This window comes from Ruditapes philippinarum, unplaced genomic scaffold (genome assembly GCF_026571515.1).
Source record: "Ruditapes philippinarum isolate M1 unplaced genomic scaffold, ASM2657151v2 ctg819_1_1_1_1, whole genome shotgun sequence".
NCBI classification, from domain to species: Eukaryota; Metazoa; Mollusca; class Bivalvia; order Venerida; family Veneridae; genus Ruditapes; species Ruditapes philippinarum.
Window position 1 is genome coordinate 154,165 of NW_026851906.1, and position 72,089 is coordinate 226,253.

Consider the following 72,089-nt stretch of genomic DNA (forward strand, 5'->3'; position numbering starts at 1 on the left):
TCAGTTTTTATCGTTATCTTTAAATTCGAAAGGTTGCGATGTGTCCAATTCGGTACTTTGGACGAAAGTTTTCAAAACCATCACTTAGCAGGTACTCGCGTTACCGTAAAGCTCGCTTTGCGAGCAGGCCCTTCGGGCCAGCTCGTCGAGCTCGCTATTAACATTAAAGGCCCATTATGCAAAAAAAGTTTATCAATTTTATTCTAAAAGTTATCATTTTTGATATCTTATAAGATCTAGTTATTACACATTGTTTGCAATATGTATGAACTTTTTTGTTGCTTCTTTTGTTCTGTTGGCAATCGGTATACTAGTAATTAGTGTGAATTAGTATTTTGTATGGAAGTCAAAATACTACTTTGTATACATTTTGCTACTTTTGCTACACGTTTATCCCTACTCTCTTCTGTTGATTAACATCTAAAATGCTCTAAATCCATTATCAAAGCATTATTAAGCAAATGTTTGATTTAAAAATATGGATTTCTGTGGCATTATGTGCCTTTAAAAACACAACAACAGCAACAACAACAAAAACTTTTGAGAGCTTTAACAGTACTTAGCAACGTGATCTTCGTAGACATAAAACGATAGACATAAATAAATAAATAAATAAATAAATAACTTTAAAATTTGATTTTATCAAATTGTAAGAAGCAGCATTAACTGTAATAACAACGAAACATTTCAGAAATGAGACCAATACATCTTGCTGCCTTTTTTTACGATCGATAATTGTTTTAATGATAAAAACCGAACGCCAACTTATTTAGCCAACTTTCTGATACGTATTGATCAGTAAAGAGATCTTTTTTTTTCCAAACGGACAAGAATTTTTGAAATAGCCTTAAATATATCTAGTTCCTTGACAACAAAGTCGTGGGATATAGCATTCCCTATGAGACAATGCGTATCATTTTAAATAACGGCTCGCATTTGCTTCCGTAGCGAAACAAATAAAGGGAGACAATACCTACCAGCGTTTAAATTTATGTCAACATGATTTACTTCCCATTATAAAGTAGATGTTTACATAAGGCAGAGATGCGTCAAGGTCTTCCATACCTATCTTCCAAAGTAAACAAACAAATCCACGCTATTTCGAAGATAATATATAAGATATACAAATCTATTAATTTGAACAACATCATCTTATTCTTTCGCATTAGATTTTTTCGCGCTGTTTTTTTTTACATGCCTAATGTAAACACTTACTTCTTGTTACACTTATATTTGTCAGAAGTTATCCTTTGCCAATAGTTAGTGCCTAGCTAACACAGTTTGCCAATTGTAGATCTTTTAAAGCTGTTATTCTACAACCCTTAACCTGATAAATATTTTAAATGGATTCGCCATTCTTCTTTGATCTGGAAAATCTATTATCACTTTTAGTGGTAATTTTGAAAAGTCTACTGACTGGTTAGCGAAAATGCAGACCACAAGCAGACGGCGCGAATGTGCCAACTGATCTTGGTCTGTACTGGTCGCATGGGTAGAATCAGTAAACCAGCAGGCATAGGATAAACGGGATCAAGTGACTTGTTATTCGTTTTAATTTATTTAAATAAGTTAGTAAATAAATGAATGAATAAATAAATGATTAACTTTGTAACTTTAAATTTTAATTTCCGATGTAAAGGTCGTTCGCAACAGCTGACTCCGGGAAAATCGATTTTTGTTTTACATTGAATACGAAGGGAATAGTTATTTTAAAATCCGAAAAATAGTTCTCCGCTCAGTTTTGGATACAGAAAAAAATATTTCCGATCTTCAGGAATTGTTAAGTCTAAAAAATGTTGAAAACATTAAAAAAAATTTTGTCTTTACTCCTTTAAATTCCGCCAGCTAATATTTGTCGGAAATTAAATGTTTACAATATCCTTTCGGTTTTCGGTTGCAGATATCGGCTAAAGATATTTTTAGAGCAAACAGCTGATTGCGTTCGCTTAAGCAGGACTATAATTGTAAAATATTCTTAACAAAGGGAATCGGAAATTTTTGTGTTAGTGACAAGATTGTTTGGTAAGTTCTTTTTATTATTATTTAATTTATTTATTTACGTTTAATATTTTCTGCTAAAATTTAAATCAGTGGATCTATTAAGTTAGATCTCGCTTATACCAGTTTTGCAGATGTACATGTATAGTAAAGCCTTAAAGCATATAACAAATTAATATAAGGAATAATCAATATTTCAAGCTTTTAACTATAAACTTCCTACATTTATTGAGTGAAAGGATACAATCTTTCTTATTGTTTTTCAAAGGGGAAGTCGGATCACGTGTATAATGCATACTCATTATTTGTACATGTATGTACAGATTGTAGATATGTATAAAGCAGACGGCATGGTAGCACGTGACTTAACATCAATTATTCAGATATCATTTATTTACTCTTTATTGTTTAATTTCGTCGAAAGACTCGACCATATGCATCGTCTGTGATGCAAAAACAAAATGTATATATCCAATTCCTATAAAATCGATTAATGATATCACACGTAAATGAGACTGCAGCGCGGGTGGCATTATCGATTTAGTGGCCGCTAACCAAATTCCATTGAGTGATAACGGTGCTATATCACATTGTATACAAATATCATTTATATCAGTAATATTTTCAATAATTTGTTTATTAATCGAACAAATAAATGAGATGATAATATACGTAAGAAAATCTCAAATACAACAGAATCGATCAATATATGGCTTCGAACTGCTCGTGAAAGATGAGCACAACCAAATCAGTGGTATTTTTATGGTAGCAAGGTCATAATATTAATGCTTTTGAAATGATTAGTCATCGAAGAGCTGATTTTGAAAAGGCTTTAAAACTGACATTATGGTTTATTTCTAACATTTCGGGTGAGATGTGTGGTAAGGGTGTGCGTCTTCCCTTTAAACCATTGTCAAAAGTGTCTTGACCCGAACAGCAATTATAATTTATATAAATCTCAGATTTATGACCGATTTCCAGCATGTGTTAGTAGTAAAGATTAATTTCTTCCTGTATAAATGACAATTTTGTTTTTCAACCGCATTTCAATTCTGTATTTATATAAGGGTAATCCTGTGTATTATTTTTAGATATATATTTGTCCCGTTAAAAAGATATCTGTATACATGTACATGTATCTATAAGTACTAGTAAGTAAAATAGGATAACGGATTAGTACTTAAATGTAATACACACCCCTTGAGTTAAATAACAAGATGTAACATTGTGTTCCTCGTAAGTAAGTTATCAACAATTTGTTTGTAATAAGGTAGTCTGTACATGTTTCTTTATTTGTCAATGCAGAAATTATCGTGGCATGTTTGATTTACACTATCCCGACACGATTACAATGTTGTACGACGATTGTGAACATATTCGGACTTAATTCGGACCTCGACCTTTCAACAAAGTAAGCCGGTCGACTTGATTCATGTTTTTTTATAGATATTTGCATTGCTAGCGTCGGTAAAATGCAATTGGAATGCAACGCAAGCATGCAGTCAACATATTTTAAGTTAAAAGTTTTGTTAAAAAGAATCTAGTTTAAATGCTTGGTAGTTGAATTAATTTTTAGCCTTTTTATTAATTTTAAGACTTAATTATTATAGAAAATGGATACATTAAGGTACATTAAGCCTCAGACACATATATGTTTTCTGTCTGTTAAAAAGGCACTTTATAAAAGTGTTATATATAAAGTGTAATAATAGAAATTGCCAAAAATCGTCTTAAGAAGGCAGCAAAAGATGACTCATAATAAGTAACGTTTTAGAAAAGAAACAAGACATCAACAAATAATTATTTTTTTCCAAATAGAAATAATTGCATAATTTTAGCTTACTGGGCTTAAACAAATGCAGTTAGATCATAAGTAGTCTGTAAATCTGAAAATGAAATTTATTAATGATCATTTTCTATGATAAAGCTTTTTCTGACGATAAAATCAACAACATCATCATCATCATCATCATCATCATCATTATCATCAACACCATCCTCTCCGTATCAGTCCTTCCATCTATTTAGTCTTACAGCAATAGTCGTGTTATTGTCACTGTCCACATCACCATCCAATCATCATCCAGCCATTATCATCATCATCCAATCATCAAATCCAATTATCACCATCCAATTATCATTATCATCATCATCATCATCATCATCCAATCATCATCATCATCCAATCATCATCCAATCTTTATCATCCGGTCATCATCGTCATCATTATCCAATCATCATCATCCAATCAGCATTATTATCATCATCCAATCACCATCATCATCATCATCCAATCATCAAATCCAATGATCACCATCAAATTATCACCATCCAATTATCATTATCATTATTATCATCATCATCATCATCCAATCATCATCACCATCCAATCATTATCCAATCATCATCATCCGGTCATCATCGTCATCATCATCATTATTATCCAATTATCATCATCCAATCACCATCATCATCATTATCCAATCATCATCATCCAGTCAGCATTATTATCATCATCCAATCATCATCATCATCTGACATGGTTAACAACAGTTTTGGATATCATATTAACAACAAGGTGAATCATCATCATACTTGTTTATAAGTAGCTGTTTATCCTTTTGAACTCGAGGTCAGCAGTTAGACAAGTAGAAAAACATATTGAGAATTCTGTTCATTGCTCGATTTTTCATGACCGAATTATTAACAACTAACGTTCAAGATAAAACACACTTGTAGATTATTATTTATGAACGCATTATCTCTGAAAACCTAATTTTGTTTACTGCACACCAAACTTTCGGCGTTCGTTTTGGATTTTTTTCGGTACATGTTTGTTATAATTGTGTATATAGGCAAATATAGTGGGTATTATACATGTAGGTGGGCTGTTGTGAATGTGTATAACAAAATAATAAAATAAAGCGTATATGTGACAATGAACAGGGATTTTTTTGGCTTATTTTGTAGCCGATATTTGGTCATATTCCCAATTGAAAATGGTATATTATTTTCCCAGTCCACAGGAAAAAATTACCAATTGAAAGTTACAAAATAAAAATATTGAATAACAAATTCTAAAAACTTTGAAAATAAGGGCTTCTTCACTGTTAACTTAAATGTTTGAAGATGCCATCCTAGACAGTGATTGTTTGTATTCATTTAATAACTGCAAAATTTTACTCATAATTTTTTCCCAATCATCGCTGAAATTCCCAATTCCATGGGTATGGGCCATGTTCCCAAAATCTTTGAAAAAAATCCTGATGAAATATTTCAACAAGGTGACTCGCTAAAATTTACATAATAGGGAATATGTACGAATGCTAATATCCCTCTTTTCTTATACTATGGTCATCTAAGAACACAAAACTTTACATTTTTCCTGCACACTGAACATATTTTGTGTTTTATGGTTTTAATTTTCACTTACACTTACACGTAAACCTACACGTATTATAATTATATTTACCAACCCATATAAACCCACACGTATATTGAACTGAAAAGTAAAAGTAGCATTTACAGTTAAAAGTTTGTATTTGTTAAGGACGTGTGAATAAATATAATTAATTTGAAATGGAATTCGTCTTCAAGATCAAGAGCATAGCAATTGATACAAAAGATTTTCTTGTTTGTCGACCAATACATTTTGTACATAAAAATTATCATCTAAAACATGCTTCTTTTGTATCATAACGGAGGTACGTGTTTCAAATTGCCTTTAAAGTAAAATGATTATGATAAAGTATACTTCATTGTGGTAAAGTGCTGTTTTATAGTCTATATTTTGCTTTTAACGATGCTGTATCATCTAGTCAGCAAAGTGAAAATGCTGACACGAAATTACTACATGCAAGCGAAAATGGATAAGTTATGTTAGTTAGTTGATATTACAAGACGTGAACATAAGCCTATAAATATAGTATTTCTTTTCATATACAAGTGTATAATCTTATCCGTAAAAGTATATATATCCGACTGCATAAAGATACGCAACAAATTACCATTATAATTTATCTTGATATACTAAGTGTAACTGAAATATTCTGTATGGCGGGTCAAATAACTATATATATCACGGTGCCTATACCACGTGACATGAAATAATCTTCATGAAAAGGTATTACTTTAAAAGAATTTCATTATTTTTGAATTATATAAGTGCAGAACCCTCTCATTCTGGTGGGCAACCCATACATAGAATGTTTATGGAAAAAATCAGTATACTTCACAGGAAGTGAAACTGGTTTTGTAACATTAAGATAATGTATTGTAAAGAAAAAAACCAACGCCCTCCCCCAGGGAAACATCGTTGAATAGGTGTATAGGTTTCTCGCTAGAATAAGAGGGCCCTATAAATTACCCCCACTCCCATAATGAAATATTAAAACAGTTATGGAAGAAAATAAAACTTGGGACGTCTTTTGTTTTGCAAAAAAATGTCACTTGTTAAAGGTCGTGTAGCCTGGGTTCCAGTCTGTCGATTTTTTATGTGCTTCTGTTCGGCAAATTATCAAATCACGATCGAGTATGAAATAGCGCGTATATTATGAATAAGCATAAAAATATCAACGCCTGAATCCCAAGCTATAGGCACCTTGTATAAATGCATGTATATAGTGAACTTTGAAGGTGTTCCTTATTTCTCACCATACATTCCTTGTGTTTTTGTTTCGTTTTTCCTCAGTTATAAGATTTGATGCTACACTTAATAATTCTAAATTGAAGCCTATATCTTTCCATACAGCCGAAAATAGACGGATCAGATCTTAAACTAGTGTACTTGGGGCAAATATTGAAAAAGGGCCAGTACAAAAGGGGAACATTCTGACTGATTTAGAAACAAGGACCGGTTTCACATACAAATAAATCTGTCTACAATCTGATAAAGAAAAATCAGTCTCCTAACTTGATAACGTAATGCAAAACATAAGAATGTCTGAAAATGTTGTCAGAATTAACTGTCTTCAAAGGTCATCATTTATAACATGGCTGTTGTTAACAAGTGGTCTATCAGCGCAGGTAGTTCTGTACACTAAGCATCCAAATTGCAAAATAGATAATTATGTTGATAATTGGTGACAGGTTATCTGTATGTTGCCTTTATTTGGAGATGGTCTTTAACCGCAGCTTAAACACAAGGTTGGCTTTATGTTCTTTTAATTAAATATCTAATTATAATCTAATTATACCCAGGTTATTTATAATAGTTTCTGGTATAAACAGACACTGTATTAAGACAAAGAAAGCTGCAACTTGTTCAAAATTATCAAAATTAATGGGAAAAGTAATTTTATCATTATTGTAGTCAAAACCACAACCATACGTGGGCTTTATCTTTTAACGAGTACAAGTATTGTTTAGTTAGATAATTATGACATTTTAAGTATACAAAATATACCCCAAAAAGTTTTACTTTTTAAAAGTTTACTTTTTAGGAAATATACTTTTGATATCTATAAAACAAAAACTCGCAAGTTGAAAAGAAGTACCTAAATAAACCACATTGAATAATTAAAAGTACGGCTGGTGGCCTGTAGAGGTCAAAGGGCCTGTCTCAACGCAGCCCCCCTGAGTCTTGAATTTTTATGACGTCAGAAGTGCTACGTTCAAGGAATCAGGCCCGAGAGCGGTTCATGTTTAAGCATTGTTTGACGGTATATTTGAACAAAAACAAAAACTGCGGTTTGAAAAGAACCAAACAATGTAATCTATACAAGCCTGCGTGCGAGTTGTCAGGGTCAAGGTCTGTCGCTTACAAGCCCTCTTAATTTTAGAGAAACTGAATGCGAACAGCAATGAAACATGCTGTCGAACGTCCATGTTTTTAAGCCTTATTTATAATTGGACTTAGTACAAAAAAATAAAAAAACCCAGTGTACAATCCGATCAGACTATTTCAGTTTTTTGCGTGATAACGATTTTTAATAGAATACCATTATACAATGAGCGACTTACATTCATATATTTAATAATAGTTCTACATCTAACGTCACTGTATTATCCTACATTTCTTTGTCGTCTGCCTGTACTTCCCCCTCCCCGATTATATTTGAAAAATATTAGATAGACTTTGTATTTAAAAAAAATTCCGGAAGTACATTTTAGGTTCAAACGACATCTTTTAATATCTATGTTTGGAAAATGAACAAAGGACTAAATTGATTACGTCAGTCTTCGTTTTAAAAAAAGGAATTAGGTACACATATACGTTATTGGTGAGTCATAACATATACGATATATACGCATTAATTAGTGGATCAAACAAAGAATATGTTCTCGTCTGCTATTAAAATAGAATATCTGTCAATCAGGGATAACACTGGGACAAGTGGACTAAAGAACGCCTGGTATTTCGAGACATGCTTGTAGGAGATATTGATCTAGGAAATGAAAATCATTAGAGCTGTAAATTTTGAAATGATATTTACTATACATGTGGTTAATTTGGCATACATTAGTATACAAAACGCGTGATATTTTGATCGAACAGAGGTACGCATTTTTTATTTAAATACATGTTCACCTCGAGGTTATTGCACAAACCACACGTGATCCATACCAGTCCTCTCTTTCGCACGAGTAATCTCAGACTTAGACATTTTGTAAAGCGTAGGTGTGCTTGCTTGTTTTGCTAAATATCACTGCGGATAAACTTGTATACTTCCCATTTGTGAGTTCATATTTCTTGAGAAGTTGAGATAAATATAAGCCGTTGGATCCCTCTGCTTGACTCCCACAAACCCTTTCGGATCTTCTCCTCCTGGCCTCCTCATTCGGATCTCCTTCACCTAATCCTTTAAATCAGATACCCGCCACCCGACCTTCTCTACCGGATCCGCTCAACTCGGATCTTCCTTCGTTCAATCTCCCACGTTTAATCTTCCTCGATCCCCCACCTGATCTCCTCCGTTCGAATCCCATCCCCTTTTTCTCCTCGGTCTCAGGGGTGATCCATGTGAAGAAGTTGGCAGTTTCTTGTTGTTATGAACTACGGCCAGGTAATATATTGAAAAGCAGAAATTCTATATCAAGTACTTTCCGTTTATGCCATACGTACAGTACCTTTCTCACAGCAGCACCGTGCATTGAACTGGATGTCACAACACGGCATGTTTAAGCACCTGCTTAGTCGATTAGGTTTATTCTTAACCTGTGAACCTCTAAATCAAAAGTTAATTCGGTTAATTGTGACAGCTATGATTTAGTTGCATCAATAAATGTCGGGTCACACACCGACTTGAATTTCATTGATTAAGTTGTGGTAACATCTAACCGTTATCAGTACAATTCAGATTTCGGGCGCATACCAGATTGAGAAAATCCTCAAACGTCCTTGACACGAAATATGTTCTGTTCGTAGACTCATTAATATTTCAGTAGTCTTTAATTGCGCAGATGTTTGACACGGAGAAAATTTAAGTCTTCTTGCAAATCGAACGTGACATTTTTCCCATCGTCGCAGATTTTAGCTGAATCAGCAAATTTTTACGCTGAGGCTATTTTAAGAGTTGTTTGCTAGACAAGATTGCATTGACAGTTCTATTATCTATTGGCGCGTCTTGGCTTCCGTAATTAAAGTATAAACTTCTAAGATTAGCGAACTGTCTGGTGAAGAAGAGTGCCTCAAGGTAAACAAGAGACCAAGTCATTTCTAGCACACGATTGGTTTTGATCTGTGTTAAGTATATTTTGAGGATATTGAACCTTGTTGAAGCAAATTATGTATTATTGGTTCTGCGATAAATCAATTCTCCTTGCTATAAAAAGTACATTAGTTATACCACAGTCGGGTACAGAACAATCCGAAAGGAACCTATTTTCCATACACATATACAAACATTCTGAACTTGCTTTTCTTTAATTTTAAATACTTAAAATTCCGCTTGCACAACAACCTTAGAAGGTCTATATGAGTTTGAATCCCGGACGTGAAGTTCTACATTATAAATGAAATATCCAGTAATACCGATATTATTTTCAGTTTTAACGCTCTCCAAATAAAGAATAAATACAAACGAAAGGTGACAATTTACGGAAAGTCACGACTTTGGCCGAGTTTTGACGAACAATTAATGGATGTCACACCAAATCAATATTCCTCGACACTTCACTTGATATTCTTTTACTTTCTTTTATGGCATATCTTACAGTATGTGTTCTTTATTTTTCTATTAAGTAATGTTTTTATACTTTATATTGCATTTTTACCCGTAAAAGCCGAAAGATCACTGTTTTTATAGATAAAACTAGAAGGAAAAGAAATTAACAGCATGAGACGAAAGTTTTATTATTTTAAACACGAATGAGCATGTGTCTGTGTGGTTATGTTACATTGCATAACATTTACATAATAGTGATTATTCACGCGGTCCATGCCGTGATTCGGATAGCTTTCAATGATTGTCCTCAATACAGGACAATATGATAATAGCCATAGCTTTGTTATATATATATATATTTACCTATTATTGATAGTACTTTTGTATATAACAGAAACCTTGGCAGTTATCTATATAAATAAATATACACTGAAACATGTATTTCATTTATAAATTTTTAAGTACCTTTGTATGAAAATCTTGAACTTAAACACCTTGTAGTCATATTTAATGGCACCTGACCCGGTGACTAACCAGGGAACTTTTTTGCAATATGATATAGAAATTGGCGAATAGAAATGTGCTGTGTTAATTGCAAATTTCCGGCCCTATCCGCCTATTTCCGGATGTATACTCGTCAAGGTGGTCTATTTTTTAAGGTTTTTCTAAATCGTCACTTTTTAAGTAGGATAACATATTAGAATTAATAAGAAATCTTGTTTCACAACCAGTGCTTCATTATAATATTGCTACAACTGTTATTATTTTTATCTTGACGCCTTGATAAGTGCACTTTTAAGTTTTCTTTTATTTTAGCATCTTAATTTTGCTTTCGGTTTCGGATACATTTAAAAAGGTTCTTGTAAATAGTAAATCGCTAATAACAACTTGACTTTATAATCGGCTTGTTGGTTTGTTGGGGACGTAATAGCAGTCATATTGTCAATTTGTAATTCTAAATTAAACAAGTGGATTTAATTGTTACAATTTTCTTCTTCAGGCCAATCGACGAGATAGTACGTTCCCGGTTTTTACCATGGTGAAGTAGGCATTTAAGAAGGTAATTGACCTTACTAGGGGTCATTTGCCAAGGACCGGTGACCGGAAGTTTGGCATCTCAAGGACGTTCTTCTAGTCAACAACTTGATCTCTTGAACTTTTTAGAAAGAAAAGTACAAAAACACGAAAAGCGACAAAATGTCGGAAACAGAAGCCAGAAATGGACATCATGAAAACGGAAAAATGAAAAATGGCGGCCATAATCGGAGACAATCGGAAATTTCCGACATTTCCGAAGACGATATTAGTAATCTGATCCCAACCCCGCCGGACGGGGGATGGGGATGGGTGATAGTGGCCTCTTCATTGTTTTGTAACATTATTGTTGATGGGATAGGGTACTCGTTTGGTATCTTTCTTCCTGAATTTGTCAATTTCTTTGGCGAAACTCGGAGCAAAGTATCCCTAATTGGTTCACTTCTCTGCGGAACATATTTATGTGCGGGTAAGTTTGTGTATACTTTTACCTCATATCTTTCTGGAAAAATAATCGTCAGAGTCAATTTGAAAGACATGATTCTATGTGTAAGGATACAAATAATGACTCGAACTCGTGTTGTCTAGGGTGAGAAACAGACTCCTTAACCACCATGCTTTTGCCTATACAAGCTACTCAGTTAGTGCCCATAGCTCTTGATATAGATAAAGCTTTATGTTTTAAACCCATCCTCATCACCACATAACCAACGTTCATTCCGTATATGTGAAATTATACATATATCTTATTAACAAGTATGCTATATATATATACTAGCTATAGAAAAATATGTGTGTATATATTTTTGTAAAGTAGGACGCCTATATACATGTATGTAGATGATAACATTATGATTATGTTGCTGTAAAAAGGCAATTAAATCATAGTAACAGTGTACTTTAGGTCACCTTGACCTTTTTAGCTCGAAAGCGAACGCTTAATTTGTAACGCAAATAGAAAGATAGTAGTTGGAGATCAGTCAAGTAACGTACCAACTATTTGATCTTTGTTTAAATGTTTTTGCACCAATACAGAATTCCGGATTTATAAAACTGGCATTGGGTCAATAAAAGAAGCAAATTGTAGTCTATTACCAGCCTTGAAGTATAAAATATTACTAAGTATACTCTATATATAGAGATGACGAGTTTGCATAATCATTATGTTATTTAGTATTTTAAAGGCCCATTTAATGCCCTAGGAATGTTTTTACTTTATTTCTTCAAAGCTTTCTAATTATTTCTTCAATTTGATAGCTTAATAATTTTGATGTACTTCTATATAGTCTCCCAAAAGGTGCTCAGTGGCCAATTACCTGAACCATCTTTTTCTTCTGTTACTTCTTTGGCATTTAGTGCAGTTATAGCAGATTATTTAGTATTTTGTATGAGAGTCAAAGCACTATATATATAGTTTGCTTTTATGTCAATCTAAATTTTTTTACATTTATAAGTGTTAATCTAATTAATGTCCAGTTTTTAATATGACTTTTTTCTATATAATTTTCCCATGTTGCGATTGGTCGAAAGGTGGTCACGTGCCAGTCGATAGCAAGTGAATTTGTCCTTTGGCCTCGGTGAATATCACATTTAATATTCCCCTCATCATCATACAATAACTGTATAATTCCACAGGCAATCGGTGCGTGGCTTGGATAGTATACATGTACATGACCACGCCCACTTACTTTTTTATAAATTTTTTTTTCACTAATAAAATATTTTTTTATTCAAAATATTTTTAAAATATCTTATTTTCAATAAATCAACAAAGAAAATTTGTTTTTAAAAAATTTCATCCATATATACTATTAATATAGTAAAGGTAGAAAGGTTCGCCAGCGGACCTACCACCAGGCCTTATGTTACCTCCCAGATCTTTGTTAATTGTCAACCAATTTTCACCAAATAAAGTGCAATCTACGCAGAAATGATTTTTCTTTCGAAAAATGTACAATATTAGAACAGTTGGTACGACAAAAGATGGAATTTTAAAGCAAAATTGCACTTTTTGTCTAGGTCGGCCATCGCATGACCGAGCCGAAAGTAGACGATTTTGAACATAAATCGATCTTTTTCTTAATAACAAACTAATGTCAGTGCATGCAAACAGTTGAAATAGAAAAGGCAGCTATAAAACTATCGCTTACCGGTCCAAAGTTAATCCAAAACGTCTGCAGGTACGCACTTTCAGTAGTTATTTGCACTAACTTTTTAAATTTCCCGACATTGTACATGTATACAAATTCTGATCCGGATATTCAAGGTACGCATGCTCGGTTCCCGCTGGTACCCAGCTTCGCTCAATTTTTATTATGCGAAAAGGGGTACGCATCAGATACATCCGGGTCAGCATTTGTATACATGTAATGTCAGGGAATTTAAAAAGTTAGTGCAAATAACTACCGAAAGTGCGTACCTACAGACGTTTTGGATTAACTTTGGACCGGTAAGCGATAGTATTATAGCTGCCCTTTCTGTTTCAACTGTTTGCATGCACTGACAATAGTTTGTTATTAAGAAAAAGATCGATTTATGTTCAAAATCGTCAACTTTCGGCTCGGTCAAGCGATGGCCGACCTAGACAAAAAGTGCATTTTTGCTTTAAAATTCCATCTTTTGTCGTACCAACTGTTCTAATATTGTCCAAAGTTAATCCAAAACGTCTGTAGGTACGCACTTTCGGTAGTTATTTGCACTAACTTTTTAAATTCCCTGACATTACATGTATACAAATGCTGACCCGGATGTATCTGATGCGTACCCCTTTTCGCATAATAAAAATTGAGCGAAGCTGGGTACCAGCGGGAACCGAGCATGCGTACCTTGAATATCCGGATCAGAATTTGTATACATGTACAATGTCGGGAAATTTAAAAAGTTAGTGCAAATAACTACTGAAAGTGCGTACCTGCAGACGTTTTGGATTAACTTTGGACCGGTAAGCGATAGTTTTATAGCTGCCTTTTCTATTTCAACTGTTTGCATGCACTGACATTAGTTTGTTATTAAGAAAAAGATCGATTTATGTTCAAAATCGTCTACTTTCGGCTCGGTCATGCGATGGCCGACCTAGACAAAAAGTGCAATTTTGCTTTTAAAATTCCATCTTTTGTCGTACCAACTGTTCTAATATTGTACATTTTTCGAAAGAAAAATCATTTCTGCGTAGATTGCACTTTATTTGGTGAAAATTGGTTGACAATTAACAAAGATCTGGGAGGTAACATAAGGCCTGGTGGTAGGTCCGCTGGCGAACCTTTCTACCTTTACTATATTAATAGTATATATGGATGAAATTTTTTAAAAACAAATTTTCTTTGTTGATTTATTGAAAATAAGATATTTTAAAAATATTTTGAATAAAAAAATATTTTATTAGTGAAAAAAAAAATTTATAAAAAAGTAAGTGGGCGTGGTCATGTACATGTATACTATCCAAGCCACGCACCGATTGCCTGTGGTAGATTACGAACTGTTATGGAAAGTGCCAATTTTTATAAGCAGTTTTGCCGAACTGTTTGCTACGTAATGAAAATCGTACTTCATGTTATCGTTGCAGGTCCAATTGTTAGTGCACTGACAAACAAGTTCGGTTGTCGTCCTGTTGCCATGACTGGTAGTGTTATATCAACTGTAGCGTTTCTCCTGGCGACGTTTTCACCAAATATTGACATCCTTATTATAACTTACGGCGTCATGGGAGGTGAGATATTATTTTCAAGTGTCTTTTTATTTGTTATTCCTCATTTACTGCAGACTATAAAAAACGTCCAAGATTCAAACTATAATTCAAACTTTCATGAATATGAACTAATGTCTTTTTCATCTCTTTCGCATCATGCGCTTATTTGTTACCGTAGAGATAAAGTATGCAAGCATTTCTGGGCAGTGTTAAAATATTCAAGCATTTGTGTGCAATGATGAATTATGCAAGCGTTTCCTTGCATTGATAAAATGTACAAACATGTGTAGGACGTAAAATATTAATTAAGATATCTATTTTAAGCTCTTTGAAATTTAAAAAGATTTGAATTGATTAATGATCAAGAGAAATATAAAGTCTTGCTCTCTCAACGCTCTTCAAATGAATATTCAATCGCAACTTTTCGGCTTTTTCCGTGATTCTTCGGAAAGGAATAAAGTTGGGGTTTTCTGATTGGTGAATATTAGATACAGAAAGTGACGATGTGTTCCGGTTTTATACGGACTACAGTCATGACAACTACAATGTAGTAATTAACCGGTCGTTGACTTCAAACCACTTGTCCCTAAACACTGTTGGTTCGAATCCCGACAGGGACTTTGAATTCTTTCATGTGAGGAACGTTGGTGGTTCTACTCATGTGCTCAGTCGTACCTGAAATAATGCATGGAACCTTCGCCAGTAAAGCTGGAAAGTCGCCATATGACCTATACTGTGTTCGTGCGTTGTAAAACCCAACAGCAATCTAGTACTCTAAATATAACAGTGGTGATACTATATGTATGACTTGTTGGGGTTTTTGTTAAGTAAGTTTTATATCTTATCTACGAAAGTGAAAGTTACATTAGGCAACGCCTTCCAGGCATCAGATCATCAGGCGATAAAAATACATGTACTAGATGATTTCATAGAAACAATCTCATTAATACATGTAAAACCGAAACCATATTTGTTACATTAACACCTCAAACAGTCATTAGATTTGACCGCGCGTTAAAACTTACAAATTAGAATTTTCTCGTTCTTAATTTATTACCTCCCTTGAACAGTTTAGCTGTTCTAGTTACAGGACAGGAAGACACATTCATTTATTTCTAGGAACTAGAGTTTTAAATATTAAGTTGACTTTTGTTTAAATTACATATGTATACCTACATTTATGCATATTGTAACGTTGGACAGGGCGATAAAATTGTCTTGAATTATGAACATGTAAAACAGCACTGTCTTCCTCAAGATGAGGATTGGTAAACGTTTACTTCGTAAGTTGATGAATTTAAGTCATCATATAAAGATTGGTTATATACCCTAGTATATTTTTTCATTTGGCCTCCAGATTCATGCTAATTTTTATGAAAGTTAGCTATGTATTTAAAAGTAAAATACTGTGAAGAGAACAAAGAAAGTAAATTACACATATGCAAACAGCGCTAACAATCCACGTAAATCTTAAGAAAGAGGCCAAAATATGCAAAAATATCCCTAAACTGCGTTAGTCATGAGCCCCTACTGCGTTAGTCACGCAGTAGAAATATTGTGATAAATACTACAAAATCAGTCATTAATCGCACACAACCTGTAAATTATTAATTAAATCTTATTAATTAATTTTCTTTAAGTCTTAGTTCATTTTTTCTCAATATTGTATCTATACTTGAATCTGGAACTTTTTACTTGTCTTTAAATTTTAATACATTTTTCTCAAGTTTGATTCTCTTAAATAATTTGGCTCATCTGGAGGCTTGCAGCTTTAACACCTCTATGTTTTCACTGTTGATAATTAAATTTACATCTACATGTACAAAAACACTTCACACGTAGTGTATAAGTAGCCCTAAATGTCAAAAGGTGTTTTTGTTTTACAGTCTAAGATGATTTTCTTCATTCTTCAAAACTTTTAATTAAATGAATGCTTATTTAAATGCTTTATATTAATGTATATAGAGACATGAATTTTACTACACGGTCTGATACCATTCGTACAAACAAAATATATTTGTGATAATTTCACACACCGTCAATTTATTTATAAAATCAAACTTTCAACCACATTATGACATCAGTTATGTAACAAAAACATCTCAAAATTGAATTAGGTCGTGGTAGATCTTTAAGAAAGATAAAAAAAATGGTATAACAAAAAGATTACACCAATGATTTGTTATTGTAAACTACTTTCAAAACTGCACGGAAAATATGTGTCATAAATTTAACCAGCTCATCTTGAAAATTTGATTTACATGTGTGCAGTGTTTCGAGTCATTTAACTGATAAGCCGTATTTTACCTTTTAACTATTTAATTCAAGGTTACTCTCTTAAATTAAATCGACCTAAGCCGCATTACATAAGTCATACATAATTATGTATAATAGATTATTGATGGCGTAACCGAAGCACATTGCATATTAATCATATCAAAATGGATTGCTGCATTTCAAATTATGTATGCTTGAAATGTTTTAATGCTATTGTTTTGTACCTTTAATGTATGTTTATCGAATACACACACACAAACTGTGGTCGCTTTGGTAAGAAATGGGTATGAATCATATGCAAATAAGAACACAAGAATGAGATGGGGTACAAAATGCACATTCAATCCGAGTCTATTATATAAATAATAGCCGAGGAGTTCCAAATGAGAGAAAAAGGGACATTAGCGACACAGAGGGGTGTAAGATATTTAAAGGGGCGGAATAGGAAAGAGCAACAGGGGCGATATAGAGAAAGAAGGACGAAAGGGAGTGACACATGAGAGCACGAGATGCATAAGAGAAAAATGAATATGAATAAAAAAGAGTTAGAGGGATGCTATACTAGAGAGATAGAAGGGAATTATTACGAGAAATAAATACATATATAGAAAGGGGGAGAGGGGCTAAAGGGGAATTTAGGAGTAAAGAGAGAGAAAAAGGGACTGTGACATTGGTATGGGATAAAGAAAACAGATAAGAGGCAACGATTATGCAAATAAATGAGATATTAAGGGAGAGGCACAATCTAGAATGAGGCGCGAGATAGAAAGTGGTACGAGATAGAAAGATGCACGTGTTATGAGAAAGAAAGATGCACGAGATAGAAAGTGGTATGAGATAGAAAGACAGTGGTAGATGCAAGAGATAGAAAGTGGCACGAGATAAAAAAAATACAAGAGATAGAAAGTGGCACGAGATAGAAAGATGCACGAGATAGAAAGTGGTTTGAGATATAAAGATGCAAGAGATAGAAAATTGTGCGTGATATAAAGATGCAAGAGATAGAAAGTGGTATGAGAAAGAAAGATGCACGAGATAGAAAATTGTACGTGATAGAAAGATGCAAGAGATAGAAAGTGGTATGAGAAAGAAAGATGCACGAGATAGACAATGGTATGAGAAAGAAAGATGCAAGAGGTAGAAAGTGGTACGAGATAGAAAGATGCACGAGAAAGAAAGTGGTATAAGAAAGAAAGATGCAAGAGATAGAAAGTTATACGAGATAGAAAGATGCAAGACATAGACAGTGGTAGATGCAAGAGATAGAAAGTTGTATGAGATAGAAAGATGCATGAAAGAGAATAAAAAGGGGCATAAAAGAGAATAGAGGGAGATGTGAAAGACAAAATAGGATGAGACATAAAAAGAGTGATAGAAAATAGAAAGAGGCGTGGAATAGAAAACGATTCAAGATAGAAAGCAATGTAAAAAGATAAAAAAATGACATGAAATAGAAAGAGCGTTAGATAGAAATATGCACAGATAGTAAGATACACGAGATAGAGTAGAAATGGGCGTGAGATAGAATAGAATGAGGCTTGAGATAGACACAATGTGATACAGGAAAGAAGCGTGAGGGAAAATAGAGAAAGAGGTGCGAAATAAAGATACGATTCGAGATAGAAAGCGGTGTGAAATAGATAGGACGTGAGATAGAAAGCGACATGAAACAGAAAGGGGCGATAGATAGTAAGCGACTTGAAACAGAAAAAGGCGTGAAATAGTGAAATAGAAAGCGACGTGAAACAGAAAGAGGCGTGAAATAGAAAGAGACATGACATTGAAAGAGGCGTTAAATAGAATAAGAGAGAAAGAAGATAGGATGGTGGAAGGTTGACAGAAATGGGAAAAGAGGGGATCGTGGCAAAGAATGGGGTGTAGAGAAAGCGAAGAGGTACAGAACCTTTGATGACTGAGAGGAAAAGATGTAGTAAAAGGAATAAAGAGATATAGAATTAAGTAACTCAAATTATGCTGATAAAGGCACAATATGCGTAAATCTGAGTATAAAATAATTTATGGGAATAGAAACAGAGTGATTGGTGCAGGAAATTACAATATCTCGTTCAATAACATTTCAATCCAAACGATATTTAATTTCTTAAAAATACATCATATTAGTTTAAATGTATGTTCAAAAGAACCGGTATAATTTTTCTCTCTGTTTCGAATATTAATATTAAATAATCTGCGAAGAGATCGTTGACTTAGCCTAGTTTCTAAGAAAATTAGTCCCTTTTTCTTCTTTATTAAATAGCAATATGACACCGCGTGAAACATTTCTTCCTTATTCCAAGTCACGTGTTACATCTTTAAATAACGTTTAGAGTTTCGGGAAATAAAATGTTGTTTGTACGTGTTTATTAGTAAGAAATGACCCACTTTTGACTAAAAACGTGATCATACTGTTATAAACAATATGCACTATTAAGTTCAACACGGAAATGAAATTTCATCAGGAAAATACTACAATGTATATACAAAAGTAATCAAGAGATAAATATATTAAAATAAATTGTACAGTGTATTTCAATAAGGACATGTTGAAGCCTTTAAAGTCGGTTAAGACAGCCAAATTGAAAATGATGTAGTTTCAGTTTGATTGGGTCTTTAGAAGGAAGTGGCCAATGTTTGATATGGAAATGGTGTAATTAAGAATTTAGTAACATCTACCACAAAGAACATTTGTTATTGTATATTTTTCAATCAATATGTTATGTTTTCTTTTCAGGATTTGGCTTTGGCATGATTTACTTGCCCTCAATTGTTAGCGTTGGTTACTACTTCGAGAAAAAACGCGCCATTGCCACAGGGATTGCCGTCTGCGGATCTGGTGTTGGGACGTTCATATTTGCTCCTCTTACAAAGTTTCTGTTAGACGAATTCGATTGGAAAAATGCTCTTTTTGTTTTGGCCGGTATTGTGTTCAACGGCTGCGTTTGTGGAGCACTTATGCGCCCTCTGGAGGCCCCAAAAAGCCTGAAAGTAAAACCGAAACCTAGGGAGAAAAATGTATTAGATAGAATCAAGGAAGAAGCTAAGAAGAAAGGTCGCATGACGTTTACTTCGGAGTCATCTGGCATTGGTCCTACAGATACAACTGACATTCTTGAAAAGGTTAGACAAGCAAAGCTCAAAAGAGAACAGATATTGCAAGAAAACGAGTCGGAAATTTGCTCACTTCCCAGTACTTACTTCGAAAAAGATAAGAATATTCAAAGGCAGGATAGCAGATCTAGTGGAACAAGACCGAGGATTGCCAAATTGTCATTTTCAGATCGAGGCGATACTGCTTCTCGAACTGAAACGCCGACGCGCACTCCAAAAATTATCATTGATGGAAGCGAGCTGGGTTCCGGCTCTATAGCTGTATCTGAACAAGACGGTGAATGGTCACCCACGTCATCGCCTGTGCGCACAGTAAGCACGGAACCAGGACAAACTTCGGAATCGCCAACAAAGAAGCGTCTTTCTACACTGAGCGATGACAGTCAGAAGAAGGCTGACAAATTTATATTGCCAAATGGAGTTCAGGGCTATGAGGTGCAACCGTTGATAAAAGTCGGAAATGGCGGCGTGCAAGAAAAGAAGAAGAACGTCGCTCAGCACATACTTGCGCGGTCTGGAGCGGTTGCTGCTGGAGGGAGCAAACATCTTCTTGGTGCGTCAATGAGAAGCATTTCAAGCAAGGACTATTCTAGGCCAATGTATAAAAAAGACATTTTCTACAGTGGTAGTATAGCTAATATAAATGAGTACCGATCGCAACCGGATATGCATAGTTACATTACAAGTATAACGAGTATCCCGGGTGACGTCGGCGTGTACGAGCATCGTGGTGATACGAAGTTCCATAAAATTTGCAGTTGTCTTCCGAAGCCGGTGGTGGACGTCCTGTCAGAAATGTTGGACGTATCTCTCTTGACCAACGCTGGCTTCATGTGCATTTGTCTAGGCAATATCTTCGCAATGATTGGGTTCTATGTGCCTTATGTCTACATAGTGGACCGAGCACTTATGGCGGGCATTGACAAAACGGATGCTTCTTTCTTATTATCTGTGATAGGTAAGTAACCTTTAGATATTTCATAAATAAAAATGATGTGTCAAGCGAAATGACCAGTGGGGTTAAATTCTATACATTTTTCACATGGGAAGTTAATCTGATATCTTTTTGCGAGGAAATATTGTATGAAACCCCTGGAACACTTATATTCTAATTCATGTTTGAAATAGCGAAGCAATAGAACAGTCCCAGTTAAATAGCATTTGAAATATTGTATTCTTTTACCTTTAATAACGACACGCGACGAATCGGCGCCTTTTCATTAAAGTTTATGTGCATTTAATTGTAGGAGCGAATTTGATTAGATAAATTAATTTAGACTTTCATGCTTCTTTGATGAAGTGGATATGTAACGTTTATTGGCATAATAACGTATGCAATACTTATACTCAGTAAAATGTACAAAGGCAGGTACCGGGAAATACATTTATATCAACATAAGTTATTTTGAAAATTGTTATCTTAATAATAATAAGCATATAGATTTGTATCAAAATACCTAACACTTAACCTCCAAACTATCTTTCCACCTGGACAAGTCCATTCATCATCATTGTTAGCGAAAATTTCAAAACATGAAATGACCAAATAGCGAACTTTGTTTGCATTGGTTCGCATGGGTAGACTCTTGTGCCGCCAGCAGGTCTAGGGTTAAATAATAACCGATTCAAACAAGACATTCGTTTTTTTGTGAACGGAAAATTTGAAAGTGCAACTGATCTTTTTTAGAAGTTTTAATACAAAGATTTCGTGGCGAAACATTTTTGATGGTTATCTTGGAAAACTTGTCGCATTATCCTTATACTGAATATAGTTCTGAATTCTACAGTCTGTTAAAATTATGAGATTACACTGCATCATTTATTAATATAATAATTATTGTTATTTTGCCTTTGGGTTTTTACAACAAGTAAAACCTTTTATCGACTACAGTCGCCGACTTATATAAATTTGTCATGCAATGTTGCAAAAAGTTCTATATTTACGTGTGCAATTTAGGTGATATAAATTTTACAAACACATTAAAGTAAACATTTCTCTTCGCAATATTGATATGTGATGCATAAGTATTTACAAATGTGTCTATGTGATTTACAAACGAGACTTGAATTATATACCCTGTAGTAGCTTTTTATAAATTCGAGATATGCACGCTCCATAAATATTATTTGTTTCTCTTGATTTTTATCAAGGTGTTTTGTCGCAAATGGTAGAAATTAGAAAATACTAAAATGTAGCACAATTTTCTTGAGAACAAAAAGGACGGTTTTCTCAAGTATCAAAACGGATGCAGAACGGTTTTCTCGAATATCAAAACTAAAATTTTGAAGCAGGGCTTTTCTGTTATATCAAAAGGTAAAAAAGATATGTTGTATTTTCAGACAGGAGGTTAGGCGTTTTTTTTAAAGATTATTCAGGAGGAGAAAGTCTAGGCTATATTTGGTACTTAAATAGGAAACCAATTGAACTTTGAAGTCTTTATTTTATTTGCAGGTATAACCAACACTATTGGGCGAATTATATCCGGTGTTCTGGCCGACTTGAATAGTGTAAACAGCTTGATGTTGAACAATGTTGCAATGCTAATCGCCGCTGTCTGCATTTTCCTGACGCCATTTTGTAATACGTATCCATTATTGGTAATTGCGGCTCTAGTGTTCGGTTTAACTACAGGTAATTGCAATTCCTACACCTTTTCATCCTGATTATGTATAATAAACTTGTCCAATATTGGATTGGTTCTTTATTGGATATTGGATTGGTTATTCATACCATCATACAATATGTACCTCTATTTCATTGGACATCTATATTTAAATGGATGTGTTTGATTCATTTCATTACTTTTCAGAATCATAGTGTTTAACGTGAACAACTAAGAATGTATGTTCTTGTTCATATTCATATATTTAACTTCTGAGGTATTTCATAGCAATGTTTATATTAAATTGGCAACAATAGAAATGTATGATTTATGTAGATATTTTGCTAAAAACTTTAAGAGTGTACATTTACTATTATTATTTGATGAAAGCTTTGAAATTGTTGTCATAAAAATGTGTATTGTATGCAAATATAAAGCCAATTATGCAAATATAAGCATATTTTACAATAAGGAACAATTCAAAATCAACCACACGCTCTTCTGAATTTTGATGCAATTTAACTTTTATATCTTATTTTGTTTGTGTAATATATTAACTATATGTTAAAGAGATATGCCTTTAGACGGACAGTCTTTTTTTGTACATCTTGAATAAGGTGATTATATATTATAAAATGAGAAGTAGAGAATCAATGTGTTAAATGCGCATGCGCGTTAAATTCCTTTAATTACAATATTTTACGTAAAAAAAAAAATGTTCCGAAAAGTATATTATGTTTTAATCGTACAGCAGTGATTTCGTGCATGCGATAATTACTAAGAATGATATACAAACATATTTCTTTTCTACATGTATTTTAGAATTTTTTTTCTTCAAAATTCAGAAAATGATTTTGTATACGACAGGCAGCAGAAGAAATAAAGCTTTGTACCCTTTAATATATGTCGCCTAAAAGTTCCGAACTAGTGCTTCTGCAGCTTTAGAATTCCGTACACATTTTGTCAATACAAAATTTTGAAGAATATGAAAACGTGTTAAACTAGAAGGCATGTCCCTTTAATATATCAAACACGTTTTTTTTATATTTCAGCGTAAATTTTTTTAGGGCACGACTTTCATTTTTACAGGGTTTTTATTTACTTGACAATGGAACCACTAGCACACCCGAACCTTTTTCAAACCATCCAGATACTGTAATAAATCTCGGATATAACTGATTTCGGATAAGTTTTAACTGTTAACGTATATATATCACCAATATTAACGTCTTGGGTATGCATTTGCAATTTTGGTTTTGATTTGTTGGATCCGAGTTTTATTACAGTTTTATAGATCACGTTGTTATAAAAATGTTGCTTCCATTTTTGGCTGAATAATCGGTATTCTAAGGGGCAGACTTTGGTAACTGGTTTTCCTGCTATTGCTAGAAAATGACATATAGATAATTGTTTTTCAGCTGCATATATTTCACTTACATCGATAATCATATGTGATCTCTTGGGATTGGAGAAATTGACAAATGCGTTTGGTTTATTGACGTTAGCCAGAGGCGTGTCCTCGGCTCTCGGGCCACCACTCGCAGGTAAGAGTGCTTGTGTGCAGGATATCGACTACGTCATCGAGGCGTGTGTAACATGTTGGCACGCACTTGAGACAGGGGGCCGAAATATTAGGGCTGTAAGGTTGCACTATATACCATCATAATCTACACACGTTTACTAATATAGTCACTTATTTGACACACATTATTAATATTACATACCTGTTATGATATACTTACTATCTCAAGGGGGCAATATATCGGTAAAGTGGAAAAGTAGATATGAAATGCTAGACTGACAAATATTTTGAATGTTTGTATATCGGTGGCCCAAGTTGACAAGTCCGTGCCAAAGAATGTTGCACTCGCGGCGGTCTAGGCTAGCTGTTGTAATAGAAATAATAACACATTTAGTGTTTGGGAATGCAATGATTTTATTCTATTTTTAGATCTAGGACCGTTTTGATTTGGGTCGGCATTCATATTATTTTAGTTAACCAGTCCAATCTGCTAATGTATATACACTGGTCGAGATGGATGGAAACATATGTCATAGTTATTATGCATGTATTAAAACTGAACTGAATAACATCATATATTCCCAAAAACTAAAGTGATACCTTCTAATATTCACCCTTTTTTGTTCTTTCACAGCTCTTCATAAACATGGACGAAGTCTGGAGCCCGGAAATGCCTGCGTTTTTCGTCACTTCCGGTCCAGATAGACTGGTTTCCGACTTAATAAGCGCCGTACATATTATTTATAGTTATATCATGTATGCAGCGCTGTACAATGCTTTGTTTGATTTCAGCGGCGTTTATTTCACTCACTTCCATCATTCTGTGCGAGTTACTAGGCCTTGGTAAATTGACTAATGCTTTTGGTCTTTTATCAATGGGGCGCGGCATTGCCGGGATCATTGGCCCCCCAATGGCAGGTAACACAGACCTGTGGCTTTTCATGTTTTCCAGTTCCATTAAATAGGAAACATTTCAACTTGCACTTTAAATTGAAGTGAAATGTATAAGAAAAAAATCTTCTTTTCGAAAAATTTCCACTAAGTCACCTGAATATACCCACGTGACCAATGCAGATCAAGGTCAACCGGTACATCCATGTCGTCTGATCATGGTCTGCACTTGTCCGCTCTTCAGACAGTACTTATTTTGAAATTTTCCATAAAAAAATGATTAATTGTCTATTCCCGCTTGAAAAATGGACAAATAAATTTAAGATATTCAGCTGGTGAGATCACTCAAGGTGCCATGTGGTTAAAATGTTTCCTAAATCAATGTTGCATCAAGCTTTATGCTTACTAGGAATATCGCTAGTAAATATATCACACTTTAACATGAGTTCACAAATTAAATTAAATAATGTATCGTCACCTTAGTTAACTGTGCCTTATCTACCACTTTGTTTATTTTGAGACCTTTTTTGTTTACCTTTTTGTATATTTTGTGACCTTTTTGTATATTTTGAGACCTTTTTGTATATTTTGAGATCCTTTGGTTTAATTTTAGAAAATCGCTCTAATTGTTTTAACAGGTCCTTTTTTCGATATATTTCTGATAGATATCATATGTTTTCTGAATTCGAAGATACGCTTGTTTTGTATTATAATTATGTATCCATGGCTTAGCATGTTTTTGTGATACTGCTCTAACCGAACTTTTAATGGGAAATACAGGGGGTAATTTACATTAAAACAATGGACTGAGTGTTATTCTTAAGGAAGAAGTAGCAAAATGCCACCATTAAATGTAGTATAATTATAAAGTGTTATTCAGGAGCTTATTTTGGAAAAATGTTTCTGGAGATCTTGGTCTATGACGTCATAACACACAATTGGAAAACGCGTCGGAATAGTAATCTAATGATTGCTAGCCGCATGGGTTCAAATTCCGTCAGGGTCAAGTCGTTGTTTCCTGTAGCATGGAACTTTACACTCATTGCCCAGTACTGGTTGGTTCCAGGAACGAATTCGAAAGTGTGTTTATAAGCTAATAGCTTCCTACACAATCAAACTAAAATAAATTCTGTATAAACCAACCCACATTTTGTCGAGACTTATATTTTAAATTGAGATAGGGCACTGTGATGATAAGAAGACGATATGTATAGAAAGAGCACATATATGTACATATACTAAATATATAAATGTGTATAATAACAATTTGTTTTAGTAACCTTATCAGAAAGAATCATTTGCATGTCGAGGGTTGATCGCAAAACTGTTGTAAGTCCGTCTTTATTTCATATAAGTTACAGCAGTTTTTGCGGTCAACTATTGAATGAAGGTACGTCAATTTATACAAATGGGTCTAAGCAATCGTCATCAAATTGTTTCAGTTACTCACTAGTCTTTTGTTACACCGGTTCCTCATCTGCCCCCGAAATAGAGACGTGTTTACGCCCCTAACTCTGTCCACTGAATTACGGGATGAATGTAGATTAATGTAGGGATTCTGGTTTTACACGAAAATGCTGGGGGTGTAACATTGCGGGGTGGGGGCGTTTGGTGTAGAGCTTACATACTGATTGTCCCCCTGCAAGGCGAGGATTTGGTGGTCCGCAAGCCAAAGACCGCACTTTTCTCGGGAGTGGGGTCGTTGTTATAAATGACTGGTACATGTATATACAAATCTTTATGAAAGATAAGGTCAAGGTCACATGTTATGTATTAAAAGTATCAACGGCATTATTTGCCTGCATTAGAACGTTAAATTTTATGAAAATATTATGATTTAGAACGGTTTCCTTATGTAGTAAATAGTTAGGTGGAAAATATTGTTCTTTCAAACAAACAGTTACAAAGAGTTTACATAAATATGGCATTTTAAATTTCGGGTTGTTGTTTTCCTATGTCTAGATTGTTTCAATTATACCTATGCTGTTACATTTAATAATTTTTCGCTAAATGAAAATATTCATTATTTTGAAAAAAAGTTAGATTAAAAATTGCTGTGAAATCAGAGACGTTAAAGTACATTATATTTATATGTCTCTGGTTAAATTAATTTTTTTAGTTTAAATTAAAGATATCATTCCGTTGAATTAAATATGTTCGTTAAATTTACAACATTCGGTTATATTGAATATTGAATGCATTTTGTAAAAATTACTCATCTAAAAGAATATTGAATTGGTGGTGAATTTACTTAAATAATGTAAACAACCGTTTAGAATGTATGGCTTTTATTAATTAAATACATCACGTGGCCAGGAATATATGTATTATTATATCTATATATCTGATATGAACAAAACAAACAGTAAAATATAACGTTAACATGCATGCTAATTACTATTTATTGTAAGATCTAACTTGTTTATCCGAACTCTTCTAATAATATGTTGAACTCAACTGTAATCGGGTGCAGCAGTCATGTAAAGAAAACGAAAAACAACACTAACAAAACATAAAGTACAACATCAACAACAATTTATTTCTCACTTTCCACCCACACATTCTTCCCTTTGAAATTGCATTTTCGACATTCATAGTGGATATGGCATAGAGGACATTACGTACAGAAATTACGTAACGTGTGAAGGACATCCTTAATCTAGAAAAATATACATTGTAACTTCCTTTCATGGTGGGGGGGGGGGGGGAGACTTAAATTAAGATTTGTTATTCATACTAATTTATATGGTATAACTGGTAGGGTTAAAGGTGTACACTTCATAAATAAGATTTGTAGTAAGTATATTGTCAGTAGGTTCAGATTTGAAAGGTTATTCACTTTGCATTATAAAAAATATCCAACCGACCGTTAGGAGTTTTTAACTTGATGTGTTGCCGATATGTTTAATTTTTACGTAGCTTTAAGGACGACAAGCTTTAAATTATATATATTATATATTGTGTATGCATTTTGAAATAGAAAATTCGCATGCATGTACAAAAACAACAACAAATTACTTGATCGCATACATGTACAAAATAACCTCATTACTTGTAATAATGTGGTACAAAGATGCTTAAAAAAAGTTTTAAAATGCGTGGCATAATTATGAATGATCTAAAAATAGAAGTTTGCACTCGTAGACACGCTTTGCAGACTGTGTTATGCAACTCTGGTATGCATGCACCCACCAAGGTTATGGATTATTTTTTTCACCAGGTGTTCTTTCTTTTGATGTTTAATATCTCCCCTATTCGTTGTGAATTAACCTACTCATAATATAGCCATAAAATGATAACAAAAACGTGCATGCTTGCAAAAGCGGTGGTGGTATACATTTGAGCCGAGTCACGACAAAACCAAGGCTATGCGTTTGCGACCAGCATGGATCCAGATCAGCCTGCGCATCCGCGCAGTCAGATCAGCATCCATGCTGTTCGCTTACAAACCCTATTACAAGAAAGGAAACTGATAGCGAACAGCATGGATCCTGATCAGACTGCGTGGATACGCAGGCTGGTCTGGATCCATGCTGGTCGCAAACGCATAACGCTGGTTTTGTCGTGACGTGGCTCATTTCATTTTTTCCATGTTCGTTTCGTCCTTGTTATTAATCATAGAAAAAAAACTAATCATGTTATCTTTATATAACTTCTTTTTTAGTCCCGGTGAAGGCCGGGATTTGTACCCTTAACCTTTTGTTTAAACAGATATGTGTAAATAACAAAATAACCCTTATATATAGCCTAGTATTAAATCTGAGTAATATATAATGGGCATTTGTAGCGTAAATTTCTCGTTGTTAAGACTATTTTACGAGTACTCTGCATATTATGATGACTTTTTTCGCATTTTTCCTGTTATTTATTCACCGTTTTATCCTAACTTACTTTAATTTGTGTAATAGGATTGCCCTGATTTGACTTTGGAACCGTCCATTTTGATTTTAAAGGGTTGTCAGTATCAAGAAGCTTAAATTGAGCAGACGACAGATAAGATTATTGTCAGACTGCGCACACGAGCAGGTCGGCCTGACTGGTTTGTCCTAACTCCATGTTAGTGACGTCCGCCACTCATCCTTGTCAGCTGAAGTTCGAGTCTTTATGTGATCAGGGGTGGATTAAGTTTTCTCCTGTGGTAATAGTAACTTGTAGTTGAGAGATGCACTGATTAAGCTAAATTTTACAAAAAAATCGAACTTCAAATGAATAGGTTTAAAATAAACTAGTCAAGTCCGCTTTAATTAAGCTTAGGTGACCTCATTGCTGCCCATGATTGTAAACAATACTTTTTGTTTATCAGTAGGGATGGATCATATTTCCCTAGAGTCACTTTAAAAGGAATCAGATTTTTTTATCAGTCGAATCAAGCTATCATTTAAATTAGTGTAAATAATACGTTCGAAATACTCATTGTCACTCGTGCTTGGTCGCAATTTGAGACACTTAAATGTATCTTTTATATACATGTTTTATATGTTTGAAGTATGTAACATTACAAATTTATCTATATATTTTGCCCCAGTCATTGACGCGTGAGTCTTACGTGTATACATGTATATATATACTCTTTATGTAATAGTCTAGATATCTTTACTTAAGTGGTAAATTAAGTATACCATTTAAAATGATACAACTTTGTAAAAAAAGTTCAAGGTGATGTGTCAGGAGGGTAATATGTGTAATCTATTGTTGTGCGATTTTTGCTTTATTTTGTTACGAAAAAGAAATCATTATTAACCAATTAACTCCAAATAATACAAATTTTACAGAAAAGTTAACAAAATTTGGCAACATAAAGATTTCATGAGAAAGAATGAAATTGCCAATCTCGTTTTAATACTTGTAAATATGATTTAACAAGCCCATTTTCTTTCGATTATAATTATGTTATGTACTTCTAAGTAACCCTTATGTACTTATGATGCACCGGAGCAATGAATCTTTATTTAAGAGGTAATAAATATGGATTATTATAGACCTATAATATTTTCCCGGAGGCTGTTTCATAATAACAATTTGTTTACCTGTTTACTTTACTCAAAGACCTGAAAATAAGTTATCTATTTATTTTATCTTTTATGCAACATCTATGAATAATTCAAATATTGAAACAGATGTTACGGTCGCTTCGTAAAACGCTAGTCATGTGAGAAATGTTTATTATTAGGTCATAGACCACTATTTGTTATTTGTCAACGGCATGTGAGGCACTTGATTTACGTTTTATAGAACTGGCTTTTAAAGATGGGACTACTTGAAATACAATCGAGGAGGTACTTATGACATAAAAGAGAATTGTGAAGAGTTTTGTAGTTTGTACATTGTAATCCTCAAACTTTGATGAAATCTTTGAGCATCTGAGTCATGTTTAAAGAGTTTAATGTTTAATGCTGATCGATGGCCAGTAACCTTGTTTCACTTGGGCCATTCTTAACGTAAAGTACCGATCACATGCTCGTTAAAGTCCGGAATAGTTCGGACGGTTTCCGTGTATTAAAGGTTTCTCTGAATTAAATGGTTTGGCGGCTGCATGATCAAGACCTTTGAAAAGCCATGTCAGCCACTGTTTACCATTGAATATAAGATACGGGAAATGACGGAGTTTGCCGACTTCTTACAATTTATTAGTGAAATATGAATGTCTCTTTAGAACTTTCTTATTATTTTGAGTGAAACATCTTTAAATACATACTTGATAAAAAATATTAAATGCATTCTACATAAGCTGATTGACACTGTTTTTTTGTTAATATATAATAACTATCAAAACGTTATAAACATCTTATAAACTCTCAGTAACAAGTCGCATTTTTTGAGTGCTGACATTTCGAGGAATGTACATGAAGGCTCGTATGTGTTAGTATATTTACACTTTCAAGGTTTCTTAGCAACTGGTTTACCAGGCTTTGATTTGCCCATCATTTACTCAGATGAAAAAAACATGTATATTTTTACAGTAGTGGCTAAATTTAATGTGGTTCAAAAGTCCTAAAAGTTGTGGAGCTATGAAACATACACTTCATACATACACAATGTGTTGTACGCAAAAAAGAATTGTTTATTAAAGTGGATTGGTCTACAATGGGCAACTTTTCCATAAGTATTTCAAAAATTGATCAGAGAACAATAGAAATGTACTATTTTGATATTCTTATTAAACATTACTTGAAAAAAAATGTTTATAGAATCTTAATTTTATTTAGTATGAACAATTATATGATGGCTAATCATATCTTGTTCTAGAACAGTTTATTATCTGATATATATATATATATATATAGATATGTATAATCGGACGATGTATTTAACATTAACCAACAACATCCGTATACATGTATAATTCTTCCACGTTTTTTTTCTTTTGTTATATATTGTGCTAAAGACTATCAACATGACCATTTGTGACATTACAGATATCTTGTTATAGACCAATCCACTTTAAATGAAACCTCGGATTGCATTTTAACAAAAGATAATACGAGAATTTACCCTTGGCTTTGTGTATTTTAAGAGTTTTGTACCGTCAGTTCCCGCCTTTACTGATTTTCGGATTTACGTTACGTGTGGCGTTGGTTTAAAGTTCTATCCCAACAATTCCGACACAAAAGACTTAAAGTGAAATGACCGGAAATGACAGGTTGCCTTTATCATGCGGTTTTTTCTTTCTCTCACAATTCATAAAATAGTGAAAAATACTAGTGAACAATCTATGGATATACACAAAAGCGTCTCTTATCCATGACACATTTGGTATTTAATCAACATGGTATTTTTATCTTAGTTTTCGAGTGGTACAATGGTACAGTTTTACCCACTTGATTTTAGATGTAAACCCCTTTTCTTTGGATAAACTTTCTTGTTCTATTTCATGGACATGTTACGATATTTATACGCAATCTTCCGCCTGATTTAATCTGTGGCATTTAGGCATAACAATGTCAATAACATTTTTAAAAAGACAAACTAATCCAAATATTTTTCCCAATGCCAATTATGCAAAAAATGAATAAATATTATGCATGCGGAAATTATACGGATAAATATTAATACAGTCGACTCTCGTTATCTCGAAATCATCGGGACCGTCCAAAAATATCGAGATAACGAAATATCGAGATAAACGTATAAGGTTAAAACAAGGCAGTAACTGATTTTTACAAAGGCATGTGCATACCTTAAGTCAAAGAAATTTAAAGTATGATATCTCCATGTCTTAGTTTCTTCAGCCTATTACACCAAAGTTGATATTTAACAAAGTTCAATTAGCGGATGTTTACCAGCGGAAATACGGGAGTCTGTGATAAAATCACAATAGTGTATTGACTAAAGCCGTTTGTTGCACAATGGCTGTGGCTTTAAAATTCTTATTCTTATCTGTTGCTAAATTGAATGTACACTTGTATGAAGTCAGTTTTCTTAAATGATCAGGAAGAACTGTAACCTGGTTCCCGGATCTCGAACAAAACTATTTTAAAGTTCTGAAATTAAAGATTGGTTCCGAAATTTACCGCAAAATAAGATGAACTTCCGCTTTATAAATGGATTTTTTTTATATTTTTGTTGTTCATTTTGTAATGTTTATATGTGTCGTAATCTTAATAAGGTCATGCATAGTTACATTTTAATTATGTTATATTTCAAAGGTGCTGTATTTCAAAGTACGGGCAATTACGACGCCTCATTTTACCTCGGAGGCGGCCTTTTCCTATTGGGAACGCTGCTGCACTTTGTTCTGTTCTTGCCATGTATGAAGAAGAAAGAAGAAGAATTTGAGATAAACTTACCGGACGAACAAGAACTGGAAACAATCGTTCCCAGACCGGAACCGGAAAAACCTATTCGGATTGAAGTCTGAACAGCTGTGATCGTTGAATAGAGACAGTATCGGAGAATCAAAATTCAAAATGAGATATCAACTAGTTTGTAATGATAAAAAAATCACCTGACATTTGGAGTAGAGTTGCTTTTGTAGCTGAACGAAATGAATATAAATTACTACTACAAAGGTTGGTAACTGTTGATAAAAATTTGAGCGCCATGAAGATTAACTCCATTTGCTTCAATATCAGTGTTAGTGCCAGCATACGTTCGTGAAAATTCGGCTTATTTCGGTACTTTCCGTTATATAACTAAGTAGGCGCCGATTAGACCATGAGCAGGCCAACTTGGCGCTTTCTCAAATAAACGTAAGCTACGGAAAGTACCGAAATTTGCCGCATTCACACGATGTTTCTAGACAAATAGAACATGCATCACACTTTATAAAGCATCTATCTTCCGAGCTATCATTAGATGAACTTTGTTTAGCTTTCCGGTGTTTGTCTATACATGTGATTAAATGGTGCTTTTTGCTTGAATTTTCATGTTTCATTGAATTAAAATATGTAAGTTGTTGATATTTTTAATGGAAAAATAGATGTCTGTTTTTGATTTTGTTAAGAAATAATAAGACGAATGTGTTGAAGTCACTATAATATTGTGTTATACATTTGTATATTTTTTCAGATGGTCTCTTTTTGTGTATATATATATTTTATTCATATATTTACATGTTTTAATCTATTTTGTTGACGTTTATGATATTTTTGCTCATGTAATTCATTATTATAGTATTGTTGACATGTTCTTTTTTATGTTCAATGTTGCATTTTTTTCTAAAAAGAAGAACAACAGTTTTATTGATATGTTTTATTATATACCTATTTATATGCTGTCATATTATGTAATATGAACGAATAAGACCTAAAGAAACGAAAAAACCGTTAAAGACATCCCGGTATGACATTGCTGGAAGTTTGCAATGACGTTTCTAGAACAAATTGGCATTATTGTTGCTGAAACAAATTTTGAATGATACTGCTAGAACAAATAGGCAATTTGTTTACTGGAACAAGTTTGCAGTGCCGTTGCTAGAATAAATTGGCAATTTGTTTGCTGGAACAAGTTTGAAATGACATTTCTAGAACAAAATAGCATTTCTGTTGCTGGAACAAATTTGCATAATTGTTGCTAGAACAAATGAGAACAAATTGGCAATGACTTTGCAAGGGCAAATTAAGAACTACTATTTTCATTACTTTCCAGCATAAACAGCTAAAATAAGAGGTATATACTGAAAGGTTTTTTTATTTATAATTTGTAATTGCACTTTTATTTTGGTATGTATCCAGATCTCCTAACTTTTGCTACTCCGGAACACACTTCACTTTGCGAAATCCAGGCCTTGTAATATCGCACTTGCAGAAGTCCCGGATCGCGATCTCCTTTAAATTTTTTATGTTCGAACAGTCAAAGATTGTGTTCAAGAAATAACGTTTTTTAGTATGCGCAATTTCTCTGTTATAAATTCTGAATTTAATAACTATTTCTGAAAGAATAATACATGTGTTTTAAATGCAGAGGTTTTAGTCATGTGGCATATGTTTATTATTCTTCTTCAATATAATATGTACGTATCATTTATATTTTTCAGTCATATACATGTATGAATTATTATCAGTACAATGTGATAATTTGTTTGGAACAGTACGATTTCTTGTGATACAGCCGATATTTGTTGTGCATTGTTCGTGTAGGAAATACAAGTGTTTTTAGCTCACCTGTCACAAAGTGACAGGGTGAGCTTTTGTGATCGTTTTTCGTCCGGCGTCCGTCCGTCCGTCGTCCGTCCGTAAACTTTTGCTTGAAATGACATCTCCTCATAAACCACTGAGCCAATTTCATCCAAACTTCACAGGAATGTTCCTTTGGTGGTCACCTTTAAAAATTGTTCAAAGAATTTAATTCCATGCAGAACTCTGGTTGCCATGGCAACCGAAAGAAAAATCTTTAAATATCTTCTTTTAAACAACCCTAAGAGCTAGAGCTTAGATATATGGCATGAAACATCTTCTAATGAGTGTCTTACCAAGTTTGTTCAAAATAAAAGCCCTGGGGTCAAAATTGGCCCCGCCCCAGGGGGTCATTGATTTTCCCTATATGCATATAGTCAAAAACTTAAAAAAAATCTTCTTTTAAAGAACCCAAAGAGCTAGAGCTAAGATATTTGGGCATGAAATATTTCTAGTGAGTGTCTACCAAGTTTGTTCAAATAAAAGCCCTGGGGTCAAAATTGGCCCTGCCCAGGGGGTCATAGATTTTTTCCCTATATGCATATAGTAAAAACTTAAAAAATCTTCTTTTAAAGAACCCAAAGAGCTAGAGCTAAGATATTTTAGCATGAAACATGTTTCTAATGGGTGTCCTACTAAGTATGTTTCAAATTAAAAGGCCCTGGGGTCAAAATTGGCCCCGCCCCGGGGGTCATTGATTTTCCTTATATGTGTATAGCAAAAACTTAAAAATCTTCTTTGAAAAAAACCCAAATAGCTAGAGTTTAGATATTAAAGCATGAAAACATCTTTTAAGTAAATATCTTAACAAAGTTTGTTCAAATAAAAGCCCCGGGGGTCAAAAAACTGGCCCTGCCTCAGGGTGTCATTGTTTTTTAACTATATATGTATAAGTAAAAACTTAAAAAATCTTCTTTTAAAAAACCCAAGTGAGTCTAGAACTTAGATGTTTAGCATGAAACATCTTCTTATGGGTGTCTACCAAGTTGTGTTCAAATAAAACAAATAAAAGCCCCTTGGTAAAAAAAATTGGCCCGGGGGGGTGCTATATACAGGTGAGCGACCTTCAAGGGCCATCATTGGCCCTCTTGTTTCTTTAAGTTGTTAAGAAATAGAATGTGTGCATTTAAGTTATGCGTTGCTTTCCACATTATCGGGAAGTTTCGTTCATTTCCTTTGTATTACTTTAGAACGTTTTAAAAACAAAGCTAGAAAACGTTTTGCAAAGTCTGGGGTTTTTTAAAAAGGGCCCCCCAAAGTGGGGGGCAAATAGGGTTGCAACCCTTTTCCCTTCCCTTCGTCTGTTTCCCCTTCCGTCCGGTTGTCCCCAAATCTTGTGAAAGCAAACTTTCCCCTTTTAAAATGGATGGCAAAATTTTTTTCTTTTAATTTTCCCCGGATGAAAAACCCCTTAAAGTGTGGTTTGGGGTAAAAAGGAATTTTTGGGTGCGAACCAAAAATTTTTAAAAAGAATTAAATTTCCGGGGCTTTTTTTGATTTTTTTACTTAATTTCCCATAAAGAAATTTTGTGAAAAGGGAAACCCCTTTAAAAAAACCGGGGAAAAAGGGGAGATTTTTTTTTAAACGTTCCCTTCAGATAAAGCAAATTTCTCCCTTGGGTTTTTGAGCACTTCTGCCCCTGGGGGATCCGTGTTCCTTTTGGGCCCCCATTTTTTTAGTTTTTTAAAAATTTTGTTTTTAAAAAAAAGATTTTTTTTTAAACTAAATTTTTTTTTAAAAAAAATTTAAAAGTTTTTTTTGTTAACCCTTTTCTCCTGGGGTGCCCAAAAATTCCTTTTTCAAAACCTGAGTTTTTGTTAAAAAAAAAGAAATTTGGGAAAATTTTGAAGATACTTTTGACTAAAAGTTAATTAAATAAAATCATATAATTAAATTATGCCAAAAGGAATTCCCCTTTAAGGGTGTGGGTTTTATGGGGGAAAAATTTGGAAAAAAAAATTTTTTTTAAAAAAATTTTTGATTTGTACTTTTTATAATATAGAATAAGTTTTTCGTTTTCCCTTTTTTTTATATATAAATTTGATTTTTAAAATTTATTTTGAAACAACCTTTAATTTAAATTTGTTTTTAAAAATATTTTTATGTGATTTTTTTATAAGAACAACGCGTTGGTTTTGAAATTCGGGCCTTTGACCCGACCTTTTTACATGACCTTTTTTTTGCAATTTAATTTTTAATTTTTTTAACGTTTTTCCACGATATATAAAGCAGGAATTTAAGTTTAAACCCGGAAGTTTTTAAGGGGCCGGCTCCTTTTATTTCTAAAAAGCCCAAATTTAGAAGTTTTTACTTGGGTATTCCCCCCCATTTTTTAATGGGGCAGTTCCTAAATGGGGATCATTGAAATAAAAATTTTTAAAACATTCAGCGGGGAAGTTTAAATTTTTTTCCGGGAATTAGAATGGGTTTTTTTCTTTAAATTGGGAATTTTTTAAAATCCCCTTCAGAGTTTGGGGCGTAAATGTATTTGAAAGTGTAAATTAGTTTTTTTGGTTTTATTTGAATAAGTGTTATTTTATAGTTTTCAAATATGACGGGCCCTTTTAAAAAAGTAGAACAGGTCCAAAGGGGGTGGTCCTTTTTTAATTTTAAAACCAAATTTTTAGGGGGCCCCCTTGGGGGGGGAGGGTCATTAAGTGATTTTTTGTGTGGTAACCAAACCCAGGTTTGACCTTTTAACTGTTTTTATATTTCTCTTTTTATTTTTCCAAATTTAACTTTTTAATTTTTTTCGGTCAAACCTTCGAAAATTTTAAATTTTGGATATTTGTTAAATTTGGTAAAATTTTCCCCCGACCTTTAAATTAAAAATATTGGGTATTTTTAAAATTTGAATTGGGAATAAAAATTTTTTAAAAATCGTTCCAAAATTTTTAAGTTTTTTATTGGGTTTTCCCGAATTGGTTTTTTTTATTTTTTCCCCGAATTAAATTTAATCATTAGTGATTAATTTAAAAAAACCCCCATCCCGGGAAATCCGGGTTTTAAAAACCCCCCTGTTTTTTCCGAAGGGCCTCGATTCAGCCCGTGTGGTATTTTTTTTTTTCCCATAAATTTAAAAAGAATTTTGGCCCAAATTTTAATTTTTGTTTTTGTATATAAATCATGCATAAAGGGTTTTTTGAAAATTTTTTTCTGTTAAAAAAATTTTAAATAATTTTTTTAAACCAAAATATTGGGTTTTGGGGGGGTTTTTTTTTTATTTGAATTTTTGGTCTACAATGGACTTTTTTTTTTTTCCCTTTTTTATTTTAAAAATTCATTTGTATTTTAAATTTTTAAAAGGAATTTTTTGAAAATTTTTTTTCTTTAAATTTTTTTTTTTTTTTTAAAATTTTTTTGATTTATTAAATTAAAGTTTTTGAAAAGTTCAAAGTGATTTTGATAATTTTACCATTTTTTTTTTTTTTTTAGTAATTTTCTTTTCCAGAACACTTTTTTTTGCTTTAAATATAATGTAAAAATCGAAATCTAACCCCAATTTTTCCAAACAGTTAATTTTTTAAAATGGTTTTTGATAAAGTTTACCGAAAAAACATATGTAATTTGCATTTTTATTAAAAGACTTTCCCCTTTAGGGCAAATTAAATTTAAAAGAACTTGATTTATCGGTTTAGTATCGGAAATTTTTTTGTAATTTTCTTCCCAAAAAATTTATCTTTTTCATTTCTTTCAAATTTTACCATACTGTTTTTACTTTTCCCCTTCCCAAACCCTTTTTCATTTGTTTTTTTTATGTTTTTTTTTGGAAATAAAATATGTCATGTTATTTTCTTTTTTTTTTTTTCCCTTACCGATAATTTTTGTTTTTTTTTTCCCCCCGGGTTTATGTTTTTTTAGAGTTTCAAGGGCCTTTTTTACGGAAAGAAAAAATTGCCCCCATCTAATTTTTAACCCTATTAAAAAAACCAAAATTATTTTTAGAAGGGGGTTGCGAAAAATTTTTATTTTTGCCGTTAAACCCGATAAGGGGAATGGTTTTTTTAGTACCTTCGGTACGGGTATCCATGATATTATTGGGTGTAGTAAAAAAAAAACGGGGGGTTTTGGGGTTTGGAAATTTAAGGGTCGGAAACCCAAAGCAGGGGTTTTACCAAAAATTTGAAAAAGAAAGGGAAAAAGGAAATTTCCCTTAAAAAGGGGTTTTAAAATTTAAAAAATCTTTATTGGGATATAATTTTTAAAAAAATATTAAAAAAGTGGTATTGGGGCATTTCGGGGGTCGTAAATATCCAAAACAAAAAACTGTAAAAAATTTGGGGAAAGTTTCAAATTTCCGGGAGTTTTTTCCGGCCAAAGGGCCGTTTTTAAAAAAATAATATTTGTTTATTATTGATCACCCCATTCTAAATTATTTTTACGGGGAAAATGATGGAATTTACCCCTTATCCCAACGAAACTTGGGTGGATAAGGAAAAAAATGAAATTGGAAATTTTTTCCCCAAAGGAATCTTTCGGCCAGTCCCCGTCTTTTTAAACCCCACGGGGGTGGTTTTGGGGAAAAGTTTGGGAAAAATAAAATTGGGTTTTTACATTTTCCCCACTGTTGGTTTAAAAAAGGGAAATCGGGGGGGTTTTTCACTCGAAAGGAAATTTCTTGGAATTTCGTTTTGAAAATTTTTAAAAAAAAGGGGGGGCGCCATTTCTATTCCACGGTAAGGGGTTTAAAAACGTTTTAAAAACCCTATTTAATATTCTTATTCGAATGTTTTCCTGAAGGGATTAAAACCCCCATGTTGGGGGTGAATTAAAGGGGGGGCCGAGTTCCCCTGTCAATGAAGGGGTGGGTTTCCCAAAGAAAAATTGTTTTGCTTCAGCACTTTTAGTTGAATTTTTTTTCCGACGAGGGGATTGACATTTCAAACGGAAAAACCCTTTACCCCCGAGAATTTGTTTTTTTTTGAAAAACACTGTTCTCCCCCCAGGAAAAAATGGGTTGAATTTTAAAGAAAAGGGATTTTTTTGGGTTTTACCAAGATTTTTACGACTGAACAAAAACCCGGGTAGTTTTCCCGGGGGCCCCATTCGTTCCCTCAACCCTCCGTTTCACTATAAGGTTTTTTTCCCAAAAATGCCGATAAAAAAAGGGGAATTTTTTTTAAAACCGAGTTAAAAAAAGGTAGCATGGGGAGTTCATTTTTCGATTGATTTCTGGGGTATAGTAAAAATTTTGCCAAAAAATTCGGGCGCTGTCCCCCGGGTAAGGAAAAATTTGAGTCTCTACAATTTTTTAAATTTTGGGTCTGCTGTTAAAAACTGGGTTTCATTCTGACTTCCTGTGACGTCATTGATTTCTTCACTTTGTGCGCTCCTCGGGGTTCCTTCGACTCGGTATATTCCACTTCTATCCGGAGGTTGTTCGGGTGATCGTAATATGTCGTAAATACCAGAAGCTGCGTCTAAATCAAGAGATAGGTCTGCTTTTGGTCCAAGGTTCGCCGGTAGCTTGGTTAGTTTTTCTTTAGCGAGATCTAAATGATCTTGCAGGGCCGAAATTAAATCTTCTTTCTGTAAAAATGATATCAAATAATGTAGGAAGTGATCAATTTTGCTCTACTTTAATTTAGCCTTACTTAATAAATCCAAGGGAAATAACATTTCTTATTGACACATGCTTATCAGCGAATTGTTTACACGATCTTGGTAGTCCTTTAGTTATATTTAGTGTCCCGAGTACCCTCCAACACATACCCAGGATCTCTTAAAGTGACAGCAAATTTATCTATAAAAATATTACTTAAATTGAGCAATTTTCCCTTTGACGATAAATAAAAAGTCACGTGGGATGGCTACCTACGAAAAGGTGTTAAAATATAATTGCAATACCTTTTCATTGTTAGCCATTGAAGTAATCAAGTTTATAGGATTTTCAAAAACATATTTATCCAGAGCGGGCGCTATGGTGCAGTGGTAACACTCTCTGGCCTCAACCAATCAAGGGGGTCGTGATTTTCGATCCCCGCTACCCACAAACAAATGCCCGAGACTGAAAAAACAGGACATGAACTCAAAAAAACAGGAATAAAAATAAAAAAGACAAAAACTAAAAAGGGGAAAAAAATTTATGCAAGGATCAGACAGCAATAGAAAAGCAATAACCAAATACACGAACTTTCGTAATACACGAAAGGGAAAACAGACAAATAAGATTTAAGGGGTTCTTTGCCCTTAAGGGTTTACATAAATAAACGGGACAAGAACTCAACTCCCAAGGGAAAAAATATCAACGACATTTAAAAAAGGACATAACAGACTAATCACATCAAACAAACACAGAAAAAGGGTACATCAAACAGCACAGAAAAAGGACATCAACAAACACGGGGAAGTAAAAAGGAAGAAACAACAAAGCACATCAACGACACGGGCCCAAGAACTCATAAAGACAAAATAACATCCAGGGCCCACAGACAATGCCCATAAACAAACAAGAAAAGTCAAGGGAAAAATTTAAGGACATCAACAGACAAAAGAAACAAAATACATATATAGAACTTTAACAGACACAAGAACTAAAAGGGACATAGACAAAAACAATCAACAAACAAAATAACATATATGACCCCTACAAAAAACATCAAAAAGGACTTTAAAAATCCCAAAACAAGAAAGGGAATATGCAACGGATCAGAAAAGCAATAGCCGGGCGAAAACCCCAAATACACTGAACATACGTTTAAAAGAAAGGGAAAAACAAAAAAAGATGTAATGGGCCCATGACTTAATGGGCTTTCCAATGACACAGACAAGAACATCCACGACACAGACAATGACATCAACAAACACAAGAACATCCACGACACAGACAAGGACATCAACAAACACAACAAGCACATCCACGACACAGACAAGGCCATCATCAGACACAAGAACATCTACGACACAGACAATGACATCAACAAACACAGCAACGTCAACGACACATAAGGACATCAACAGACACAAGAACACAAACATACATATATAAGAACATTAACAGACACAAGAACATCAACGACATAGACAAGGACATCAACAAACACAATAACATATATGACACATACAAGAACATCAACAAGGACATCAAAATAAAGACAAGCACATCAACATACACAGATCAGAAGATCAACAGACACAAGAACATCAACAGACACAGAGAAGAACGGAACAGGAAACGAGGACCCATAACATAAGAGCTGAAACGAGGACCGAAAACAGAACAATTAAAGGATCTAAAAGACGGGTCTAATGTATTATGAAAACCACAAAACAGTACAATAAAAGACAATAAAAACGTAATAGGAGAGACAACAATGGAAAAGACAATAACGTCTGCGTCTAAATCAAGAGATAGGTTTGCTTTTGGTCCAAGGTTCGTCGGTAGCTTGGTTAGTTTTTCTGTAGCGAGATCTTAATAATCTTGCAGGGCCGAAATTAAATCTTCTTTCTGTAAAAATGATATCGAATAATGTATGAGGTGAATTCAGCCTTACTTAATCAATCCAAGGGAAATAACCTTTCTTATTGACACATGCTTATCATCGAATTGTTTTAACGATCTTGGTATTGTCAAATCTCCAGACTCCTTGCGTTTTAGATATTGGAGTAAGTTATGCGCTGAAGGGTTTTCGTTGTGTTTAGTACAATTTTAGAGTTTACAGAACTGAAATATACTGTCTTATACATTAAAACTCGCCATCATCGCTGTGACTAGCTCTTGGAAGGCCGGGGACAATACATTGGGTCCGTTAGTTCAAGAAAGCGTACTTGGGGTGTTCCGAAACACAGTAGTTAGCATGCGCCATATGACATTAAGTGAGGGTGTGACAATAACCCCCCCCCCCCCCCAAATATTCAAAGAAAAAATTAACATTTTATAATAAAGCATTCTAAGATATGTCTATAATTTTTCTCCCTTAAAATACATGCATGAAAGCACAAATGCGATTCAACAGATAATGTTAGTGTGTGTGAGTTTGTTTACCCTCACCATCGGAGAGACTATATGGGCGAGCAATTATATTGGTGACAAATACGGTACCATATATGGAAGTGACGGACTATTTTTTTCTTTGATGGTTCCCGTTTTATACATTTTTTATATTTTTATATATGCATTTTCGCCATTCATGAATATCATTTCTTGACAGCTATATATTTGTTTGTGAAATAACTAACAGAAGTTCAGTAAATTGCATCTCCTTTTGCCTTAGAATTTATAGGTATAAAACACATTGTAAAGGGAAAATTGTGCTGTGGCAATGTAATTTGATGCTCGCAGTGTGTTGAAAATTGATATCTCGCTAGACCTTAGACCTTCGTTCTCGCGAGATATCAATTTTCCGAAGCTTCTCGCAGCAAAGTACAAAGCCTCTTAAAGCTAGTACAAACATAATATTCCTTATACATTTAAAGATTAGCTCACCTCTAGTAATGATTCTTTGAGAGCCTTGTTTTCTTCTACAATATTCAGTAGACCATCATCATTGTAAGTGTTCGCATTCTCATCACCTAAATGTAACGGTGGTATTTCTGCGCTGGCAATTTCCCTCAAAGAAGAACTAGATATTCTTGGAGACGCATCGTCCGGCGTTTTCCACCAGTACTGTACCTTTAAGGAAGGTACAAAAAGCGCTATGTTACTGTACATTAAGAGCTCTTAATAGCGTTTATTCAAATTAATGAGTACGTTTTGAACTTAATTAGTATCTATTATTTTTCATTAGAATATACATTGGATATATTTTTCATTTTTGCCCATTAACATGTACTCATTCAAATTAAACATGCTCACATGCTCTTAAAATGTTGTTTTTGTATTGTTAATATGAGATTCTGGACATAGAGTTAAGATACTTTTTAGCAATCAATCACAATTGGTGGTACATTTGAAGCACTATTCCATGCAATGAGAAAGGATAAAGGTGAATAACTTGTATGACATGTACCTGTATGACGGCTAATTTCAGAAGTAAAAGTTGTATATTATACACTACAAAAAACAGAATGAACCTTACATATACTCCTGGGGTCTAGAAAATATACTTATAATGGTGGATCAATGTAAAAACATAGCAAACCTTTGGCAAGAACAGCACTAGCTGAAACAGGAAAATACATGCTGCAATTGACACTGCTACAATTATGCGGGTGGCGTCCGTGCTTCTATGCAGTGACGTAGCTGTCATCGTTGCGCACAAAGTAATTATAATACTGACAAATATGGCGGCGAAAGTATTTGCTGAGTCATTCAGAGAAGGAACGGTAACTCCTTTTGTTTTCCAGGCAAATATCAGGCACGATATTATAAGAGTTATCTTCCATAGCGTCAAAACAATAATCCATACCGGAAGTTTTTCACAAGTGCATTCTTGGATACTCGTCGTTTCATTAAACACGTGAACGTCAACATTTTCGTCTGCAACAATCTGAAGAGCAGAATGTGATGCTTAATTTATTTGTAAACTTAGCAAGATATTTCACCCGAATGCCGTTTGCTGTAAATAAGTGTAACGTGATTTTTATAAAGAACAACACGAGAGCACGTGACGAGTAAAATTCACCAGAAGTTCATTATTTCTTAACTTAAGGTCACAAAATTACAATTGTACATTATCTTTTGACCCTCTGACAACGTAACTGTGAACACTAGCATACTTAGTGTATACAAGTATAATGAGTCTGGAAGTTGGTTATGACGCGATGCGACACACATTTTGTGGAAAACTAACAACTGGTACTTGTTAATATTAATTTATACTTATAATCATAATAAAAAGTGAGTTTTTTACTTTATTAAAGTCCAAAAGCCTTAACGAATAAAATGCCAATATCTTACGTACATTAGCTTGGACACTTAAACAGAAGATATACAAAAGATAATTAAGAAATATACTCAGAAATAAATTGACAATCGTATTGTTGTGCTATTCTTAGTCCAAATTTTGAGTGAAAAGCGTTGCAACGTTTTTTTTTCAATATTGGGTCACTTTTCTCAATCAGAATAATTATTCTGAGACAATGATCTGAAATTCTGTACACAAGTTACTGGGTTAGATCTACATCAAATGTAACATTAATCTCGAAAAATTGTTTCCAGTCTTTCATTAAAAAAAACTCAGTTAAGTCCCTTTAAACAAAATTATGTATTTCAGTTATACAGAATGGTTCGTTATAAAGAATGGTCCGATAGTTCAAAACAGTTTGGACAAAAGAGATATTTTGCTTAACATACCGATTCTGCAAAGAGCTTTGTTTTAGAAGATACCGGGTCAATAGTTTGCCATAATGCCATCAGCGTGAGGTCCACTGCCAGAAGCCCTCCGATGATAGTGATAAGCTTTGAATCTTTAATAACCTTAAATAGATAACAAGCTTATCTTTAATAACCTTAAATAAATAACAAGCTTATCTTTAATAACTTTAAACAAATAACAAACTTATATTTAATAACCTTAAGCAAATAACAAACTTATCTTTAATAACCTTAAACAAATAACAAGCTTATCTTTAATAACCTTAAACAAATAACAAGCTTCTCTTTCATAACCTTAAACAAATAACTAGCTTTTCTTTAATAACCTTCGATAAATAACCGAACTGATTTTTTCTCTAAAAACATATATGTTTGTTTCACAGTCGCATTTTTTCTTTACGTCAACAGAAATTGTTGCCACTGTTTCGCGTTTATCTATTAACAGTCTAAACGGCACCAATGTATAGATATGTGTTGATAAAGTGACTTTTGCTTCACCAACGCCTTTTTAAACGAGTGTTAACATACAGATAATAAATACTTTATTATTTAAACCGACATCATGATCATTTCCTTCATGACCAATTGATTTTAATTGACAATATGACTTTATATTTCATAAGATTGTTATAATGGTGATTGACCAACAGTTGATATTGAAAAATGTTTATGTATGATCAAATATAAAAGGTACATTCAAATGGATCTTTTGGACCACTTGATTAATCTATCTTTCATGCGAAGTAAATAATAAAATTGAAAGGAATTATGGTAAAATATTAACTTATTTTGACTTTCACCTGTTCACTCAAGATATACCTTTTGATGGGCATTTGTCACTTTTATTTTCAATATTTATTGCCTTGGAATTTTTAGCTAGATGTATGACATAAGTACCTATAAGAATAAGAAAAGAGAAGCGTCTTACCACTTTTTTGGCAAACCCGTATTGGAATATACTGTGTACACGCCACGCCTTCGTGCAGACTGGTCCCAATATAAGAGTGATTGAAGTAACTATTATCCAAACACGAATCTGTAACACAGTCAAAGCGGCTTTAAATATAGTGCCTTAGAAAAATATAAATACATGATGTGATAATTATATGCTTACGCCACCAGTACGTAGCCAGACCAGCCTGGAAGTCCGGTGGTGGAAGTGTTGGAAGTTTTCACTCCGGATCATGGCAGTAAGCCACATTGAATTTACCAAATGACAGTTCAGCCACTGCGTCATTCTTGGGCAAGCAGTCCAGCAGTTTACCAGTACTAACAGCCTTTACTTTCGAAAGGAAATGATAACTTCAGTACATGCCAGAGATGTACAGTGCGAATGACCGTAGAAAAGATTTGATCAATCACAACGAAGTGACCTGTACCATCGTCCGGGAATCCAACCAGGGTCACCTGATTTACAGTCCAACGCTGTTCCTATTGAACTAACCGGACGGTTGCCCGGACGTACGTACCTTCGAACCAGACTTAATACTTTCGGCTGCTCTATATTAAGATATACATGTGTGATACTGAATCTTCTAAAATGATAATGAACAGTTTTAAATTCAAAGCATAGCAAGTTCATTTTACAAAAAGACGGTGTTAAATATTTATTAAAATTGTTGTGTAACAAAGTCTTGAAAAAAAATGTCTTTGATTTTTTTTCTGTCACTTATTATGATAAATTCAAAAGTAGGCAAATTCAGTCATGTAAAACATTCGGCAAATTGGTCGGTGAACAATCATTGAATGCTCGTAATAACTTTTTACTTATTAAGCAAAATGTACTATTTTAGAATAATTTTTCAAATATAAAAAAGTAGTACAGAATAACTTCCAAATATTATTAAATGTGTTGAAAGATTGAAATACCTGACATATTGTTGTACGTGTGCGCTGTTCCTGTTCCAAAATAAAGTCAAGACCATACATAAAGCAGACGACACTCAACAAAATGGCGCCAAAACTTGTGACCATGTTCATATAGGGACTAGACATTTTGACGATTCTGTAAAAAAATGACTGAATTAAAAACAATAATTTGACATTCATAAGAGGGAACTTGGATTTAAGCTCGATTAAATAACAAGCTGTTGCAACTTACATGAACCACTTTCGAGTCCGCTTCCTTGAACCAACCAACCAGTACTGGTGTGGAATAAAGAAACATGGTCACGACCCGATTAGGGCTCGAACCCATGATAAGCTTTATTCCTATTTTGAATTCAGTTGGAATTGGCATCAAGAATGCTAGATTTAAGGGTGAACGTGTGTTTCTTGAAAAAAAGGTTCTAAGTTTTAAAAGTAAAAAAAAAGTTTTATGACCTTTTAAGAATCACGAATAAAACAAACTAATTTCTTTGAATGACAGTTTCTTTCAAGGATTATGGAGAAACAAGTATGTGATTTTCTTACAGCGCTAAAACTAAGATATTAACTAAATACGGTCTTAGACTGGGACTCTTACTTGTTTTTCCGGTGGTAGATATGAAAGACAAGGAAGCTGATAGAAATCATCAGTCCAAGAGTTGCGCATGCGCACGCGACCACAAAGGTTCCTAGGCTCACAGACGCCATTTTGTCGTCTGCTGTTCTAATTTCTATGATTTACGTTCAACATGATCTGCAAAATAATACAACGTCGACATGCATAAAGGGAAACATATAAATACTCTATCTCATAAATGTAAATCGCGTTGTACATTTTATTTCACAAAAGTTGTCAAAGGTTTTTTTTTACCTCGGAAGTCACAAAATTGCCTGTCAGCAAATTTTCCTACTTGCCACAATTATAACAACAAGATGGCAATTTTCGGGAGATTTTCTAAATATATTTTCTTTTGAATAACTAAATAAATATTTCAATACACAATTACGAGATCCGAAGAAATAAATATGCAAAGGCATGATTAATAAATAATTTCTATGATACGAAACTTACAATTGTTGCAAATACAAAACATGCTCGTTTAACAGACACAAATATTATCATTATTCAAATACTCACCACTCTTAATTTTCCTTAAATTCCAAGACCCTTATAATTCGAAAACACTATACTATATACGGCATGTGCATTAAAGAATCACTTTGCATAAGGTATATATTAATTTGTCGCTAAGTTACACCTTCTAAATCATGACACTCTTCATAAACGAGCGTGCCATTAAATGTATTTCACAAACATTTTCACAAGACGACGAGAAAACTACGAACAACTATGAAATATTAAGTACTCCATTTTAAAAGCTTTTTCCAATCCACTTTGAACGTTTCTTGAAGTCTTTCATCTTCAGCTACATTCCTTATTGTCAAAGAAACACATTTTTCCCAGAGTTTTTTTCATTTCTTATTCATAAGAAACTTCTATCACTAAAACGCTTTGTCTAGGTTTCAAAATACATTATACATGTTGTTTTTTCTCTCTCAAAAATTTTAAACCTTTTTGTATTCGATCGCACATAAATTAGATGCTATTTCTCTGAAAAGTCCATACCTTACATAAACATCTATATACATGTATTTCAAATTATGTTCCTTTAAGGTTACACAGGTCGAATACGATATTTGGTTGACTTTTGAATTTCAGCGGTCATCTCAAAACAAAATAGTAGATTGTTATCATTAAGGTAATGTATACTTTCGGCACATTCTTCTTCTAATATAGATGTAATAAAGTAAGCTATCTCTTTTAAATCTATTGTTCCGCCTGTCTTTACTTATCAAAATCTGACGGCCATATTTAAATAGAATCATCACCTGTTCGTTTACAAACGCCCCCAGCAGTTTAGGAAAAATCAATAATTATTTAACCGGTTGCTTTTCTCTAATAGAGCAACAAGCAAAAAATGTGCCATTTTCTCCATACGGTGTTAACCATAAAAAATCCTTTCGAAATAAATCGCTATATAATTATAGAAATAATATGGTCCTGTACATATATCATATTAATATAATATCATTAACTATACGTATTGTCTATACATATTGTCATATAGAATGCATGACATAAGTATAAAACGCAATTATCTTCCGATTAATGGCCCGATCGCATTTTTATGCAATTTTGCTACATGGTGATGGTCAGCCAATTGACGTGTAATAACAATCACCTGTCACTGGTCACTTTTGTCACAGGAGGTTGGTGATTTGATCCAGCTTCTTGTCCCTGTGATATAAATGCACGGGTAAATCCTATTATAGCCCATTTAGAAAGATCGTCAAACGACCTTTGTAGGAATGTTATGAAACAAAATTTGACGAAAATAAAAATTCCTGTTATACACACTTCCGTGTATGACTTATTCGTATAACTCATATAAACCTCATATTAAATCTTCCAAATTGATTAATAAAGAGAAATTAAGTGTAAGTCCGCCAAATTAAATAATGGTTCAATTTCGCGTGATATCGTTTTTCCCTCAAATTTCTAGAATTTCTGATTTACCGTTTTAATTGAATTAGAACGCCTGTACATCCTTTAATAACAACACTAATGAAGTTTTCTTTTAAGGAAGCTATTAACGCTGATATTATTTTTATTAAAAGTTATTTTGCACGAACCAACATTGTGTTTAAACACTGTGTTTAATTAACACATAGGCACGATTTAAATATACACTTTACGATCGCGCAACACGCAACTTGTGGCCGAGAAAGCTTCTTCCTTACTGAACGAATTGATTTATCATCATTCATTCTTAGATATTAAATTCCAGCTGCCAGTTCAAAGCAAGTCTCATAATTGTTTTACTACCTAATGTGATATATATTCATGAATTTACCGAACAGATGCGTAGCTTGTAATTTAATACATTATGCAAATGTTAACAATACAAAAAATGAAAAAAATGACCTTTTATTAATATGCGTTTGACCTAAATCCTGTCTTTTCCTGCGTTAAACTTTCCTTAGAATAAGTCCAATTAGACATTCCTTTGAAAACCAGAGAAAAAAAACATGTTTTCATAATCACTTTATTCAAAACGAATTTGTTTTCCTTAAGACGTGAAATCAAAACTGCCATCTAATTCTTTCACAATAAGGAACAAGTTCTCGCCCTGTTATCTCTTTTTTATAAGGAAAGAAAACTTTTCGAAACTATTACATAATACACATGCAAAATGTTTTTTTAGCAAAACAAACAAGAACAAACACATTTCATAGTTGTCCTTTTTCAATGAAAGGACACTCAATGCCATTTTCATCTGTATAAGAAAGAAAGAAAGAAAGAAAAACGGAAAGAAAAGAAAGAAAGAAAGAAAGAAAGAAAGAAAGAAAGAAAGAAAGAAAGAAAGGAAGGAAGGAAGGAAGGAAGGAAGGAAGGAAGGAAGGAAGAAGGAAAGAAAGAAAGAAATAACACATAAAAGTAAAATAGAAAGAAAGAAGAAAGAAAGAAAGAAAGTAAATAAGAATAAAAAAGGAATAAAAGAAAAATACCATATTTGGTACAAAATCATGTTTTCAATTTTACTACATGTATTACCGGTTTTATAACCCCTGGGCTACACCCCTGGTACATGTACTGTGTATCCAGCTGAGAGATGTATTAGTAATGTATACAAGGTTATTGTGCCCCTTAATCTTCTAAAGATTTCCGACAACTTTAAAATCATTTAATTTCTAATTTGGTCAAATTATCACGTAATGTAAATATCCCAATTCTTTCATGGGATACAATAGTAAAATTTTGTTTATGTTTAAAATAATTGTTAACAAAACCTTCAAAGGCGAGGTTTCCGATAAGTGTGCGTCCACTTAAAATTTGAATTAATTAATTATAAATTGACTATGTCGCATGAAAGAATTAAAAAGAAAAAAATAGTTCGTTTAGTTGCGTGGTCTGCTAAAATGAAGATAAAACAGTGTGCTTGGAAACCAAGGAAACTAATTATTGAAAGCGCGTATTTTTTTATTAACCGACGGTTTATAATAAGATTGTTAGAATTCGGTATTATTCGGCGCATTCCGACATATTTCGTTCTTTACAGAAATCAAATAAGCATCCACATAACAAGGAGCAACAAACATGACATGCGTTTTCCGATGATAAATGATGATATCCGTCAGTTCTACAACTTGGGAACAGTCCGGTTAGCCCAGTAGACTGAATCGGGCGACCCGGGTTCGTTTCCTTGATGGAAAAGGTCCATTTCGTGACAGATCTTGAAATCCTTTCAACAAACATTCGCAATGTCCCTCTGCCCTGGCATGTAAAGAAGTTATCAGTTCCTTGCAAAAGAGAAGGTAACTAGCCCTGGTAAACTGCTTGAATGCCTACCTGGAACGATGCCGTGGCTGAACTGTTCTCTGGTCGTGATCCGGAGGGTATTAAAACTACCAACACCACCACCAACAGTTCTCCAACTTCCAAATGTAACATTTTGTTCAACGAACAGTGTTAATGTATATGTTACAACATTTCATTAGCTTTATGGTCAAATCTATAAGCAACGAAATGTTTCCTGCAAGAAAACGTGCTTGATGAATCTGACAGACGGACACCGTCGAACCGCCATAAGAAGTCATATTAATAAACCGCGCTGACCGGAAAGAGTTGTTCATGTACTACTTTATGACATTTCATTTTTAGAACTATTTTAATTAATAAGAGAGAAAATAACAAAAAGAAGTATACTCACAAGAGTTTAAACCTCCAGTTGAACACTTCAGCATGACACAAGGTTTGAAAATTGTGCAAATATTCAAATCAAAAATGAAATCTTAAAGGAAAATCAGAGTTAAGAAATCAAACGATTGTTTTTCTTCATACTGTCTATTTTCTAGTTGAACTGGCCTATTGTACCCGCTAGAAACATGATCACGCTCGAATCATGGGCTCGTTAAACGCCCTATTGTTAGTCTTAGTGAAGCATATAGTGTTTTATGCCTGAGTTGAGAAGTAAAAGTTAAAAATCATTGTTTCACCCTAGTTATTAATGATTATGATTGATTAGATAACATAGCTGGAATGCTTTGTTTTTCTTCTTCATAAAAGGGATTGTCACTCAATTTTTTCAATTTTTTTTATTTTTATAATATTTATTAACACATTTGACCATTTCCAACCCTTGACGGAAACTCTTTGGTTGTGATATATTTGCATTGAATTTCAAACAGAATGAATAAATCTACCGAATTAATAAAACAAGCAAACATTGTCGACAATTAAGTTCCGGGCATGATTAAAAACACATCCGTTTTTCGGTCAAATTTGGCAACTACTATGCAAGGAATCGATTTCGTTAGAAATCAAACATTCAAATATCCACAGCTTGTGTTATATTTTAACATTGTAGTTTAATAGGGCATTGGTCTCCAACATAATTATACATAAAAGGAATGCAGAAAAATACAACGAATCTTACACCTTGACTGATACCTTTTTAAAGATCAAATATCGGAACTGTTGTCTTTCTTCTGTTCAATACGTGGATTTAAACAACTGTTTAAATAGCGTTATCATCATTTTAAAACAAACTTAAATGATGAAGATAAAAAACAAGATTCTTCAATTATATATTTCACACTTGTTACAGTTCATAATCAACATCGCCTAGAACACATTCGTTGATGATGTCATAGCTTTTTGCGAATCTGTCTATGCGGAAGTCGCCCCAAGAGACAACAACCAGTCCAGGTGCTGGAGTACCGTATGACGGGAAACCAGCTTCTCCTACTGTTACTGGAACCAGCTCTTTTTCCGGAAGTGAGAAAGTTAGACTGCTCCATCCACCACCGCCGCCACTTCCGCCTTCCTGGCGTCCTGCACCTCCTCCAAAATTTCCAGCTGTGAAATCAAAGAGATTTATAATACAATGTGCAATGTATCTTTATGGTAAAACAGAGAACATAAAGAAAATATGATTTTCGGAAAAAAAAACAACAACAAAAAAAAAAACAACAACAACCTGGCTACAAAGCAAACTCAGATTTCGGCTATAGGAATATTTTGACTGGCCAGATATCTATCACTACAAATAGAGATTAGAGACAGAGCTCAGGAAAGATGTTTAATGGACGTACATCAGTGCCTGAGCCTGAGGAGTGCAGACGACAAATTGTTCAGTATCAATTTATGAACACGGTTACTTCCCTTACAATTACAGTTGTGAAGACAAGAAAGCAAGGGAGATAAATGCAAAAACTATCAAGTAATTTATGTATAAACGCATTAAAATATAATGTTTAGAATGTGAATACCATACAGAGCACAATGTAAATAAAATTCACTCCGACGAAAATATATTATAAAATATTTATCACAATTTAAAATATGCATAGGCAACCTGCTGTGCAAAACTTGAATGTCAAGAAAACAAAAGACAAAATAACTCAGATAAAATCTAAATGACCAAGAAAATTATTATATTATAATTGTGAGAATAATATGATCGATATTAGGCCCTAATTGATATTAGACATCTATCTTTCCAGTTTGCCAGAAATAAGGCCTATTAAAAATTCGAATGTGAAATAACATGTAGATCTACATTAAATTTAATCTAGTTTCGAGGTTAAAAATAGAACCTCGTAAAATTCGAACGATATGGACAGTTATCTTGTTAAATTACCTTTTTGATAAAAAAAGTACTTGTATTAACATGTTTACTATATTGTACATAATATGCAGAAATAATACAAATCTGATATGCAATAATCAATATTATACGAATATAGATTTATAATATAAGTAGATCGCCCCAGAAAACATCTCGTCTCTGTGGCGCAATCGGTTAGCGCGTTCGGCTGTTAACCGAAAGGTTGGTGGTTCAAGCCCACCCAGGGACGATTATTTTTTTTTCTTTCCCACATTATTTTTGATGTTTTTCTTTTTTAAAGACGTTTGTTTATAGCGCAAAAACTGTCCTGTAATATCTTTTTTTTCAACACAGTTCTTTGTAATTTTGTGTACATAAATATTAACGAAACTACTCTTTTAAAGCTATAATGAAAATTCAAATATTATATATTTTTAGATTTTGTTGCTTTTATAACCTTCTTGTCATTTCTTAAACGTTTTGTAACGTATGGTAGCCTTGTTATTTGATATACATGAATACTGTATGTATACAGAATAAAATATTTAACCGCTATTGTTAATGCCAATATAATATACTGAAAGCTTCATTCATTCTAAGGATTTTTTTTTATCATTTTAATCACGATGTAAACAATAATTTTACAGTCCACGGACAGTAAATATACAGTATAGCTTTATACACATTTAAGTAGATTCTACTTCAAGTATAAACAATTAAAAAAGTTATATATTTCTTCCAAAGTAAAAAACATAATAATTATATATTAAGCTATTTACCGTAACTCCCATTTCCGTCTCTTCCTCCAGGACCCGCGTATTCGTCTAACGTTTCTTGGATACTCGTGCATTCATGCGAGAAACCCCCAGTTCCACAGAACAATTCGGCAGAATAGTCGGGTTCCCCGGTATCAGGGGTAATTTGACCTACACCAGCAGTGCCACCGGTGGTGCAATTGGATCCTGCTGAGCCAGGTCCTCCGTCCATGTGCCCTTTACCGCCTTTTCCACCTGGTACAAACGAATATGGATCAAAAGTTTATTAATAAAAGTGGACATTGTTCAAATAAATTATGGGACTGATAAGAACTCCGCTCGCTGGAATCTTGAATCTTTAATAAAATTTAATATGTGATATATTCTATAATTATTATTTTAAACCGAGCTCTGAGAAATTTTGTACTCCTTGCGATTTCTTACAATCACGCAATTAGACGACTTATCATGTAGAAATAAGATCTATCACATTAAATGTTTTAAATGATCTTATATCTTTAAAATAATGGAGGCGACATACATAGATCTTACTGGTCAAAAAAGGAGATTGGACTAGAGTTATATAGATTAATAAGAACAATAAATATTTCATTTTTGACAGACCTTCGTTGACTGATCCGCCTGTGCCACCAAATGCGTTTAAATGGGAACCGAAACTGCTGTCTCCGCCGTCACCAGCTTTTCCTGAACGTACAATGACGTCATTTTTGACGTCATAACCACCGCCACCTCCACCAATACATATCACGGCTAATAATGTAGCGCCAGGATATACAAAGAAACTTCCAGATTCTCTGTATACTTTATAACCTTTCTTCGGTGTTCCACAAATTGAATATTCTACAAAAAGTGTAGATATCAGAGCTATTTATTACTTTTCAATTTTGTTTTCATTAACCATTAAGTAGGCCGGCAATACAAACAGTCAAAGAACACGTGTTATATATATATGCTTCCATGGTAAAATGTAGAAAGGCTTATATAAAGTAAGCACGCTTAAATAAGAGGTCGGCAATAAAGCTTTTTAACATTTGATTTTGCCAGGTTAATATTTGAATATAAAATAGAGTCTAAATAGAGCTAGATCTATTGAACATTTAGAAGATCTTTTCGCAGCAAAAAATAAAACAAACAACAACAACATATTTCCATTTGCATTCGTAGAAACAGTGTGTACAAACCTTCCTGGGTTTAATCTTTTAGGGAAAAATCTAATAATAATAATAATTCATTCGGTGAGATGCAACCAACATAAATCTTGAGTCTAGATAAATGATTTGCTATGTTCAATGATTGGAGAAGTGCGACTGAATATCTTAAGAAAAGGGACTTAACTCTCATTAATTCTAAATCAGAAATGACGTAGTTAAAGCAGAATTGTCCCGCGACCTTCACATCTAAGTAAATTTAACTTGGTTTTATTTATATTTGATAAAATTCAAATAAACATGTAGAATGGAATCCAGATTAAACCGGTGAGAATAATTAACTAAGTAGATATACATGTACGATTCATTTTCGTAATTTTTCTCTTCGTAAGACAAAATGAGATTCTTTCAAAATAGTTTAAGAATCTAGAATCTAACGTCGAACGATGAATTATTTTTCTTTAAATATAGATCTAGTACTGTACATATCTACTAGTCGCAAAAAAACGTTCACAATCATTTCTTTCATTACTAACATGTTACAAATGATATATAAGTAATAATTCAAGCAATCCAGATAATATTTTTAAACCGAAAGAAAAATTATTCTATAAATAGATTGTTATTTATAGATCACACTATACTGTAGTATTTATTATAAATAGATATTTTAAACACCGTTAGACAAGCTCAGCGCGCTTAGCCGTGATCGTATAGTGGTTAGTACTTCGCGTTGTGGCCGCGACAACCCAGGTTCGAATCCTGGTCACGGCATCGACTGTGATCGTCGCTGTCTCGGCACTGCTGAGCAAATTTTTTTAAACATTTTTAAAACATTTTTAGTTTTAAGAGAGTAAAGTTATGAGCTCTTAGTTTATAAGTATATAACAATAATATTGTGTTATGCCTTAATACAACAAGTGTCGGTTTTATTAAGAACAAGACTAAACAGAAAAACAATACTTTGAAAAGATAACAAACAACAAAGTCTTAACAATATTAAATACATAAAGGATTTTTTCTATAAATACAGGATTTATTTTCATTGAGTGGTATGAAAATAAATATCTTATGAGTGAGTGGTGGTAGGAAGATGAAAATAAATCCTGTAATAATGACTTCCCCTAAAATTTTGTGTATTGACTGACTTTAGAAGAAAGTAGACGGGCTAGACACCAGTGAAAATTCAGAAAAATATGTTCACTGCAGTGGAAAATAAATTTTAACAGTGAAAATACGTACAATGAAAATACGCATGTTATTTCATGAATATTTCTCAATAGTTCATTTAGAAGTACATAATACTTTCTTTGTTGCTGCGAATATGTATGTAAGTAGTACTTATTTATTTATGTTATTAATGTTACAAAGATTATATCAAATCTGAAATAGAGCAGACAATCAAGAAAATGAAACATGTACAATGTATGTTAACACTTTGAAGCAAATGGGCTGGGCCACAAGTTTTACCATCATAAATGAAGGCCCTTCCCAGACAGAATTCAGAGCCAAGACGCTAACAAAAATTTGTTTGTGTAATGAATGGTTAGATTAAGAAACAAAATTTTAATTGTAGCATCAGAGCAAAAAAACAAAACAACAACAACAAAATTCGCCTTGCACTTCCGGTGATATATGTAAGAGAGGAGTATCCGCTAAAACAAACCCTTTAACTAACGCATACATGTGTTTTGGCAGTCATGTGATCCAAAATGATCTCTTACTGATACCATACAGTGAAATATAACATTTTATTTCACTGATTAATTTCAATTTATCCTGATGAACAAAATTAACCAATCATATTATATTACCTAAATTACATGTCGGGGTGTCACTCCATACACCGCCTAAACATGTAATTGTCGCAGACCCTGTTACCGCATGGGCAGGAAAACATTGAACAGTTGCCGTGTACCCACGTGGTACCACCCGACCAGCTTGGTTATGAAGAATATCGCCGTATTTGATATCCGGTATTACACATAGCGCTGAAAACGTTATGGAAAAAATAGCAAATGAATGTAGATACTGAACCACTAAAGTTAATTAATTAATTGAATTTTACAGACAAAACTTATAATCGACGTTGGAATAACGGATACACGTTTTTTGTTGTTGTTTTTTAAATCAGTATTACATAAACAACTATGAGAAAAGGAAGCTTTTTTTTTCAATGGCTGTAAAATAGTAGATTCGTCCCAACAACCTTACCAATAAAAGAAGGGAAAAAACAACAACAACAACAACACAATCTAACTTCAATAAATGGAAATAAAACAACAAAAAATGCGTAAATACCTGAATCGTTATGAACTTCGACAATTTCAGAGACTGAATTTTCCTCACATACAGCTTCTGTCAAGGCAGGTAGACATACTCCTTTACACTCAAAATTCGTACATACAGAATCTGCAAACAAGGTTAGGTTGTAATTCACCAGACAATTGTATTCTCATTCCCCACACCAGGTGCAGTGAAGGGGATACTTTCCACCAGTCTTTGCACTGCAGGGGTGGGGGTTGGATTGGGGAGAGACCATGACCGATGGCTGTAAAGTAAAAATCTCATCTATTCCGCGATAGGAGGAGTGCTTAAAACTGTCTGACCAATTAAAAGATATTGTCACGGGACGTGAAACACGTTGCAGGACGTGATTTGATCTAACTTGACATGATTTACTTGTTTTTCGCTTACAACTCTCGGAACTTAATCGCAAATTCTTTGCCTGAATTTTGAAATACGTTTATTAATCATAATGAGTAGACTGTACTGAGTCATTTGTATCCCGTGTCTGAACTGACATACTGACATATTTCTCGGAAATATTCGAAGATGTTCTCATCATTTACGCTTGTGGTACATACTTCCACATTTTTCCACTCTGTGATTTTCTTTCTTATTTTGAAACGTGGCTGATGGGGTTGCCTTTAAGGGTTAAGGCATTAGAACTGCAGCCACCGTTTATCCCTGCGTGATTGTAAGTGACGGGTGAATGGGTTCGAATTACTGGTGTCTATATATATTATCTCTTAGCTTCAGCAGGTAAAGTGGTTTTGACCCATGGTGTTGCTTTCTGTTTGTAACACCATTCTTAGTATTTCTAATAGAAAAATGTAATATTGTTTTTATTATTCTCTAAAGCAATGAAATATAATCAAATTAAAGTAAAATGAAATAAATGCCTAAATTATACTTAAATGGTATAAAAACACTTAAATCTCGTTTGAGCGCTTTTTCTCCCCTCCCACGGGCCACGACCCTTTACCCACACAGAGTGAAAAATGTGCTATCTGGTATGGATCATTCCATAATATCACACACATAAGCCGGGTGATTCACTATAAGGCCACCAATGCAGGATTATTTCTAACAATAAATAAAAGTAACATATCTTACCATAATTATATTCTGTGGGACTAACATACAGGCTTGTCGGCTTGAATAAGCTCTTTGAAGGTCCAACATCTTCTATCACGTCATAGTTATCTAAATTTACCCTTACATAAATAAAAGAAAAAGAATTTCTTATCATTAATTATCATATTTAAATGCTTTCTGCGGACATAGTTTGAAAAAAAATGCATTTTGTGCTCAAGTTAAATACAGCGTTTGTTACAAGGCCTACGCATTCGTTGACATTCCAGCTTTACTGATGAAAATTGCCCACAATTCCTTTTGCACATAAAACTTGTTTCTAAGCATGTTTTATGAAACAAGAAAGGTTTAATAAATTCTTTTAACCATTTTATGTTGCGTGTTTTTAAAAGAAAAAAAAATCAGTAGGAATAAAAGAAACACTGGAAACGTACATGTCAACCGATGATAGTTCATCTTAAGTGGTAAAGAAAGTCAACATGTGCCCATTCTGTTATTGTTTTAAACAAACGCGAACCTTTCTGAGACGTATAACTACTGTAAACGCGTTATTTATTACGAATTTATAAATACAAAATAAACACAACATAAAAAACTGGCTATAGGCTTAGAACAAAGAAACACCTCTGAACACTCCTGGTCGATCCGTTGATCCAGTAAATGAAGTATTTATCCACTGCTAGGTCATATACCGTGCCACCCTTCAGGTCAAACAGGGCTGTCATATTTTCCCCATCAATACCAAACCTCACAATCTGTGTCTTCTTAGGCTCATAGTAGGTCTCTACTGGAATCTCGTTCACAAAATACACATCTTAAATAATGAAGGAGTTATTTCCATATAAATACATAACAACAGACAGTTTTCCATATAAAGACGCAATAGCAAACCTTTTCATATAAACACGTGATATAAACACGTGATAGTAAAAATATCCATCAAAACACGTGATAATTAAAATAACCATATAAATATATGCCATATAAACAAGTGATAGTAAAATATCCATATAAACACATTACATCAAAATGTTATCCAAGCAAACTAATTTCAGCAAGAAGTAGCCCATATAAACACCAATAATTATTCATATAACCAAACAATCTTGTATACTTACAGTCGTCTGCTGTTGTTACTATTGTAGACAGGACCTGTGATGCTAAACAAATAAAGTCTGTAAAGTTCCCAAAGTTGATGCGCCAAATATTTCTTTGCTCGGTCATGTAAATATACCTAAAATATATTATGACAAAAATGCTAGCTTTTCAAATCTGCTTGTACTCGAAGTGATTAGCCACCAATATAGAGCTAGCCAACATGCATATATGTGCTGTCTTATCAGGTTGTATTATGTTGGATGACCAATATAAAATTTTGATATCCCTAAAATTCATAATGAACAGGGCCAAAAATGGGGCCCCGGGGAATGTCCATATAAGAAATTTAGCTGGTCTAAAGTTATATCAATAGGATGATTGCTGAGCAGCGTTTGAAACTAGATTGTATTTCTCTGATTATTAATTTTAAGAACAGAATGCTTTTATACTGAATGCCTCATTTCGAGTTTTCTATGGTTCTTAAATCACTGCTGTTTTGTTTTGTTAAGGGCCCTTACAACATTTAAGAAAAAAGCCCAAGGATGTCAACATTCTGTAGCCTTGAAGATCTTATTTGGCCATAACATATCTAATCTTTCTCAAGATAAAGAAGAAATTCAGCAAATAAAAAATCCTATTAAATATGGTGATCAAATCCTCCATCTTTACAACATTTAATATTTTTCTTACCCGTGCTTCACGTTGACTGTGACACTATGCGGGGCACCAAGTGCTCTTTTCAAAAGAACTGCAGATTTCATAGTGTCAATATTCATTGCAACAAGGCTTCCGATTGGCTGTCTGTAAAGGTCAAACTCGGGCTTGTTTCTGACCATGTACAATAACAGACGAGATCCTGGCTCAATGAATAGTCCTATAAAATCTGAAAATGATGAGGTTGTTTGTGAAAGTTATTGAACTGTGCTCTGATGAATTACATGTGGCTTACTGTCGTGATCCGGAGTGAAATCTACCACCACTACCACGACCACCACCAACACATCTACACCGTTATTGTTTTACAGACAGAAAGAATGAAAATATTTTGTACTGGATTGCAGTACAGACAAATGAGGGTCAACGTATCCAGCTCCAAGATATATCGACCGGTGACGATCAGGAATTGTTCTTCGTCAGAATAATCCTCAGATAGACGATACAAACCTTGTGCGCATGCAGGAAAAACAACAACTGGAGAAGGCAATGAAAACAACAAAATTAAGTCAATTCATGTAGCTCACCCTCAAATATTCAATCGATATTTATATGTACATATAAATTCAACTTTCAAATTGAATTACAAAATGACCAATAGTATGAGAAGACAAAATGTCTTTTAGAAGCAAAGTCTTAATAATATTGTGTTTCATGACCGAACAACCATTGGTATCTGAAGATTCTGTATAAAGTAAGCAATGTTATCCATTTTTACAAATAAAAACACCTACATTAAAAACATAGCCTTATTAATGGTATTACAAAGGTATTACAAACGGTCCTGCTGCTATTTTATCATTTAACTGGACAGAAAACGCTACGTACATGCGTGTGGATCATATTTGATGACTTCTTGGTTGGTTCCATTCATGAACGACCTGGAAATGGTACCCGTTTCAAGATCAGACCAGTATAACTGAAATTAAAGCGTTATTCAGTTTATTAAACTGCGCATTTTAACGTCCATTTTCAAACTTCGATTATCACCTGTATACACGGCTGCTGTATTTTATTTATTTTTTCATTTTCCTTAAATAAAGGAACTGTTTCATCAAATAAAAGAACTGTGCAATACATATTGCTATAATATTTTCGACATGACCTTAGACAAACATTATTTGCTATATAACCCTTGCAAAGATGACTGGGTAATATGCATTTTGGATTTGTACCAAGTTAATTGCCATTCATTCTTGTAACTTATGTATATCGAGTTTTAACAGCTGCATCAGAACCAATTTATAAAAAAAGTAATAGGAAATAATGAACCAACAACTTTATCAAACATTATTGTTCTTTCGTAAAAATGCTAATGCAAGTATAAATCTTTTAATAAAATTTCTTTAAACTACAAAGAATTTTTAATTTCTGAAGCGGCTCTGTGACTTTTAAAAAGTCAATTGTTACCATTTTGTAGACGGGGTCATAGGCTAACGAGTACGGTTGATGCAGTCCTTGTGTCGGTACGGCTACAAACTGCCTGGTGACATCCGGGATCTGCAATAACTTCGAGTACCTCATGTCCGAGACAAAGATAAAAGTTGTGTAAGGCTCGTCTGAAATTTGTTATTATTTATTTATTTATTCATAATACGTGCTGCACATCCAATATTTCTAACGACAATTTTCATTGGTCAACCACGCGATTCACATTATCTATAAATACACAGCTTATGCAAACCTATGAAATTATATTTAATGAAAAGAAAGCACTTGTTTGGTTTTGTACGAATGGTAGTGCCATTTCAACTTCATGAATTCTCGATTTCATTTTCATGAATTCACATTTTTAACTTCCTGAATTCCCGTTTTCAACATACGGAATTCACGAATTCACGATTTCAGCTTCATGAATTCCCGATTTCAACTTCATGAATTCAGGATTTCAACTGCACGAATTCGACTTCGTGAATTCACGATTTCAACTTCATGAATTCACGATTTCAACTTCACATGAATTCACGATTTCAACTTCATGAATTCAGCATTTCAACTTCACGAATTCGACTTCGTGAATTCACGATTTCAACTTAATGAATTCACGATTTCAATTTCATGAATTCAACTTCGTGAATTCACGATTTCAACTTCACGATTTCATTTTTATGAAGTTGAAATCGTGAATTCGTGAAGTTGAAATCGTGAATTCATGAAGTTGAAATTGCGAAGTAACGTATTCTCACCATTGACGCAGACTTTAAGCATGACAGTCTTGGTGGACTTTCAAGACTTGATCACGTGATCATAAGAAATCAGATAGAATATGTCAAGTTACCTATGATACAATCAGAGTCATTCTTTTTGTAACCTGTGCTACACACGCACGTGTAACTTCTAGATCCTGGTAAACACAGATGTTCACACTTGGCTCGCTTCACACGACATATGTCTGAAAAACACGTGCACAATACATACATAATGAACCGTCTATTACTTTTAGTTGCAGAAAGAATATTAGCCCTTAAATTGCTGAATGTGTGTAATGGAATCGTCCAGCTCTGAATTTGGAACAATCCATTAAATTTTTTTAGGGGATTTGAATAAAGATTTTTTACAAAAATTGAGCTACGAAGAGTACGGATGTTCAGACTGACCTTGTTCTATACTGGTCGCAAAGGCTAATCACTTACGGTCAAATTATCACCTCGCCAGATTATGAGGCTAGCTTAACTCAATCCTCGATTTTTTCTGTAACAATTCCTTATACAGCCGAATTACTGATTTCGAAGGTTAAAAGAAACAACAACAACAACAAATCAACAAACATTAAAAAAACTGTAAAAAAGTATCGCGTTTTATATAAAGTTCTGGAATGCTTTCAAAAAATGGTCAAAAATTTAAAAACAACAAGAAGAAGAAGAACATCAACAAAACCACAAACTTAAGCCCTTATTGACTAAAAGAAAAATATCACCATATATATAATCAATAAATGATAAGATTTCTACTAACCTAGTTTGTTTTTTGGCTGATTGCTAATGTGATGGTACCTGGCCCCGTACCAGTTTCCGTATTTGTAGAATGGGAACAAACTTTCACCGACATTTCTGATACGGCCATCTTTATCAAAGACCTTTCTGTCAAAGACGTGGAGTCCGCTTGATTTTAATTTTGTGTCGGTAAGAACTAGATAATCCTGGAATAAAAATAAAATTAATTTAATTAAAACTCTAATCTAATGGGGATATCATGTAATCATCCGCCATCACGTTTTTGGATAATGATTTTGTTCCACAATGAGGTGTCAGAAGTGATGATGTCACTCTAATTAAGCAGAGAAGGTTATAAAAGGTTTTTATGTATTGATATGTAATGTCCTGAGTTTTTGTAATGAAATGTGAAATTAAGAGTAAAAATAGATTTTCTTTTTGGTCTTTTTTCTATTTTATCCTTAAAATATCATAAAGTACTATGCTTAAAGTGAATGGGTCCACTGTAAACCAATCCGCTTTAAAATTTGGTGGTTTGTTCCAATTATTGAAGCACAAATTTGGATACGAAGAGATTTACAACACGGTTTGACAAATGGGATATACGGAATAGGTGGGGATGAAGTTGGGCGAGTGATGAAAATGCTTGATAAAAACTGACTTACGTGAAGGATTGTCATTCCTGTAAATCTATGTCTAAATGTTTTACGGTAGTGGATGATGAAGAAGGACCCTCCTTTGTCCGTCTCGTAGACAGCCGAATCGTCACATAAATACATTCTGACCTCACTAGATAAAGTGAAAAGTTTATAATATTTAAAGCTGCATGCCTCAAGAAGAGCAGAAATATTTCAAGAAATTCAACCTTGAAAAAAATGCACAAAGATTTTAAGAAAAGTAAAAATACCCACTTTTCAAGAAATAATTTACATGTTATATGCAATTAATAACAGATGTTACGGTAGTTATTCCCGTATTTCTATTGCGTGAGTAATTTGAAAATGTTGAAGGCTCGGTTTGATTGAGCCTGTTCATGGACGGTAATTGAAAGTGCAAGCTACCGTCAACGCCCCCTTGCACCACCGGCTAAAGCAGAATTCAACATTTACGCATGAAAATAGAAAATTTTGAATTTACGGCGGTTATCATGGAACCTTCGCTACATTCCATGAAAAACGGCGTTTGGTGCCCTAGTAATAGACTGCGTGTGCCCTAAACAAGACAACAGTGTGTGTAACTCAATAAAATGGAATTCAAGGGGATCAGACGTTATGAAGCCGCTACATCACAAGACGTCAAAAGACAATTATAAAAAGTCAGCACCATATGCTAAAGGTGATTATACAGTATTCAAGTTGTAATACTTGAACTACCCAACCACATCACAAAGCTAGAGAAGTCAATGATTAGATGGATAAACATATTTGCCACTAGAGAAGTCGATGGCGAGATGGACGAACATACCTATCGCTGGAGAAGTCAATGGTTAGATTGGTGAACATACCAACCGTTAGAGAAGTCAATGGCTAGATTGGTGAACATACCTGCCGCTGGCCAAGTCAATGGTTAGATTGGTGAACATACCAACCGTTAGAGAAGTCAATGGCTAGATTGGTGAACATACCTACCGTTAGAGAAGTCAATGGCTAGATTGGTGAACATACCAACCGTTAGAGAAGTCAATGGCTAGATTGGTGAACATACCTACCGTTAGAGAAGTCAATGGCTAGATTGGTGAACATACCTACCGTTAGAGAAGTCAATGGCTAGATTGGTGAACATACCTGCCGTTAGAGAAGTCAATGGCTAGATTGGTGAACATACCTACCGTTAGAGAAGTCATCAATGCTAGATTGGTGAACATACCTACCGTTAGAGAAGTCAAATGGCTAGATTGGTGAACATAACCTACCGTTACCGTTAGAGAAGTCAATGGCTAGATTTGAACATCTACCGTTGAATCAATGCTAGTTTTGGGTGAACAATACCTACCGTTTAGAGAAGTCAATGGCTAGATCTGGTTGAACATTGTACCTATACCCAACCGTTAGAGAAAGTCAATGCTAGTTTGGTGAACATACAACCGTTGAGAAATCATTGGCTAGATTGGGAACATACCTACCAATGGTTAGATTCGAACATACTACCGTTTAGAGAAGTCAAGTCCAAGCATATATTAAGCGTAAGAAGAAGTGAGTATTGGTGAACATACCTACCGTTTAGAGAAGTCATTGGCTAATTGGTGAACATACGTGTGACCGCGTAGAGAAGTATGGGTAGATTGGTGAACATACCTACCGTTAGAGAAGTTATAAGCGCGTTGAAAGCTAGATTCGGTGAACAACCTACCGTTAGAGAAGTCATTGGCTAGGATTCGTGAACATACCTACCGTTAGAGAAGTCAATGGCTAGATTGGTGAAACATACCCCGGTTAGAGAAGTCAATGGCTAGTTTGGTGAACATACCTACCGTTAGAGAAGTCAATGGCTAGATTCGGGAAATACCTACCGTTAGAGAGAGAACATACCAATGAAGTTAATGGTTTGGTGAACAATACCTACCGTTAGAGAAGTCATTGGCTAGATTCGTGAACATACCTACCGTTAGAGAAGTCAATGGCTAGATTCGTGAACATACTTGAACCGTTAGAGAAGTCAATGGCTAGATTGGTGAACATACCTACCGTTAGAGAAGTCATGGCTAGATTGGTGAACATACCTACGTTAGAGAAGTCAATGGGCTAGATTGGTGAACATACCGAACCGTTAGAGAAGTCATTGGCTAGATTGGGTGAACATACCTACCGTTAGAGAAGTCATGGGTAGATTGGTGAACATACCACCGTTTTAGAGAAGTCAATTGAGGTAAGTTTGGTGAACATATCTGTGTGCTTGGAGAAGTCAATGGCTAGATTGGTGAACATACCTGTCGCTGAAGAAGTCAATGGCTAGATTGGTGAACATACCTACCGTTAGAGAAGTCAATGGCTAGTTTGGTGAACATACCTGCCACTAGAAAAGTCAATGGCTATGTCACGTATTTGATATGTTGTCATCATATTAATTTGAGTTTTTGAGGAACCATCTAGATAAGACCACATTAGTGTTCCTGTAGCAAGTTCGCTCCAGATCATGACCCTGTAATAATAAATACATGCTTATTTCCTTATGTCCTTTTTCTACAGATACTGTTAAAGTTATTCATTTCAAACTGTTATTTACATAAACATTTGTAACATATGATGCCATTTCAGAACTTTAAATATCATTTTTGTAAAGATGTGTCCCCTTTTTAGTTATTTATTTTGCTGTGGTCAATTCTCAAATACTTAATAACTGCAAAATTGGAATATAACTTTTTTATTAAATCTGAATGCATTTTATAAAGGGCGGGTAATATTACAGTTTATTTTTGCTCAGTCATGCCCCCTTTGTAATATGAATTCCTTAGTAAGGTCAACATTTCTTGCAGTACTTGAAATTGAAATGAGTTTCTAGGGGGTGAGGGGTGCATATAAGTCTGAAATCTATTTTATCTAATTATTTCCCTTTTTTGCTTTACAATATTAAGCCTCTTTCTCAAAAACCGTTCAAATTTGAAATATGTGTTGCCTATCAAAGGCGGGTAAGTATGTCAAGCATATTTGCAGAATTATGTCCCCTTTTCTATGTTCGTTTCAATCGAGCAGGTTCTGTCCACAGACAGGTCTTATTTTATCATAGACTAGAAATTTAGGTACAGCGTGCATACTTTTGCACGTTGAATCATTTAAGAAAAATATAGCTTGGACAAGATCATCATTTGCGAAAAGTTGGTAATAATTTGTTTTTTAGATGGAGCGTGGTTTGAAAGCATGCTCTGTTGTTATCTGATTTAATTAATATTATCAACAGCAACATTTCGATCCTTTCCGTTCGTTTTCGGATTACGGATAATAGCTGAGTAGTTCCGAATTTAATATTACACCGTACAACCTCAGTTAAGCAACGCCAAATTTTTGGCTGTTCAAGAGAGGGTGCAGCGATATAACCGTTACATTTAGTATGAAATATAGCTTTGGAAAGCTTTGATTCTGCTGCTGTAAAGAGGGTATTTTTCTACAGAGGGTGTATCTACATAGGTTGTACGGTATTACCTTCTCTGAGGATGTAAGGCTAATGCTTTCGGTTGACCAAGATCCCGATGAAGTATATGTGGAAAGGTTCCGTCCTCCCTAACAACCATAATGTGGCCATATTCGATATCTGTCCAGTACAAGTAATTTCCATCAAACGCAAGACCTAAAAACAGAACAAGGGAAGTAACTCTCACTATTTCAAATTATTTCAATTAATATAACGAACGCAAGAACATACAGAAAGTGAAAACACACTTGTTGATGTAAATTGTAACAAATATATATAATATGTATAATATGGTGGTTGTAGTGAAGAATTTTCACGTGATGTATCAATTGTCGATTATCGTGCCACCATTTACAAAGTCATATTTTTTGTGAAATTTTTTTCTGAGGAATTTTATTTTTGTTAAAAGTGTGATAACCGTGGAATGTTCTTTTTTAAGAAGCTTATTTTGCTTATTTTATAAAGCATATGAGTACATAATTTATTAATAGAATTTAATCAAAATAACTTACTCCCTACTTCTCCAACAGCAAGGGAGACCACTTCTGGCTCACTGTTTTCCAAAGTTGACAATGACTTTATCACCTGCAAAATGATTTCTTGGTCTGCTTTACAAATATTTTCATCAAAACTAGTATGAAGTTTTTTTTATGATTATAGAAAAAAATAAATGCAAAACGCCGCGCGCATGTTTTCTGATCAATAGTGAAACTTTAAGATTTTTTTTAAGAACGACTCTGATGATACTGCTCAAAAAGAATAGCAATTGAGCCGCGTCACGACAAAACCAGCATAATGGGTTAGCGAAGACCAGCCTGCGTAGCCGCGTAGTCTGATCAGGATCCATGCTGTTCGCTTACAAACCCTATAACAAGTAGAGAAACTGATAGCGAACAGCATGGATCCTGATCAGACTGCGCGGATGCGCAGGCTGGTCTGGATCCATGCTGGTCGCAAACCCATTATGTTGGTTTTGTCGTGACGCGGCTCAAAAAACTTACATTAGTACTGTATTCATAGAAGAAGATTTTCATCTTTCGTACATCAGATGCAACGGCTTTCACCGGAAACTTCGTCGACAGGATTTTCACAGGCTTAGCCTGTGACAAGGTCGACCTTGGACCTCGTTCTATGAAGTTCGGCTTGATAGTGTAAATTCCGTCACCTTTCGGAAATAGAAGCCCTGAAAAGTCACTTTCGCCTGCGTTAAAGAAAATAGAATTAGTAAGCACTTTTTTACTTTTTTCATATATATATATATAATAAAAATAATATCATAAAAGAAACATAAAATACAATTTTGAAAAAAAAACTATTTATATAAGTAGAAAAATCTTTTTTGTGATGTAATTACCATACGATCCGCTATTATTTTACACTGTTAAATCTTAAATTTGGACACATACACAAACATGTACGAGACATGCTTCAAACCGTAGATCATCATATTTCGAGCACAGAAAATTAAACTTGCAATGGCATAGAAACAGAAAAAAAACTTATTCAAGAAAATAATTGTGAGACGAGAGAGAATAGGCTTAATGAAAGCTATTTTAAGATCCCGAATTTCTGTACTTAAATTGTCCCGCTTTAAATTTGGAATAGTCCATTCAAAGCTTCAGTGGTTTTCACAAGTGTTCGAAAAGTCTCGATTAGTTCATTTGTATGGTATTTGCCGACTGATATTTTAAGTAAACTTACTACAGTGCCGATCAATAACTTCCGGATCCACTCTGTCTTCTAGGAGGGCGCTACAGAAACAATCTTCGTTATATGAACTCATTGTGCAAACACCCGGACACCCAGACAATAAACAATCGTCTTCGGAGGGAATAAATCAAACAACATAATTCAAGCGGGGTAATATGTGTTTTTCATATCTTTTAAATAAAAGCATTTACACATTTTAAATAGGTTATTCGCCAACAAAGCAAAAGAAGCAGAAGATGGTTCATCCTATTGACAAATGAGTTTGTTTATTTTAGAAAATGTAAAAAGACACCTAAAATAAAAAGTTTTTGAGGAAAACAAAATGATTGCATTTCTGAGGCATAATGGTCCTTTAATAAATGTCATACTCGGTTTTTGATATTGTCTATCTTTGTCTATAAACACCATGGTAAGTGGACTTCCGCTTGACCTAGATTCTGGACCGCTGTTTAATCTGTCCATTTGGTATATGTTTATTTTCCCATCATCTATGTACAGTAACTGATTCTAAAAATATATATAAAAACCCGTGTTCCACAATGGATAGTTTTTATAAAGAAAGTTGGTTTAAATGGTCATAATAAGAATTGTACAAATACTATAAAAATCTGGAAAAGAGGGAAAGCCTTTAGAAGCCATGATGAACACTACAGACAACGTCCATTAGGGATAATGGGAACGTGCAACAGTCCTAAAGACTCGCCCCACCAGGACCGGCTTAGCCGGTATCCAATCTTAAACACTTTATGTGCTTGAAATGACCAGAAAAAAATATAACAACACTGAAGTAACATACGGGCAACTTCCTACAGCTGCTAAATGGCATTTGACACCTCCAGTTGTGTAGAATAAAAATCTTGAAATGGGAAGATCCCTCAGTAGCAATGAAAACAGACAAAATTACATGAAAATTGCAGACTCTGTGTGATTAAAGCCTGTTTAAAGCCCAGTGGGTGGGGTATGGTTTAATTCTTAATGTAAGAAATCATTAGTATATAATTATGTTATATCAGGAGTGATAATTGCTAGAAAATGTTCTAAAATGACATATTATAACTAAATATTTCACACAAAATTTAAAATAATTAATATTTTGGAAAGTTATTCTGATAAATGAACTAAATAAGAAAATCACATATTGCAAATTTTCACGTCTCGTGCACCGCTTACCACAAACACTCCTATGTCGAAATGTTTACTGGTGACAGCTTTTTGCAGGTGTTTCAAATCCTTACCGTCTAAATCACAGGAGCCTATTCCTTTTAGGCCAATATTGTCTTCATATATCCAATATAATCTTAAAAATAAAGTTTTGTCCACTAATTACTTCATATATCCAATAAAATATAAAAAAAAGTTACAAATTATTCTACGATGACTTTTTAGTCCACTTTACGTATGCGAGTCATTCTATACCAAACTTTAATGAGGCTGCGTGACCGACTTGTGAACGAGTCGAACTAGTAAGAATTCTGGCTGCATGGGCTTAAATCTCGTCATGGGCAAGCTGTCATTTTCTTGAGCAAGAAACCTTACACACATTGCAAAGTACTGCCTGAGTCCATGAACGAATACAAAGTGTGTCTATAAACTTATAGTTTCCAACACAATCGAACTAAAATAAATTATGAATGAACTAAAACCAGACTACTTTGACACTTAAAACGTTCCGTAAAGTTCACAAAAAGTGCTCGGCATTAACCCATATCAAATCCCTTTTCTCGATTCAGTTAGTGGGCATCCGTGGCTAAGTGGTCAAGGTCGTTGATTTTAAACCATTTGCCCCTCATCGCTGTAGGTTCGAGTCGAGCAACCGTCGTCAGATCCTACATATGAGATAGCTATGCAACTAGCATAGTCCGTTTGTGCCTGAAATAATGTACAGAAGGGCAACTAAGTTTTGTACGGCCAGAAAGCTGGAAAGTCGCCATTGACCTATACTGTGCTGGTGTGACGTTAAACCCAACCAAAAATATTCAGTTATAAATAAATGTAAGAGCTGAAACAAAGAAAATTTGTGAACATAATTAAAATTACCTCTCCTCAGCATAATCTATGAACAAGGACATAGGTCGTCTTGAAGTTCGACGAAATCGACAAAGTTGCTTAACACGACGTCCGCCAAGCGTAGAACGCATTACTCTAGGATTTTTAGGGTCTATATCCGTCCAAAATAAAAACCTTGATATTTGAAAAAATAAAATAAACAAAAACTATGTATAGATTAACGTTTCTGCCGTATGGTTAACTTAACAACGGTGCAACATAAAACCGCTCTGAAATAATAAAAAATACGAAAAAAAAACAAAAACAAAAAAACATTATGAATCTTTAAATGTTTGATGTTTTGAGTGCTGTTTATATTTTTTTAAAAGGACGGTTTGATTCAATGAACAAACATAATATTTTATGATTTTTATACCATTATCAACAAAACAACAACAAAAACAACAACAGCAGCAGCAGCAGATGGTTTGGAAACAAGAGCTGAGAGCTCGAGACATTACCTTAACTAACCATCTGGTCATCTTTTTTTAGTCTTTTTATACAGACGATTGCATCTTCTATTGACACAG

General features: G+C 33.8%; 3 protein-coding genes and 2 non-coding genes across 9 annotated transcripts; 3 read left to right on the forward strand and 2 right to left on the reverse strand.

Annotated features, from left to right (window-relative positions):
* Positions 1–1,866: 1,866 nt before the first annotated feature.
* LOC132742390 (monocarboxylate transporter 12-like) lies at positions 1,867–33,878 on the forward strand. 5 transcript variants are annotated; one of them, XM_060730784.1, is made up of 8 exons: positions 1,867–2,022; positions 11,104–11,607; positions 14,701–14,844; positions 19,832–21,166; positions 22,661–22,840; positions 24,230–24,355; positions 25,126–25,251; positions 32,871–33,878. In XM_060730784.1, exons 2-8 carry the CDS (start codon positions 11,301–11,303, stop codon positions 33,080–33,082), a joined length of 2,430 nt encoding a protein of 809 aa, XP_060586767.1. In that variant the 5' UTR covers positions 1,867–2,022; positions 11,104–11,300; the 3' UTR covers positions 33,083–33,878. The 5 variants fall into 5 exon arrangements, with proteins under 5 accessions (XP_060586767.1, XP_060586796.1, XP_060586803.1 ...); XM_060730805.1 differs by lacking the exon at positions 1,867–2,022 and adding an exon at positions 8,198–8,219; XM_060730795.1 differs by lacking the exon at positions 1,867–2,022 and adding an exon at positions 8,358–8,496.
* A 6,202-nt stretch (positions 33,879–40,080) lies between these two features.
* On the reverse strand, positions 40,081–52,446 carry LOC132742350 (gamma-aminobutyric acid type B receptor subunit 2-like). The gene is made up of 8 exons (XM_060730725.1): positions 51,733–52,446; positions 47,559–47,714; positions 46,964–47,099; positions 46,023–46,130; positions 45,074–45,196; positions 43,920–44,267; positions 43,265–43,450; positions 40,081–40,368 (listed from the first exon to the last, which is right to left on the reverse strand). Exons 2-8 carry the CDS (start codon positions 47,666–47,668, stop codon positions 40,081–40,083), a joined length of 1,299 nt encoding a protein of 432 aa, XP_060586708.1. The 5' UTR covers positions 47,669–47,714; positions 51,733–52,446.
* Positions 52,447–52,595: 149 nt separating this feature from the next.
* LOC132742409 (low-density lipoprotein receptor-related protein 6-like) lies at positions 52,596–69,641 on the reverse strand. Its single transcript, XM_060730832.1, has 19 exons — positions 69,505–69,641; positions 68,805–69,004; positions 68,316–68,388; positions 67,815–67,959; positions 66,685–66,816; positions 64,344–64,467; positions 63,701–63,884; positions 63,024–63,137; positions 62,156–62,304; positions 61,574–61,664; positions 60,722–60,914; positions 60,052–60,167; positions 59,558–59,747; positions 58,955–59,055; positions 57,857–57,967; positions 57,370–57,546; positions 55,011–55,247; positions 54,411–54,641; positions 52,596–52,880 (listed from the first exon to the last, which is right to left on the reverse strand). The coding sequence occupies exons 1-19, from the start codon at positions 69,584–69,586 to the stop codon at positions 52,624–52,626; spliced, it is 2,907 nt and encodes a 968-aa protein (XP_060586815.1). The 5' UTR covers positions 69,587–69,641; the 3' UTR covers positions 52,596–52,623.
* Trnan-guu (transfer RNA asparagine (anticodon GUU)) lies at positions 53,808–53,881 on the forward strand. Its single transcript has one exon. It is a non-coding gene; the product is annotated as a tRNA-Asn (tRNA).
* Positions 56,258–56,329, forward strand: Trnah-gug (transfer RNA histidin (anticodon GUG)). Its single transcript has one exon. It is a non-coding gene; the product is annotated as a tRNA-His (tRNA).
* Positions 69,642–72,089: the final 2,448 nt, after the last annotated feature.

Bases quoted from the DNA above. Each gene is read 5' to 3' on its own strand.
- LOC132742390 (XM_060730784.1), top strand. From the start codon at position 11,301: ATGTCGGAAACAGAAGCCAGAAATGGACATCATGAAAACGGAAAAATG. The intron at 24,356-25,125 runs GTAAGAGTGCTT...GTTTGATTTCAG, and splicing joins TCTCGGGCCACCACTCGCAG to CGGCGTTTATTTCACTCACT. The intron at 25,252-32,870 runs GTAACACAGACC...TATATTTCAAAG, and splicing joins CATTGGCCCCCCAATGGCAG to GTGCTGTATTTCAAAGTACG.
- LOC132742350 (XM_060730725.1), bottom strand. From the start codon at position 47,668: ATGGCGTCTGTGAGCCTAGGAACCTTTGTGGTCGCGTGCGCATGCGCA. The intron at 45,197-46,022 runs GTAAGACGCTTC...TATCTATTTAAG, and splicing joins ACGGGTTTGCCAAAAAAGTG to GTTATTAAAGATTCAAAGCT. The intron at 44,268-45,073 runs GTATGTTAAGCA...TCTGCTCTTCAG, and splicing joins CAAAGCTCTTTGCAGAATCG to ATTGTTGCAGACGAAAATGT.
- LOC132742409 (XM_060730832.1), bottom strand. From the start codon at position 69,586: ATGAGTTCATATAACGAAGATTGTTTCTGTAGCGCCCTCCTAGAAGAC. The intron at 60,915-61,573 runs GTACGTAGCGTT...CATCATTTTCAG, and splicing joins CAAATATGATCCACACGCAT to ATTTTATAGGACTATTCATT. The intron at 54,642-55,010 runs GTCTGTCAAAAA...CGTTTGTACCAG, and splicing joins AGGCGGATCAGTCAACGAAG to GTGGAAAAGGCGGTAAAGGG.